Source organism: Cucumis melo, chromosome 1 (assembly GCF_025177605.1).
Source record: "Cucumis melo cultivar AY chromosome 1, USDA_Cmelo_AY_1.0, whole genome shotgun sequence".
In the NCBI taxonomy this organism is placed as follows: Eukaryota; Viridiplantae; Streptophyta; class Magnoliopsida; order Cucurbitales; family Cucurbitaceae; genus Cucumis; species Cucumis melo.
Window position 1 is genome coordinate 36,518,581 of NC_066857.1, and position 60,948 is coordinate 36,579,528.

At 33.4% G+C, this 60,948-nt stretch overlaps 7 protein-coding genes and 1 long non-coding RNA gene across 15 annotated transcripts; 4 read left to right on the forward strand and 4 right to left on the reverse strand.

The window, feature by feature from the left end:
• The first annotated feature begins 6,013 nt into the window (after positions 1-6,013).
• Positions 6,014-6,519, forward strand: LOC127151448 (uncharacterized). The gene is made up of 2 exons (XR_007824400.1): positions 6,014-6,213; positions 6,321-6,519. It is a non-coding gene; the product is annotated as an uncharacterized LOC127151448 (long non-coding RNA).
• A 13,444-nt stretch (positions 6,520-19,963) lies between these two features.
• LOC103500568 (probable sulfate transporter 3.4) lies at positions 19,964-24,306 on the forward strand. The gene is made up of 13 exons (XM_008463919.3): positions 19,964-20,429; positions 20,754-20,802; positions 20,896-21,103; positions 21,220-21,391; positions 21,723-21,788; positions 21,998-22,111; positions 22,227-22,343; positions 22,456-22,582; positions 22,672-22,958; positions 23,032-23,222; positions 23,335-23,420; positions 23,529-23,605; positions 23,700-24,306. The coding sequence occupies exons 1-13, from the start codon at positions 20,085-20,087 to the stop codon at positions 23,844-23,846; spliced, it is 1,986 nt and encodes a 661-aa protein (XP_008462141.1). The 5' UTR covers positions 19,964-20,084; the 3' UTR covers positions 23,847-24,306.
• An 881-nt stretch (positions 24,307-25,187) lies between these two features.
• Positions 25,188-28,025, reverse strand: LOC103500569 (uncharacterized). Its single transcript, XM_008463920.3, has 3 exons — positions 27,208-28,025; positions 25,884-26,110; positions 25,188-25,587 (listed from the first exon to the last, which is right to left on the reverse strand). The coding sequence occupies exons 1-3, from the start codon at positions 27,429-27,431 to the stop codon at positions 25,580-25,582; spliced, it is 459 nt and encodes a 152-aa protein (XP_008462142.2). The 5' UTR covers positions 27,432-28,025; the 3' UTR covers positions 25,188-25,579.
• A 1,186-nt stretch (positions 28,026-29,211) lies between these two features.
• Positions 29,212-33,358, reverse strand: LOC103500570 (MAR-binding filament-like protein 1-1). Of its 2 annotated transcripts, none has more exons than XM_051091147.1 (4): positions 32,870-33,358; positions 31,911-31,954; positions 31,657-31,797; positions 29,212-31,366 (listed from the first exon to the last, which is right to left on the reverse strand). In XM_051091147.1, the coding sequence occupies exons 1-4, from the start codon at positions 33,147-33,149 to the stop codon at positions 29,633-29,635; spliced, it is 2,199 nt and encodes a 732-aa protein (XP_050947104.1). In that variant the 5' UTR covers positions 33,150-33,358; the 3' UTR covers positions 29,212-29,632. The 2 variants fall into 2 exon arrangements, with proteins under 2 accessions (XP_050947104.1, XP_008462143.2); XM_008463921.3 differs by having other exon boundaries at positions 32,864-33,310.
• Positions 33,359-34,215: 857 nt separating this feature from the next.
• On the forward strand, positions 34,216-36,264 carry LOC103500571 (trihelix transcription factor ENAP1). 2 transcript variants are annotated; one of them, XM_051091152.1, is made up of 2 exons: positions 34,216-34,382; positions 34,680-36,264. In XM_051091152.1, exon 2 carries the CDS (start codon positions 34,923-34,925, stop codon positions 36,078-36,080), a length of 1,158 nt encoding a protein of 385 aa, XP_050947109.1. In that variant the 5' UTR covers positions 34,216-34,382; positions 34,680-34,922; the 3' UTR covers positions 36,081-36,264. The 2 variants fall into 2 exon arrangements, with proteins under 2 accessions (XP_050947109.1, XP_008462144.2); XM_008463922.3 differs by having other exon boundaries at positions 34,821-36,264.
• A 176-nt stretch (positions 36,265-36,440) lies between these two features.
• Positions 36,441-42,271, reverse strand: LOC103500572 (heat shock 70 kDa protein 15-like). 2 transcript variants are annotated; one of them, XM_008463924.3, is made up of 10 exons: positions 41,969-42,271; positions 40,078-41,305; positions 39,564-39,782; positions 39,379-39,474; positions 39,086-39,298; positions 37,896-38,090; positions 37,665-37,811; positions 37,389-37,538; positions 37,172-37,302; positions 36,441-37,030 (listed from the first exon to the last, which is right to left on the reverse strand). In XM_008463924.3, the coding sequence occupies exons 2-10, from the start codon at positions 41,245-41,247 to the stop codon at positions 36,817-36,819; spliced, it is 2,535 nt and encodes an 844-aa protein (XP_008462146.2). In that variant the 5' UTR covers positions 41,248-41,305; positions 41,969-42,271; the 3' UTR covers positions 36,441-36,816. The 2 variants fall into 2 exon arrangements, with proteins under 2 accessions (XP_008462146.2, XP_008462147.2); XM_008463925.3 differs by having other exon boundaries at positions 41,870-42,148.
• Positions 42,272-42,839: 568 nt separating this feature from the next.
• Positions 42,840-57,169, forward strand: LOC103500573 (regulator of telomere elongation helicase 1 homolog). 5 transcript variants are annotated; one of them, XR_540116.3, is made up of 25 exons: positions 42,850-43,226; positions 44,135-44,391; positions 44,930-45,078; positions 45,354-45,435; positions 45,560-45,707; positions 45,858-46,014; positions 46,295-46,578; positions 46,701-46,746; positions 47,757-47,898; positions 47,990-48,144; positions 48,914-49,005; positions 49,081-49,179; positions 49,255-49,323; positions 50,356-50,442; positions 51,278-51,337; positions 51,450-51,565; positions 52,481-52,538; positions 52,607-52,691; positions 53,074-53,160; positions 53,480-53,547; positions 53,635-54,243; positions 54,985-55,130; positions 55,774-55,847; positions 56,489-56,830; positions 57,060-57,169. XR_540116.3 is itself a non-coding variant. In XM_008463926.3 (24 exons), exons 1-23 carry the CDS (start codon positions 43,125-43,127, stop codon positions 55,838-55,840), a joined length of 3,165 nt encoding a protein of 1,054 aa, XP_008462148.2. In that variant the 5' UTR covers positions 42,850-43,124; the 3' UTR covers positions 55,841-55,847; positions 56,489-57,169. The 5 variants fall into 5 exon arrangements, 3 of the variants coding, with proteins under 3 accessions (XP_008462150.2, XP_016902866.2, XP_008462148.2); XR_540117.3 differs by having other exon boundaries at positions 57,082-57,169; XM_008463926.3 differs by having other exon boundaries at positions 56,489-57,169.
• A 1,630-nt stretch (positions 57,170-58,799) lies between these two features.
• Positions 58,800-60,042, reverse strand: LOC103500574 (transcription repressor OFP14). The gene has a single exon (XM_008463929.3). The coding sequence runs from the start codon at positions 60,023-60,025 to the stop codon at positions 59,129-59,131; it is 897 nt and encodes a 298-aa protein (XP_008462151.1). The 5' UTR covers positions 60,026-60,042; the 3' UTR covers positions 58,800-59,128.
• Between the last annotated feature and the right edge of the window lie 906 nt (positions 60,043-60,948).

Genomic DNA, 60,948 nt, shown 5'->3' on the forward strand with positions numbered 1-60,948 from the left:
GAATGGATTAGAATAGTACCCAAACAACTAACATGAAGAAGAAAAAAAAGGAAACATTGTCCAACTCATGTGCATGAACCTTAGCCCCAATAATGAAGAAAGAGATTTCATTAAGATCGGAAGAGATTATGTGTAGCAGATTAACAACCTCCAAATAATTTGACTCTATAACGACTAGTTGAACATTCAGAAAGAGACATACTAAGAAAACCTTCCTAAATAGGCATTGCTTCAAAAACTTTAACTGCATTGCATTTTAGATAAACTTGAGACCAACAAGGCAAACACAATCTAGATGGTCTCAAAGCACCTAATCTAAACAGCAAATTCGTGCATTTTTTATCGTAGATCTTGCAAAAATATATAACATTTCTTTGTGTTGTCGTTTCTAACAAATTTTGTTATTGTTATTATTCTTTTTATAACATGTACAGTAAGAATCAAACTTTCGAAACTTAATATTTTATGTCAATTGAATTGTACTCACATTTCTGACATGTTTCTTCCAAAAAAAATAAATAATTTTGATAAAAATATCTTATAAATTTATAATTAGGAAAAAGAATCATATATGAGAATATTGTTGGGGGCTCCATTTTTGTGGTAAGTACAAGAAAAGGAATCTCTTCATTTAGCATACATCCTAACTCCCAAGGTCAAAATGGAATTGTATTCTTCTCTTTGAAGGGTTTAATGGCCTTATCTTGGCTAGTTCTCACCCACAAGGTGCCCCATCAACACATGCAACTCAATAGGGCCATTGGTTAATTCCTTGTGTAATATAGTTATCTAACTAAATCATTATTCGATTGAGAAATTCACTTAATCTCTGCTAGTGGTATCAAAACAAAGATAGATATGTGTCAACTTATGTATAACTCAAATACTATCAAAAGTTATTGGCGTATTGTTTAGCTCGACGAAGTTGTCATATTCTTCTAAACAGTATTTTCATGGTCGAGGATGTAAGAATTTACCTCCCTTTTCCTAGGTTGAAACATAATACTTTATGTGTGTGTGTGTGTATATATATATATATATATTACTTTTACTTGAAGATTGAGACTGTTTTAGCAACAAAGTGTATGTTTTCGTTGATAACATTTGAACTTTCCAACGACGTTGGTCTTTATTTCTAAACTTCTCTTTGTGTGTATAAAACGCTCACAACCTAGCTTGCTATACTTCTCAAAGAACCAACTTCTGTAGTGTTTGATTAGAAGATCATCTTCTATGAATTGATGTTGCGACTTTGATTATCGATACTTTAGTGCTCTAACTTGGATCTTATATTACTCAAGAAAAAAAAATTAATTCATTCAAGTTTATATTGCAACTATATATTTTTTTTCTTTAGAAAAAATTCATTGAAGTTTAAAAATTTTAAACTCTTTTAATAGAATAGAAAATAGGCAAATTATTCTCTTTATCTAATATGTTGATGGTTATACTTATAATATAGAATTTTTTTTAGTATAATGTTTGCAAGTTGCCTTATTTGTCGCACAATACAAGAAAACTATATCAAATTAAAATAAATTCTCAAAGTTAGACAAAAGTGAACGACTAGAATCGTACTAAAAACTTGTTATTTTTTAGAAAAAAGAATAAAGTTTAAAATAAAAACTTGTATAATTTATATGTATAAGCTAAAAAAACAATATCATCAAAATCAATAATTCTACCTACATTTGATATTCAGATAACGACTTATTAAAAAAACATACAAAATTAATGAAAAATGTCTACGTCTTCTTTTCCTCCTTTCCTATATAGAATCAACAAAAAAAACAAAAATTAAATTGAGACCACATGACTTCGAATTTATCAAAACCAACAGTATAAATTGAAAGGAAAAGAAATGAATGAAACACACATTGAATTTTCTATCGACATCAAATCCTACCCCAACCAAACCATATATGAGCTCAAATTAGGGGATATAGATCAAGAAAATGACATTGTTTTTGATAAGCACTAGAAATATTAATTTAGAACACATCACTTTTCCATTCTTTGAACTTTGAGTTATGATGTAGCATTCTAATAAGACCCATTACTAACCCAATAACCAAATTAAAAGGGGGATTCTCTAATTATCCTTTTATTATTTATAACTTAGTGGGCAGAAACAAAAAATAGATATTGGTGGGCATCATGATAATGTTCTTGGACTAATGATAATAATATTCAATATCATGAATCCATGTCTTTTAATTTTATTTTTCTTCCATATGTCAATACAGGTGGATTTTAATCAGTGGGAGAATTTGTATTTTTTTTATCATGCCTTATTTGATTAACCAATCTTTATTTGCATATATATCTTCTCAATTTTCATTTCCTAATTTTTTTTTTAACAAATATATAATTTTATATGGTTGTAATTAAAGAAAAAAAAAGAATGAATCTTATTTTCAGATTCCAAATTATAAAATATCTTATCAATTAAATAAACAGTAGACCCCAAGAATTTGAGCTAATAAATTAAGGTATATACAGTGCATACTACGTGTGTTAGCTATATCCAGAAATTAGAAAAATAAAATAGAGGAAAAACGAAAAGTTATTACACACTATATTGATTAGTTTATGAAAATTTAATGACAATTTCAGCGTGTATAGAAGTGCAGTGTAAATTATTGTATGTTCGATTTGTTTTAACCCATAAATAAAGAGTTAAAAGAAGAAGGTACATCTTTAACGTCTTGTAGTTGAGGAATTTGTTTAGAAATAGACAACTTAACTTTCATAATACGTATATTACTATATACCAATCGGTTCTCAATAATAACATACTGCATTTGCTAACTATTTGGTTGTTTAATTAATCTTTGGTTTCTTAAAACTTTATCTGTTTTTTTTTTTACAATTTCTTTAATTTATCGTAATTTTCATTTTTTTTCCTAGTGAATCACATCAATCTTTTAACCAAATTCTAAACATGAAACGGAAATTAAAATTTTAAAAACCATAGTTTTTAAGTTTTTAAAAAAATAATTTTTTTTTCAAAACATTTCTAAAATCTAGAGAGAAAAAACCAAAAGATGAAAGTTGTGTTTATAAAATAAATTGAATCTAAGATGACCGCTTATTTAAAAATTAATTTTTTACGAGTTTTCTTAACAATTAAATGTTATAGGGTTAAACTTGTCTGGTGGAATTAGTTAAATTGTGTGTGAATTAATTCACACGTTCACAAATATTAAAAAAAATAATTATAATTATAAATACATATATTAAAAAAATGAATGAACAAAATCAGGTTGGGCGGCTAAGGTTGACTTGAAGGTTATTGATTTTTGACTAAATGTAGTCAACAGTGTTGGCTCTCTGTCTTCAAAACATCGACACACTCACAAAGTTTCCATTTCCGACTAAAGGAAAAACCCACAATAAATCTTAATTATGTATCTCATTCATCGTACGGACAATATTACATATATATATATATAAGTATACAGTCCAAACTTAATGTGGTTTGTGACATAATATATATAATTAATCAACTTTACAACCACTAATCTCAGGTTTAAATTTTTAATACTGCAAAAAAAGTTAAAAATAATCCAATCCAAAGGCTTACATAATGCCAACTTTGGTGGACAAAATAGAGGACTGTTATAATGATTTTTGATGACCAAAGATCACAATAACGAAAAGGGAAGGAAACATAACAAGAAGAGCTCAAAAAAGTTGCTTCATTTTTCCAACTATATGTAGTCAACGAACCACACCCCACATCTTGACCTAAAATCAATTAAAAAGAAAAAATAAAGTTTATATTAATTTTAAATTATTATTCTCAGCTGATTTTCAATGCATATATTACTTTTCTTAAGGTCGAAGGTTCGTAAAGAGAGTATATAACAACATGAAGTAATAACCCTCACTTTTGGACTCGAAATATGAAAAATAACTAAACAAATGAAAGTCGATTAACAATTGAAGAGTTTAGGTTAGCAAATGAAGATAAATTTAATACTCTCTCTCACTTGTAGGTTAGAAACATTAAGACACCACAAATGAAAATCAATTTTTAATTGAGGAGAAAATAACGATACAGGAGCAATACAAAATCTTCTTGGACCATTTGCTTTGATATCAACGATCGACCCAAAATATAAATTTAATTATATACCATCTAACATGTTAAAAATTTTATTGTTTTTTCTTTTTTTCCGAGATGGAAAGTTTAACTCTTGCTTCAAGTTTTTTTCTAAAAGATAGTGCACACGTGTCAAAAAGTAAAATGTTACATAAAGTATATTAAGTGAAAAACATAGAAATACTATTAATTGATTTAAAAACTTATATTAATAAGTAAAAATAAATTTAATATTATATTATCTAATAAACCAACGATACTTTGATTGTCTTATTTAAATTCTAAATATTCTAATTTAACAACCCTTGAACTACATATTACGGATTCACGTGGAAAATTGTTTTCAAAAGCTTAAATCTGGACATGCAATACTGATAACTATTAAAATAATTATATGATTAATTCAATTTTTTTAAGTAAAATGAAAAAGATTTAAATTATATCATTTTGATGCGAAATTTAATTTATTTACGATATACAATTAATATTTTGTGGTCGGTTTAAGATACAAAAGTGAAAATGATATTTAATTTAAATATTATCAAGTGATGCTTTTTTTTTTATTATTTTTTAAATTTTTTGCCTAGAAAACACACTTTAGCCACAGCCTACCATTCTAGAATTTAACTTTTCAGCTCTCCTTCCTTTATTAGGGAAAAAAATAAAAGTTTATTTTCCCTTTACAACCTTTCTTTCCTTACTTTTCTACTCCCACTTTCTTGTTAGGACTAAAACAAATAAGAAGCAAATAAATAAATAGAATAAGAATTGTAAAAAAAAAAATTTCTCTTTTTCCTTTTTTGAATTTCTAACTCTTTTTGTAAATTGCTTCAAATACTTAACAAAACAACTTTACCAAAATAATTTCTTTACCTCTTTTAGTTCAAACCATATCAAGGGGTGTGATAGTGAAATATAAATTTCTAACATTTTATTCGAAATAGTAATGTATAATCAAATGAACCATAGCTTATAGATAAAAATAAATATTAAATTTATTATTAAATTGAGTTTTAGAAAAACTTCAAAAATTAATGAAATGATATTAGGCAGATCTTGCATTTATTGAATTTAAACTAAATGTAAATTCAAAAGGTCAAAAATAAGATGGATGACGAGGTATTTAAAAAATAAATAAAATATTAAAACTATTTACAAAATATAATAAAATTCATCAAACTCTATTTTGTTCATTTAAATTTTTTTGTTATATTTTGTAAAAAGTTTCAAATTCTTTTGCTATATATGACAATTATCTACTAGAGTGAGCATAACAAATCGAAAAATCGAGTCGATTGATCAAACCGAAGTCAGTCGGTGGAAAAAAGAGAGGGGTTGGTCGAAATCAGTTTTTGAAAGTTTCGAATCGATAATTTTCAAAAAGAAATTAATTGTTAAACTGATCTGACCGACCGACTGATCAGCCCTTACTCATCGATGTTGAGATCGGTTTGACACTTTACCAAATCGACTATGGTTGGTTTGGGTTGATTTTTTCAAAAAATCAACACTGACCAATGATCACTCGTGTTCCCGTTTGAGGAGGACGAGATGATAATAGGAAAACAAAATAATATTATGAGCTTTCAAAACAAAAAATAAAGAAGAATTTATAAATAAAAATTGACAAAATAGTTACACTTCATGAAACAAAATCAGTAAAAATAAAATAAAATCCATCACAGTTGATTTTTCTACCGAGTGTAAATATTTCGTCAAATATTTTATTTTAATAAAAATGTTTATTTTAGTCAACATTATAGGTAAGTGTTGTAATGAAATAATTCAAAATTTTAACACATTAATGAAACATAAGGTGTTGCGAAGAGGATTCGGTAAAACTATATGTATTAATTATCGTTGACCGCACCGCATCTAAGACTCTAAAAACAAACATTAAGGGTGCGTTTGGGGGAAGGGTTGATTTAGGGAAGGGTTAGTGTTAAGATAAAACTAGTGTTAAGTTAAACCTAGTTTTATCATAACCCTTGTTTGGGGGAAGGGTTTAAAAAGGTAGTTTTATGATAATATGTGTTTGGGGGAAGGGTTAGGTGGGAAGAGTTAATGGGGATTTTATGATAAAATGTGTTTGGGGGAAGGGTTAGGTGGGGAGGATTAATGGGGATTTTATGATAAGATGTGTTTGGGGGAAGGGTTAGGTGGGTAGTTTAATGGGGATTTTATGATAAAATGTGTTTGGGGTAAGGGTTAGGTGGGTAGTTTTATGGGAATTTTATGATAAAATGTGTTTGGGGGAAGGGTTAAGTGGGTAGGTTTATGTGGATTTTGTGATAAATTTTATTTGGGAAAATTGTTAAATGGGGTGGGTTAATTAATTTTTTATGTTGTATAATATTTTTAAATTCAATTGTAAATATCATAAAAAAATTATTGCATATTTTTTTACGAAATCCTCGAATCCGTATTATTCTCCTATTTTATTTGTTGTATGTGTAATGTTATTAAATTAATATATACAGTTGGCCAAATTAAAATTAATTTCTGAACATATTGTGATAAATTTATTACAATTAATTTCTTATAAAGATAAAAAAATTATTCAATATTTCGAATGGCCGATAGCGAAGTCATCCAATTTTAAACCTATATAAATAGCCGTTATAACGCTTTTCGAAAATTCTGACTAGTTTCTTTCATTTAAAATAAACATTAGGAATGAACAAAAGAAGTTCTTGACAATACAAAATGCATAAACCATCGAATACATGATACAGAAAAATACGTAACGAAATAATAAGCAACACAGGTCACTACAAACAGAAACTATCTCTCTATGTCTCGTAGGAGGACTCTACAGAAGCCCTCCCTTTCATCCTCAGGCATGAGTACGAAACCCCGGAGGTCGTCCATACGAGACAAAAGATGCCTTTGCAATAACGCCCTATCCAAACTCGTAAGTTCTGGCATCTCACGCAATATGCGGAAAAATTCCGTGCGCACGTGGTTGTCATTTGCAAGGTTGCGTGCTGGCCACTGCGCAATCTCCCTGAGTTGCTCGTTTGTTTGCTCGAGCGCCACATGTATCGCTTCAAGCTCGAAGTCTCGCTGACTTCCCCTCTTCCTCTTCGATCCACTTGATCCGGTCCTACCATCTGAAGCGCGAGAAGGTCGGGATGCACGTACATCGTCCTGCGAGATGTCAACTCCCTGGCTGTACACGGGCGGGAAGTCCTCGTTTCCATCCCCCATATCAAATCTGTCATATCCGCCACCTGGCTCGTTAGACCCCACGTCCGCAAATGTCTCAGCGAACCGACCGGTCGCCCTATCCCGACCAAATACATATGTAAGCTCGTCGTAATACGGGAATGGTTTGTTCAGGAGTCCTTTCGCTGCAGGATGCGACTGCGGGCAGAAAAAAAATATGACGTATGAGTACTAATTTAAAAATTGTTTACTAAATGTAAATTGTTAACGTTGTGTGACGTTTAAATTATATTCCATACCCTAACCCAATTATCGAATAATTCCTTCTCCGCAACAATGCATTTCTCTTCATCGTTCCACCCAAAGCCACTGCACGCTGGGCCCCGCATTTCGGCAATGGCCTGGAACGTTCGCTTAAGTGTCTTGATCCTACAATCAATTACAGTTGTTGCTCGTACCTGACATCCAGGTAGTTTCTCTACCATCATGCGTACCAACTGCGCAAGGTATCCTGGGCGAAATGTACCATTATCTGATTTCCAGCCCCCCATTGACACTAGCTCCATTAAACATTCGACAAGAGTCCCCTCCTCCTCCCTCGTCCAAACATGTCTCGGTGCACGATTTGAGGTTGACATACTGAGAATCAGAAATTAGAAAAAATACATGCAGTACATAAGTAATTTCACCATTAAACTCCAAAGTAAAATAGGCATGATACAAATTATGGCACGCGTACAATACATATGCAACAGCCCATATTAGTTTTTACAGTACATGTTAGAGACGATAGAATTGCGACGAAGTCATAAAAAACTTGTTATCTAAATATGTCTTAGCTAAGCGTTACGGAACTGCCAATCGGTGAACATCGATGCGGCTAGGTTGTCGCGCCACTGAGACCACTCGTTTGTTGTCTCAATGTACTGAATGTCTTCTGAAGCGGTGGTCGTTGCGTACGTGGAGTCCCCCTCGTCCTCGTCCTCAACGTCGTCGCAATATGTCATTTCCCTGTTGATCAAATTGTGAAGCAACGCACATGCTAGAATGGTGCGACACTGGACTTGCAGGGGATAATACGACTTTCCACGAAGAATGGCCCAACGACCCTTTAGAACACCGAACGCGCGCTCAATAACATTCCTTGCGGAGGAGTGCTTCATGTTAAAGTACTCCTTTGCATTTGTTGGCGCATTTGCAGCACCACGCCACTCTTGCAAATGGTACCGCTGGCCTCTGTACGGGTCGAGAAACCCCTCCGCGTTTGGATATCCAGCATCGCACAGATAATAATATCCTGTTATTAAATGGTTTGTTAATGAACTTTAGATAGGTAAGTAAGAAGCGACGGTGTTTTATTATAAACATGATATACCCTTTGGCACTTGTAGTCCATTTTCTCGTGAAATCGCATCACGTAGGATCCGCGAGTCTGCTGCAGATCCTTCCCAACCGCCGAGGACATAAACGAAATCCCCTTTCGTGTCACAGACCCCAAGAACGTTTGTGGCAATTTCCCCCTTACGCGTTCTGAAAGTAGGCCGATCTCCTGCGGGGATGTTCACCTTTATGTACGTCCCGTCTAACGCGCCAAGGCAGTTCTGCAGGTTCAAAGGAACACAATGAATTAACTGCGATGTACCTAAAGGTCAATTATAGTGAACTTGTAGGATGCCCACCTCGAAACACTTCCAACGTTGATCATTGCAGTTACTTGTTACCGGAACAGGTCTTTTTATCAACTCCTCGTACAGTCGAAGAACAGCCAACAATACGATGTTGAAATGTCGCGATACTGTCTCACCGGAGCGTACAAATTCTCGTTGTATGACGCGGTTCTTCACGTCATGAGCGAGGACGTGCAAGAACATTGCTACCATTTCCTCAACATCGACAATTTCAGTTGAAGAAAGACCAGCGACATTTCTAAGTAAATGGCATAGAATTGCGAATGTTCGCCTATCCATCCGCGTGCTTTGCCGACACACAAGATCTGACTCGTGTATCATGCGAAAGTAAGCAAGCTCCCTAATTCTATGGCGTGTATCGGGCGGTGTATGTGGGAGACGCTTATTGTTGTTCATTAATAGCTCCAACGTTAGTAAAATCTGACGTTGGGCCAACGTGAATGCAGTTAGAACTCCAATAAGTGTTTGTTCATCCATTACAATGTATGTACAGTTCCCTAAAAAGATGTACTATTTAAAATTAGTACAATATCGATATATTGTAAAAAAATATGTAGACTTAGTAATATCCCTATTTAGTAAAACTATAAACATAGAACAAAAAAATTAGATTATTTGAACAATTGAAATCCAAACAATAAAGAAGGTTATTTCAACCATTTTTACAATCTATTTTAGTTGTAAAATAAGTATTTTAAAAATACAAATGAAATTTTGCACTACACAATTTACATCAAAGTCAATACTAACTTTAATATATATATATGAATCTGTAATTACTACCCCTATTCATTATCATGGGAGTCTCCATTTTTCAAACTTAGAGCATTAAATATCTCCAAATGCACCTATTCTTTTTCCATTTCTCCTATTTTTCCACATCTGACTAAATCCACCTATACAACAAACCATCCTAATCATAATTAACTTTTAACTTAAATACCATTTGAATACTTCCAATTTGATCTTAAGTACTATCAAGAATAACCATTTTTTTTCTAGTTTTTTATTCTATGAGATTAGATTTCAAGGCTTCTATATTTTTAAGTATGAATTTCCATTAAATTCTCACTTTCCATCTCTATAATATTATTGTCCATCAAAATAACTATTTCATTGTAACTAATTTAAATTAATTAATAAATATCATTTTTAGTAAAAAAAAAAAAACGAATAGAATGAATCCAAAATTTAAAAATCAAACTAGAACAAAATTCGAATTTGAAAAGTACAATTTGAAATAAATTTAAGACAAACTATAAATATAATAATGTTTCAAGTAAATTCATGCTTCTTTTTTTTTTTTTTTAAATTTTATAGGAATTATCCAAATTAATTTTGCATAAAACATAATTTTATACAATAGTTTTTATTACACTTTGTAATTATTTGTTGGTAGAAAAATAAAAGTTATAATTTATGTTTAAAACGGTTTGGAATAAATTACGAAAAAAAAATGTGATTCAACGTTGGAACGTGTGTACTAAATTTAGAAAGCGTCAAACACATTTGTACAAACTTTATTACTATATAGAAAAAAAAATTGTTAAAAAACAGAAAATTAAAAGGATACATTATGTAACAAATGAACCGAATGTTCTATATACAAAATGTTTATTATAAAATTATACAAAACCGGAAATAAACGAAAAAAAAAAATACATTATCAAAGCCTACAAACGGCTATTACAAGAGTACCTCTTCAAATAATTTCGAACTCCTTCGTCGCAACGTCCTACATAAGAAAAGAATATGATTATTATTTCTAATTAAAACACAATAGAAAACGTATGAAAAAAAAATTAAATATACATACCTTTTTAGGACGATAAATTTAACTCGGAATGAAGATTGAATCGGGAAACCGTAAAAACAAGATTCATTTTAATTTAGTAGCCTCAGAGTTTTGATTCCATTCCAAAAAAATGAATGGAATTCCATCATAGTTATAGGAAAATAAATAAAGGACAGAAATGTATAGAAAACATATAGCAAAAAGCACAGAGATGTGATAAGTTACAAGCACATAGAGGGTACAAAAGACACATGGTAACAGTAAAGAAGAAGAGAACTTACAGAATGTAACTTAAAAGCACAGAGATGATACAAAGAGGAAGAAGAATGCAGTGAATGAAAAGAGGAAAGGTGCCAATATATAGGGGAAATATGGGGCAAGTTGATAGGACTTAGAGGGAGGTCAACAAAAATATAAAGACCAACTGACATAAAGCATAGCATAGTCAAAGCCTATATACTAAAACCTATAACAGAAGCATACCCTACAAAAACATGGAAGAGACAACACTGGACAGAAAGGAAGAAGAGACAACACTGGACAGAAAGGAAGAAGAGACAACACTGGGCAGAAAGAATACAGAGAAGATTAAAATATATTTTGTAACAGAACAATTAAATAGAATAGAAGAGTGAAATTAATTTAGTAAGGAAATGTGAAGTCAAATCCATAGACTAAAAATACATGGAAGAGACAACAGAGAGCATATACAGAACAATAGATAGAAAGAATCCATATACTAAACATCCATATACAGAACAATAGAGAGCATAAAAATCCATAGACTAAAAATCCATAGAAAGAATACATATACAGAGAGCTAATACTAAAACAATTGTAAACAAAAAACAACAATTGTACAGAAATTTCAACTCATCATGAACTCAACAATTGTAAGAGTATTACAACAATAGAGGTAAACAATACAGAACAACAGAGAACAATTGTAAGAGTATTACAACAATAGAGGTAAACAATACAGAACAACAGAGAACAATTGTAAGAGTATTACAACAATAGAGGTAAACAATACAGAACAACAGAGAACAATTGTAAGAGTATTACAACAATAGAGGTAAACAATACAGAACAACAGAGAACAATTGTAAGAGTATTACAACAATAGAGGTAAACAATACAGAACAACAGAGAACAATTGTAAGAGTATTACATAAGACATAGGTAACAATACAGAACACATAAGAAATTGGTAAACAATAGAGAACAATTCAGCAAAAAATATTACTCATCATCGGCTTTAAAAAAAAGTGGATTGAGAACTCCAAACCTCCCTACCAAGCTCCAATGGGTACGTGAAGAATCTGTCCTATTGCCAATCGAAGGACCCGAGAGCATACAGAACACCACGGCGGCAAGAAGGTTTCAAGGAGCCAAAAGCCACGATTCCAAAAAGGAAATCGTGTTCGGAGCCAACGAATTCGTCGGCTTCAACGAACACAGAAGCCCTTTCGGAGTGAGAGAGACGGATGAGAGAGATTTAGAGAGAGATTCGGCGTCACGAAATCCGGTTTCATCGCGAAAACGCAAGGGCATAATGGTTTAATCGAGGGAGAAGACGAAACCATCGAATGGATTAAAGGATTTCCACGGAAAAAACCCTAATGGACCGGACAAAATATTACGAACAGAAACCATACAAAAATTGAGGGAGAAACCCTTTCGGAACGAGTGTATTAGAGGATGAAAGGAAGAAAACAAAAATCGACCGGACATTAGTAAAATGTACAGAAACCCTAGAAGACATGAGGTAGAAGACGAAACGGTTCGTGGTTTCCATGCGGGAAATTACAGAAACAAAGAAAAAGGAAAAATATGGAGGACTTTGATGTTGAGAAGAAGATGAAATCGATTTCAACGAAAAATCGAAAACGGATTGCGCTGAAGGACGAAATGAAATCGGTTTGAGGATGAATTTTTTCGAGGAATTTGATGTTGAGAAGAAGATGAAATCGATTTCAACGAAAAATCGAAGACGGATTGCGCTGAAGGACGAAATGAAATCGGTTTGAGAATGAATCGAAGACGGATTGCGCTGAAGGAGGAAACCGGATTCACGAAAACGCGTTATCGGCGTTCGAAGGAAAATGAAATCGTGTTAAGGAAACCCTAACACTAGGGTTTCCTTAACTTTGGGCCCAAACGGGGGTTAGGGTTGGGCTAACCCAACCCCACAGCCCAAACCCTAACCCCAAACAGCCCCTAAGTATATAGGAGAATAGTGATTAATTCCTTGTTTGTTATATAATAAATAAGAGAAATGTATAAATATAGCAACCAACATTTGAGGACACCATTTAGGGCCTCGAAAATTGTTTTTTCCTTTTCCTTTTTCTGTTAAAAATTAGAAGAAACAAAAAAGAGAGAAAAAACAAAATTCAAACTTTAATAAATTTGAAATTAAATAGAAGCATATTTTGATTTAAATGAAAGAATAAATTATAATGGGATTGCCCAAATTACGAAGACAAGAAAACGGGCACATGTGCCCTACATGCCCGACCCTGCCCAACAAATTCACTTGCCACGTATACATCCTTTTTTTTTTTTCCAATTTCCAACCTATAAAAAATATATATAACTTTACATAAATTTGATGTTTTTATTTGCAATTTTTAGTATTACTAACATAGTTAAAAATTGATTGTTATTATCTTACTTAACTAAGAATATTGTTTTTATTTATTTCACAAAAACATGATTTGAAATTGAGAAATGAAACAATCTTCAATATTCTATTTATTGAATTTGATATTATTTTTATATTAATGATTTGACTAATTATTAGTGGTAGTAATGTGGAGCATTTCACTCCAAAATATATAAAATAATTAAAAAAAAATATGGAGCATTGGATAGATAGTGTTGGATTTTTTTTTTCCCTTTTCTTGATTTGCTGTGTTGTCAAATTAATCTATTTATTAAATTTTACTTTTCCATATTTAAAATTGAGAAATCTAATTTACTATTAAAATCCTAATTGATGTGATCAAACCTTCATATTAGTGTCTAATTTTATCTACTTATATTTAGTTACCCTACACACTAATTTATTCCTTTAATTAAATTAAATAAAATATTATTTTAAATTATAATTATAATTGAGAAATTAAAAAATTATTAAACCTAACGAATCCCACTGACTCGAAGGACTCAAATCTTTTGACAAGACTACAACTTTGTATTTTGAATATACTTAGCCTTTTTCTTTTTTTTTTTTTTCTTCTTTTTTTCTGTCTTTAAATTTTATTTCTTGGGTGTTTGAGTTTACACTTGCATAGCTATTTTCCACAAAATTTATTCAAAGGGGAAGAAAAATGTGATGTAGCTTTATTTATTAAAAGAATTAATTAACAAAAGTTCTTACCATAATTCAAAATTTCCAAATTGTTTAATGATGGAATGCATACTTTTATGACAAGATTTGAGAAACGCATGCCAAATGCATACGACTAGTCTACCGAAGAAAGATAAGAAGATAGAGATGAATAATTGTTATCGTTTCGAGGAAAGTTTGAAAGAGCTTTTGTATAATATGAACAAAAGTTCTTACCATAATTCACAATTTATCGAGAGACAATATGATTTTTTGTTATATATATAAATATTTTTAAAAGTTTTATGGTTTAAAATAATTTCTAACCAGATTAGGCATACTGGTTGGAAAGAAAGTCGAGTGAACGATTAATTAAGGCATACTGTGCTGCTTCCTTAAAAAATGCATATCTTAGGGTGAAAAGCTCCAAACTTACAAAAAAAAAAAAAAAAAAAACTTCATTCACACTTTTTTTCACTTCCAAATTAGAGTATACAAAAAGAAATTTAACCAGATTTGTACACCTCTAATCAGATGGGACAATCACTTTTCTAATATTTTTATCAACTTCAACGTGCGCTCAAAAGCGGTAATATGTTTGTTTTAGACTTTTAGTTAAATTTGAAAATTGTAAAAAAAATCAAGATAATTTATAAATGATCGACTTTCATTAGACCGTGAATTCTTCCAAAATCCAATATAGAAATCTAGGTCGGAGATCAAATCACTTATCTCAAGGGATGGAGGAACAAGTTAACTCAATCTTTCATGCAATATTTTCAAATCAAGCTTTTTTGACCGTTGATCTCATAAATATCGTCAAAACTATATTAATATTACTACTATTTTGTCATGTTGTTTATAATAATAAGTATTATACAAAGGTATACTTTTATTACTTAGGTCAACTATTTCGTCATTTTGTCAATAATAAAGTATACACAAATTAGTTTATATATATATATATAAAAAAAATCACGTGGTTGTTCAATTTTAAATAATAAATAAAAATCATTATTCACACCAAATAAATTATAAAATGTAAAATCATCTATTTATCACGTAATGCCACTAATAATTCAAATTTTTTAGAATTTTTTTCTTTTTTTCTTTTTTAGGACATTATGATCATCTAATGATTTAATTTGTAATTCAAACTTAAAATTAACGAAATAAAATTATTTGACATCACATCAATTTTAGAAAATGGAAAAAGAAAATAGGAATGAAAAAGTATTTTTGCACCACAACCAAAAAAGAATAATAAAAAAGACAGCTTAATTACAACAAAATTTTTCACCGAATAAAATAAAGGGGTTGGGATCAAAAAGAACGAGCCAGGGAGAAGCAAGAATTTTCGAAGCTCTTTTTTTTTTTTTTTTTTTTTTTTTTTTTTTCCTTTTTCCTTTTTCTTTTTAAATAATAATAATAAAAACGAAGCTGGCGCATCACAATATGAAACCGACGGTCCAGATTTACTACGCTTTCAATTTCTTTGTTTTTTGGGTTAAAAGAAAGTAAAAATATTCCGTCTCAATTTTGCTTAATTAATCGCGTTTAAATGTTAATTAATAAATTACGTAGTTTATTTGGGTTTACTTTATATTAAGATATATGGAATCTCTGTTCTAAAAGAAAATGTGGAATCTCTTAGCACAAAGCCAACGTCAACCCCAACTCAAACATATTTTAAATATTAAATTCATGAGTTATTTTAGCATAGAAAAACCATCTGAAATAGAATATTTTGTAAAATATTTACGTTTGATATAAAAATCAAGTGTGATAAATTGTCTTTTAATGGTTTTATTTGGTAGAATGTGAATGGTTTGCCAATTTTTCCTATTTTTAGAAAATCTCTTTATTTTTTCTATATACATATCATAGTTTGTCAAAAACCAAGTTTAGTTAAGTGATAACTATCTTCTTCAAAGTCTTTTTGTCGTGTTATAAGGACTTGTATTTTAGTCATTTAATTTTAATCTATACATTTTCGATATATCTTAAATTTAAATTATAGAATAATTGTTAGAAATAGAACATTTAACAAAATATCTACACTTAATTTTGTATTTAGTGTTTTTATTTCAAACTTTTCTATTTTAATTTTGAAAAAACCCCTTTAATATATATATATATATATATATAGAAAAGATGATATCTCACAAACATGTCGAGGTTGTGTTTTGTTCTTTTGCATGAAGAGTATTATTGTTATTGACCAAAAACTCCAATAAATTAAATTTTATTTACTAAATCTAGTTCAAATTACTTCCTAAGTGATATGTTTAATTTGTTAAGAATTACGTTGACCGGATCTCTTTTTATTTTTATTTCACTTTATATTAAAATATGAATATTTGAACTATATTAAAATCAATCGAAACTCTTTTTTAGTTCAACGATGACTGCAAATATTTACTTTTAAAATGATAACTGGCTAAAACATACTTTTGAGGACAAAAAAGAAAAAAAAAAGAGAGAAGTACTTTTTTTTTCTTTTACTATAGAAGCATTTAAAGTTTTAAAATCTTCTTTTTTCTGCTAACGTGATTAATTTTGATCCTTCTACTTTTTTAAAAGAACAATTTTAGAATCGTTCATTTTTTTTTTTAGTTTGAAAGCACATCAATCTAAATGAACTAAACTTAAAAGTACCAAGTTGCAGAGTTTTTAAGAAATCAAAGTGAAGTATTTTAATCTACAATTTAAGGAGTTGAAATTGGACGACTATCTATAGTAGATTTTAAAAGAAATTAGAAAAGAGAATCTTAACATCTCCATTTTAAGTCCTTACAACTTTTATAATTTATTTTTCATCCTTCATCGCAACTATTCGAGTTGAGTTGATTACTTGACTTAGTATTTAATTTAGATTCTTTTACGTAGAGGTGTAATATAGACAATAAATACAAAATATTACGGTTCAACAGTAGACGTGCTTGAACGAATAATCAGATTCTTTTTTCGTTACAACTAGCTTTATGTATAAGTGTGATGTAGATCATTAAATACAAAAAATCACTATCCAAAACCATGGATATATGCTTAACTAGACACATCTTTGTTGGATTACATCTTCAGAATGGAATGGTATCATGTTATATAGTGTGATTTAGCTATTAAATATGAAACGACAATATCTAATGATAGAGATATACGTGAACAAAAAGTCACTTATAATTTCGCCTTTAAAATAATTTTTATAAATTTATATTTTTTTCTTTTAAAGTACCCTATAAATAAAAAACGAATCAAAATATTTAAAAAATATCGTAAAGTTTCATATTCTATCAATAATACTACATGTCTCTGTTGTTAAAATCAATGTCTAACGGTTTTAATTTGTCGTTTTCAATAATTGATAGATACATTAACTATAATCTAATTTAAAACTAAAACAAACGTACATCTCAAGAGTTATGGACTAATTGCTTAAAAATGTGCATGCAAAGGGATGTTAGGGGGTGTGGCAAAGAGACGACATGTCACTGGGAGTTTGACAAAGAGATTGGGCAGGATGGGTTGCAAGTGTCGTTTTACACATAATGCTGTCGTCTCTTCCTCCTACTCTTCACAACTTCATTCAATCACTCCAATGCCTTTATTATGGACCTTTTTCCAATGCATACATTAATTCAAAGCCACACCCAACATATTTTCAAACCCTAAAGTTTCCAATTTTTAGGGTTTGTTATACTCTTCTGTTTTTCAAATTTAGACTATGATGTTTTTATGTGAAATGGACGGTAATTTATCTATTAAGTTTCAAAAACTAAATGTTATTTTATGATTACGTTTGGTTACTATTTTGGATTTTGTTCTAAAAGTTTGATAGTAAGTTTCGTTTTTAATCTTGTTTAATAATGTTACTTTTGAATTTTAAACTAAAATTCGAAAAGTGGGTTGAAATTTTAATAAATATTTATAAATTATGTGAGTCCTTGTTTAATAGTCATTTGATATTAAAAAATAAAATATATTTCTTCCTAATTATTTATAATGTTGATTATTATATTAATTTCTCTTTTAAGTAAAAGTGTCGAACTTAAAACATAAATATGTTTTTAGAAACAAACCCTTTTCATTTTTAAAATTAAATTTTGTTTCAAAACGTAAAACGAATAACTAAGGAAGAGATGAAGTGATGAAGTTAAAAGGTAAATAAAGTACCGTTTAAGATTAGTTGTTTTTTAGATAAACAAATGATTACCAAACTTGTTCTTAGTTTTCAAAAACTTGACTATTTTTCCTATAATAATCTTTCGACAAATACTTTCATCAAACAAAACACGATATTTTAAAAAATTACTTAAAATATCAATATGGATTTTAAAGACAAGTAAGTTGCAATAATTTTTTTTAAAAAAAGGAATTATAAGTACAAATGTTTTGATAAAATTAAAAAATAATGCACATTACTTTAATTTGATTATTACAATCATTTTTTCGAATCTCAACGTAACCCCATGGAAGTAAGTTTGGCCAATTAAACAACGTTCCATCAAATCCCAAAGGGTTCTTATTATAATTTCAAATCTTTAATTTATAACCACATTCCAATTTGCTTTCTAAACTTAATTAATATTAAAACTAAGCATCCAATTTTGTATAATTAAAATTCACTGAATCTTTCAAATGTGGCCTTAATGACCCACTCGAGTATTTTTACATACTTTAATATGTAATGGGATGTTGGAAAATTACTATTATTTATTCATGTATGAAAAAGTAATAATACAAAAATAAATATATAATATAATAATTTAAAATTTAAAAAAAAAAAAATGGAAAAAGGCAACTTCCAACCATTAGTGAAAAAAAAAAGTGGTGGAAATGAGCATATTGGTGGAAAAACAAAAATTTGATATTTTACTTATTAGCCCTCCATTTTTATATATATTTGGCATGTTTGTTCCAATATTAGCTTTAACGGTAAGTGAATTAATTTTTTTTCGTGTAATAATAAATTTGTTTCATTTCATATTAATTCTAACAAAAAAAAAAATCAATATTTGATTAACAATCAATTATTTAGATTAAATTTTAGAAATATCAAAAATTTTGTCCTCTTTTGAAATAAATATAAATTTTACAAACGTTTGAATGTCATTTTCTTTTTTTACTTCAAAGATAATTTTAAACGTCTTTAAAAAGTAAAATTACTACTCTTATGTAACGAACAAAATTCACAATTTTTTTTCTCCCTTCTCTTATTTTAGCCAATTACTTACAACTTTTTTTTTTATCAACTTGGTTTCCTAAAGTTTTAGATATTGAATTATCATCAAAATTAAAAAAAATATATAAAAAGGGTATTTTTTTAATATAGAAAATAAATTAAAATTCTTTATAAATAATTTGAGTTTTTTTAGTATATTTTGTAAATAGTTTTTAATTTTTTTAAATGACAATTTCTCTCTATAAAAAAAATAAAATACAAATAAATGTTTTGGAGTAGGAAACCAAAATAAACTAAAAAGAAAAGGGGACCAAACAAATTATCCATTACTATTAATTTAACAATCAAAGAAAAGATTTTGTAAATGTGAAAAATAAAAAATCAGAAGTGAAAAAAGGAAAAAAAAAAAAACTAGAATATTAGGAAATAATTTGCTGAAAATAAGTAGAAAAACAAAAAACGAAAGGAGGCAGATTCTTGATATTGTTTTGATTGAGTGATTAAAAATTAAGAATTACATAATATAAAAGAAAAGAAGTGAAAAAGACGAAAAAACCCTCAACATGCAAAGGAAGAAAGAGAGAGAGAGAGAGAGAGAGAGAGAGAAAAAGAAGAAAAGCGACCACCGAGTAACTACCATTTTGTGCTCACTGAATAACCACCCCTCCTTCTTCTCTATAAATTGCGATCGCTATGTTCTTTCTTTCTTCAAACCCTTCAAAAACCCCAAAATTAAAAAAAAAAAAAAAAAAAAATCCATTTCTAACTAAAATCTCTCTCTATCGCTCAAATTTTTGCTAATCCCTTCCATGGGAATCAATTCCAATCGAGTTGAAAATTTGGAATGTCGTGAAACGGTGTTGACGATGCCGGCTGAGACAATGCCGGCGCCGTCTCGACCGGAGGTTGAGATTCATAAAGTTTGTTTACCTCCCAAGCAAACTACGTTTCAGAAACTTAAGCATAAGCTATCGGAGGTGTTCTTCCCTGATGACCCGCTTCATAGATTCAAGAACCAAACGCGGCTTAGGAAATTGCTTTTAGGCCTTCAATTTCTCTTCCCTGTTTTTCAGTGGGGCCCTGATTATACCCTCGCTCTTTTCAAGTCTGATGTCGTTTCTGGTCTTACAATTGCTAGCCTTGCTATTCCTCAGGTATGATGATGAGTAAGATTGTTTCATGCAAATTGAAATCTGAAGATTAGGATCGTTTTTGTTTTTGTTTTTTGTTTTTTGTTTTTTTTTTGTCTTAATTTTTATTATTTTCTTATTTATGGAAATGTGGGTTTTGTTTCATTCGTTTGGTTTGTTTTTTTCTTTTCGAACTTTGTCAAATTTGACTATCCTTCATTTTGGCTTTATTTTATTGTGTTTGTTTGTTTGTTTTAGCCGTTAGATAAAGTGTTCTATGATTCTATCTATCCAATTTTTTTTTTCATTTCTTTTTTTGTTACTTAATTTTGTTTTGATTTTCTGTAGGGAATAAGCTATGCGAAACTAGCAAATTTGCCTCCAATCATCGGATTATGTGAGTATATCTTTTTCAATCTGAACTATACTGAATGAAATTGAACCAGAAGTTAAATTTGGTTTGCTAACTCTTTCTGGGGTTCTATTGCAGATTCAAGTTTTGTGCCTCCACTCATATATTCTATCCTTGGGAGCTCTAGACATCTTGCTGTTGGGCCAGTATCAATTGCCTCTTTGGTCATGGGATCGATGATTACTGAGGCCGTCTCTTATAATGAACACCCAGCTCTGTATCTTAAGTTGGCTTTTACTGCTACCTTCTTTGCTGGTGTATTCCAAGCATCTTTAGGCTTATTAAGGTATAAAATTAAGCATAAGCATAACCAATAGAGAAGGAATGAATTCCCATGAATTTTCTCTCTGTTTATGAGTTTGTCCTTCGCCTAATGGTTCTTTGACTTTCAATTTGTTACAGGTTAGGCTTTGTAATTGATTTTCTGTCAAAGGCTACTTTAGTTGGCTTTATGGCTGGTGCAGCAGTTATTGTGTCATTGCAACAACTCAAAGGGTTGCTTGGAATTGCCCATTTCACCACCAAAATGCAATTTATTCCTGTCATGTCTTCTGTTTTTCATCGCAAAGATGAGGTAAGTTCTTGCTTGCAGCATTAAGGGTGGTGGGAAAAAGAGAGGAAAGGGACTAGCAAACAGATGAATAGTTCATAAAGTCGGTTGATTTTTTCAAATATTCTATATTTCTTTATTAAAGATGCCTTTTATAAAAACTAAAGCCGGTTCATTTATCTAAATTTGCTATTAATTTCGTAAGAATCTTGATTTGTATTCAATAGTTGAAGATATCTTTCAAGGGCTCATTTTTTATATTCTAGATGGTCTGAGGTGTTATATCTGACGGGGCCTTTTTATCTGTCTTTTTTTATTCATTCACTGTTCTAACTCGGTGCATATAAATGTGCAGTGGTCCTGGCAAACTATTGTTTTAGGCTTCATTTTCCTACTGTTTCTTCTGGGAACAAGGCATATAGTAAGTGGATTCAACAAATTATATTTATTGCTGTGCTTTATGTTTGCATAATGGCTCTGTTTTAGCTATAAGGTAGGATTAGTGGGGTGGGCCATGAGATGAACCAAGAAGTGGGGTCTCGAAAATTCCTTTTTTAAAAAAATTAAAAATACATTATAATAATAATAGCTCTGCTTCTAATGTGTTCTATCGTACATGAATTGACACAGAGCATCAAGAAACCAAAGCTTTTCTGGGTTTCAGCAGCAGCCCCACTTACATCAGTTATTTTGTCCACAATTTTGGTCTTCTTGCTCAAAGCAAAATTTCCTGGAATCTCAGTGGTACGAATTGACACTCTTAAACTTTAAATATGTACCCTTAAACTAATACCATTTTCTCTAGAATACTTTATTTAGAACCACATCTTGATTTTCTCTTTTGGTGTTAACTTGATAGATTGGTCATTTGCCAAAGGGTGTCAATCCTCCATCTCTCAACATGCTGTACTTTACTGGTCCTCAGTTGGCACTTGCCATTAAAACTGGCATTATAACTGGAATTCTCTCACTCACCGTAAGTCCCTGTTTAAGAAAGATATTGATTACAGATTTTAGGTTCTGGCTTTGGTTACTTCTTAATTATCATGGCTTAACAATTCCTTTCATTTTGATTTTATAACATCTAGGAAGGAATTGCCGTAGGAAGGACGTTTGCTGGTTTGAAAAACTATCAAGTGGATGGGAATAAGGAAATGATGGCTATTGGTTTTATGAACATGGCTGGATCTTGTTCTTCATGCTATGTCACTACAGGTGTTTTTTACTTTCCTATCAAACCTTCTTTATGACGTTGTTTGTTTGTTACAGTTTTTTGACTTTTTGGATTGGGATTGATGTTACAGGATCATTTTCTCGGTCTGCTGTGAACTACAATGCCGGGGCACAAACAGCAGTTTCAAACGTTGTGATGTCTGCAGCTGTGCTCATAACATTGTTGTTTCTGATGCCATTGTTCCATTATACTCCGAATTTCATCCTAGCAGCCATCATTATAACAGCAGTAATTGGTTTAATTGATTACCAAGCAGCCTGTAAGTTGTGGAAAGTTGACAAGCTCGATTTTTTGGCTTGTGTTTGTTCTTTCTTTGGCGTTCTTTTCATCTCCGTTCCATTGGGCCTTGCCATCGCAGTAAGTTTCTTCATTGCTATGCGATAGTTTATTAAACTGTAAGGTAATATCATTAACACATTGGAATTTTCAGGTTGGAGTTTCTGTCTTCAAGATTCTTCTGCATGTCACCAGGCCAAACACCATGGTTTTGGGGAATATTTCTGGGACTCATATATTCCAAAACCTTGACCGATACCGGGATGCATCAAGGGTGCCTTCATTTCTCATTCTTGCCATTGATTCTCCAATCTACTTCGCAAATTCAACATACCTACAAGAAAGGTGAGCTCGATATAATAAAAATCTTGTTTATGTCTAGTGGATGGGTCTCCTGAAGCAATCATATTCACGAAAGAGAGATCATTTAACCTATAACACTTTATGTCCTGTGCAGAATTCTTAGGTGGGTTAGGGAAGAAGAAGAGCGGATAAAATCGACTGAAGACAGCCCACTGAAATGTGTAATCCTAGACATGACAGGTATGCTAAGTAAACAATTTTACACCTAAGCCAGTATAAAAGAAGCCTTTTTTTCTTGAGATTATCTGCCAAATGGTTTTGCTCACGCTTGTCATATGCTTTTCTCAGCTGTAACATCCATAGATACAAGTGGTATAGAAACAGTGTGCGAGCTTAGAAAGACATTGATACAAAAATCATTGCAGGTATTTTCCATGTGGCTTAAACTCTCCCTGTATAATCAAAATGTTTTCCAAGAAACTTTTAACTGATCGACATTTCTGTATTTGTTTTGGTTAGTTTGTACTAGCAAATCCTGGTGGAAACGTGATGGAAAAACTGTATAAATCAAAGGCGTTGGAGCAGTTCGAATTCAACGGTCTCTACCTTTCAGTTGGAGAAGCTATAAAGGACATTTCTTCTTTATGGAAGAGGGTGCTGCCATAACTTGTATCTTTTTGAAGCTTATATCATAGAAGAGAGAGTTTGAAAGAAACGGATAACCGGTCGATAAAGGAGAGTTTTTCCTTTTCCACTCGGGGTTATGAAAACATATTCCACCCTTTTAGCTAGCAATCAGAAGAGGCGATGAAATGTTTTCGATCTCTGTTTCGTTCTTGCTCTTTTCTTGACAATGAAGCTAACAACAACCCACCAATTTCTTCACTTTGCATTGTATAATACATACAAGCAATCCTAGTTTTTAGTTTAGTTTCTATTAGATTTGGGGCAAAAGCCTTGAGTAACTTTTACACTTTCATTATTACACCATTTACAAGTTTTTTTACTTTCAAGAAAGCAATGAAGAACAGCACTTTACTGCTTGTTCAAGACCATATATACTAAATGAATAATCCCCTAATCCCCACAAAAATCAAAGTTAATGTGATTTGGACTTTATTTACAACTCCAGCTTTTGTTAAAAAGAATCCTTTTCTTTTCTTTCATTTTTTTTTTTCTTATAGACACTGTTGAAGATATTTAGTTCAATTTGGCATCTTATACCAAACTTGAAACGTTTGCCTTGTTGAATGAACAAACTTATATAGTTATGCTTATTCCAAAACTACATTTTATGTATTCAAAAGTTAGACCAGCAAAAGGCATCCTAAAAGATTAAAATATTTTTTTGAAAAGGAAGATTAAAATAATTAACGATCAAATAAGGTCAGGATGAATAACCAATCAGGACTTAATCGAATTTTTGACTATTTGCCAGCTTTTTTGTTCTAACGGACAATTTTTTAAGATTGTGATTCAAAAGCTGTAGATATTATGATTTGTATAGCTATTTATACACAACAATTGCTCTTAAAAGCAAATAAAATGAAAAATATGTCATCTGTCAGAACATATTTTATTTTAAAAAAAATCGAATAATTTTTATAAATAACTTCAAATTCGTTTGAAATTGAAACAATTTATTAAGAAAAATCAGCTTATTGAAGATTGTACCGTTCTTTTCGGCTTTTCGTGCAAATGTAATTGGAAGATTTGGATACTTTTAATTATTTGCATCAAAGCTTTAGAATATGCTTTGAAGCGTGAGAAAAACGCTTACTCTAGCACAAAAAAGGAAAACATATAATGGCGACAATGAAGGCCTTTTATCAAGAGAATCCAAGCAATAAAAACTGATAGTAAAGCAATTCAAGTCCATGATGACAAGATAAACTAACAGAATTCTCCTTTTAGTTATGCTAAATTTTCATTATATTCATGGCTATTCACTATCATTGAAACTTCACATTGCAAAATGAGGAGAGTAAAAGAAGTCTCATTCCAAACTAAGCTGTAAACTCATCTGTATGAAGGAATTAAATGAATAAAAGCAACTAACAATATATATCCTTTAACCATTAAAACAAGAAAAGGAACAAACAAAGCCTTATAGCCATCAGTCATCGCCTGTTTTCACCATTGGAAGTGACCCATTCCCCAAAAAGTTACAAAAACTTCCTGTACTTGTGTAAAGCTTCGAAACACTAGATCATAATCCAGCGCACTGATCTAGGTTATTTTCGATATTTACGGTCAATCATCATAACTAGTTCCGCTTCCTTGATTCTCATTTGATCTGGCTTTTCATCAGCTTTATCCACTAGCTAAACAAATTTAATAAGATAGGCCACCAAAAAATCATGCATGAAGAGGTGGTTCTTGCAATTTGAATTTTGAGCTCAGACATCTGCACCAAAATATGTTTTCATTATGGTTCAACTACAGCTACTTCTGAGTGATCTTAAACATGAGAACAAATTTTTTCTCAAAAATAAACAACTTGGGACATGTCAACTCAACTGCAAAGTCGAGCATGGAATGGAGTAAAATAATAGGCTAACACGAATTAAAATTTTTGTACTAGCATGTTTTGTTTTCCAGTCAACCATGTTAGTTAGCAGTAGTATTGTGAATAGTGAATTTTAAACAATTTGAATGTCAAAGAAGGTTAATTATTGATTTCCTTGAGGAAAGAAGCCTTACTTGAACGCAATCGTGTTATAGGAATTTCTCGAAGCTCCCGCTTGATGCACAGGTATTCACCCAGTAAAGACATGACTACAAGCCCAGTTCCGTTCACAACCCACCACGTCATTGAGGAAGGCCACCCTCCATAAACGATACAAATGAAAAGGTGGAATATATAGAGTGTGGCTGCAAAATCTAAGCACTTCTTTGCTCTTTCAATCAAATAAACCAGATAACCTGCTCTGTATGACAAGAAAGACGTAATGGTAAGAGAAGCTGACACTAGTTTTATATAAAACATACTAAACAATATGAGAAAAAAAATTAATTCAGAATTGATTACTTTGCAACTAGTTACCAGCAAGTGTATTAAACATAAGAAAAGAGGGTACAATGCTAGAAAGTAACTTTCAGGATAACATTTAACAGAAACAATATCTACTGTCCCTATTACTCCAAAACTATGTTGCCATCCTTCAACCACCCCAGCCCCCAATCCATCGCCCACATATTCCAAACAAAATATTCAAGGGAGGAAAACTGCCAGTATCAGCCCAAAAATTGAAATAAAAAGCATGACAACAAACCAATAACGGCATATTCTAAATGACTTGCTTTCTCATTCCGTAGAGTTTCAACATTTATGTTTATATTGGCAATTTGGAATGTAGTTTTATGATAAGTAGACCTAACAAACCCAAACACCAAACTATTAAACATGTGAATTTCTGTGATAGTGATAGACAACATCTAAAAAGGCAAAAACAATATATTTCTTCAAAGTCAAAACAGACTAAAAGGGATTCAGAAGATAGGAAGTCAAGGGAAAAAAAAGGTTCTAACAAAAGTAGCTAACCAGCTAGTACATGAACATGGAGCTTAATTGAAATTCACATCACTTCCTGAAGGAACAACATACAGGATACTATGAACCATTAAGAAATAAGCTTCAAACACCAAAGAGATGGGTGCAATTGTAGTTTACAAAAAAATGGCCTCATTACATAATACAGAGATAAAAACACAAACATTAATATGACATTCAAAGCAAACCATTATCATGGTTAACAATCAAAAAAATATTATCGAGGGTGTTTAATCTAAATCATTCCAAATAATGTAACAAAGGCTGCATCAAATACAACTTGTCTAAACCAAGTATCGTGTATTAACATGCGGCTAAAGTAGTTCTAACTTTCTAACTTTTAATATATAAAAACAGGGCAGACAAACATGGTTGAGATTATTCCTAACCATGCATTGCAAATATTATCCCAAATACGGGGGGGGGGGGGGGGGGGGGGGGGGGGAGAGATAAAACCTAAAACAAAATTCTTACCCAGCAATTGCACTTAACAGGAACGAAGCAATCACACACCAACCAGTGGCAGTAGAAACAGTTATTGTAGCATAATCAAAGAAGTAAACAAGGCTGATCCGAGAAACGCGAGTGCCGACTAAAGTTGCAAGGAATATACCAAGAGTGAGGTAATAGAAACATTGAAGGCAAACAATTTGGGCAACAATGAGCCAAGGGTCCCATACCACTGCACCATAGAACATGACTCCAGTAGTCAGTCGGTTCTAGCTTCTCAATTACTATACTCAAACCTAAACTCAACAGAACCCAACTTCTTCCAGAATAATTGAAATACGAATTACAACCCCTCAAATTGACAATGAAATTCAAGAGATGCCCATTTCTCTTGAAAAATCCTCTCGCTGGCTCTGGCACAAGAATTTACCAATCTTGTTTCATTGGATCTGAATCAAGCGAATCCATATCCACCCATACTAAAATCAGAACAATATATAACTAACTAAAGAAACATTCAAATCAAAGAGAAGAAAAAAAAATCCCAATTGAAGAATCCAACCCTAGAAATCGATTAAATCCCAATTCGCTAATACAACGAACGTATCCCAATGGCGTCTAACCAGAAAATAAGAATTAGATCAAGACTGAAACATATAAAAGCGTGAATCTTGAGATCGAGAAGAGAGAAATAGAAGCAGCCGGCGGCAAAATTCAGGTTTCCGGGAAGAATTCCTTCCCCTTTTTCTTCAGATTTTGTAGGTCGTGTCCGGGCCGGTGCCTCCCGTGAGGAAATTTTCTTTGGTAGAGATGCACTACAGTTGTAATGTAAAATCGAAGCTTTTTCATTACTTTCATAATTAAATGGTATTATATAATTAATTAATTAATTAATTAATCGGTTATTCATTTAAATTAAAAATTATTAGAATTACTTCCCTTATCCCCACGTTTTTTCAAAAATAATTTGTTATATATATATATATATATATATATATATATATATTGCATTTTATATTTAATAATAAATCAACTTTTCTTTCTTTCTTTCTTTCTTTCTTTAAGAATATCCAAACCTATATTTGCGAGGCTGACAGACAAAATAGTACTTTATTTTAGGGAAATTTATCCTTTTAGGAGAATTTTATTTTTTGAATTTTATTTTCTAGTCCCCAAATTTTAATTTTTAAAATGTAAATTTTTGTCTAAGAATATATCTAGAATATCTTTTTATTATTTATTTTAGATGCTGGTATGATATTTCAAACTAGAAAATAATGATAGAAGAAGATGAGGGAAGTTTTACTAGTAGGGTGGAAGCGGGGGAGAGGAATAAAATAATATTTTTATTGTTATTTCGTGTATATAAGCTTTTTACTATTAACAATGATTTAAAAGCGCTTTTACAAAAGTAGCAAAAAGAAAATTATTATATCATCACATTCCCTAAATTGCAAAAGTAGTAAATTTAAAAGCATATAATCCTCTCGTAGTCATCATATTTGCAATATTCGCGATGTTCTAAATTTTATTGTCATCTTATGCAATTTCTTTAATTTAAAATGTCATGTTATCCTTAAAATATTTATAAAATGTAGAAAAATAACCTAATATTGTGATATTTTGTTATTTTCAAAAGTTTTGTTATTTGAAATAACTATTTGAGACAAAAAAAAATTAAATTTAAATTTTGCTACATGCATTTTTTCTTAAAGTTCAAAATGTTTTTGCTTTATTATTATTATTATTATTATATAACAAAAACGGTTGCATGAAATATATTGCATCTAACCATTAATAGATCAAATATTAAGGTATACCTCCAAACTTTTGTAGTAAGGTTAGTTTATTTTTAATGTTCGGACCTAAATTTGTATGGCTATCAAATGGAAGTTCTAATTAGAAAAAGACTGAGAAGCACTTCTGTCTGGAAGAAATGAAGAAACTGAAGAAATGGACAAACAAAAACTTACTGGAGCTGCTGATAAAGAAATGTTTAATTGATGAAATTAGTCATAAGTCCAGTAATTGAGGATGAAAAATTGCAATTTTCTTTTTCCAATATTCACTGCTGAGCAATACAAAGTACAAAATGGATCCAAAACAATTTTAGATTCAGCCTTGTCTAATTATACATGGCAAGCTTGATACAATCATACATTCTCTGCTTTTTTCAGCAACTTACGTGGAAAAGGTGGAGTATGTTCAGTAGGTTTCTTGATCACTTGAATACACTGCTTGTGAAACTATCGTGACGTTTGGCATCGACGATATGGATCCTCGCAGCAAGGACAATAGACAACATCTTGTTACTTGCTGTTTTATTAGTAGAATACAAAGGGCTATGGCAAGAAAAAAACCAATAGCACCTAGCTGGACAAGAGCGTAACAGGATAAACAGATGTTGGAGCGATGGATAAGGGCAGAGGAGGGTTAAGGTAAACGACACTCAGGACAGCTCTTTATCCAACTGAGTACTTGGCTTTCTCCTCCTGGCAGTTTTCTTGGCGACGGTAACTTTGACTTTGCCTTCAGCTTCAGCATTTGCCTGTTGCTGATTGTTGTTCACTATGGCTTTTGATGACTGCATTTCACTCCTGAGCCTCAATATTTCACCCTTTGCAGATGCCAAGTCTGCTTCCAGTTTCTTTGCCTTCTTCTCAAAACTGTCTCTTTCTTTTCCAAGTTTCATGACAAGGTTATGTGCATCTTCCAAATTTTCTTGTGCTTCTATGGTGGCATTCTTTTGATCAGTGATACTTTGGCGAAGCACTTCTTTTTCGTCTTCAAGATTGGCCACGTGGGAATTTGACTTCTCCAATTCTTTAGAAAGTAACAATGCATTGCGGTTCATCTCATCGAGTGACTTGATCGCTTCGTCCAAATCCGTTTCAAGAGACTTTCGTGCTTCCTTATCCTTCAGATTTTGCTTCTCCAACGTTTGAATTTCTTTGTTGAGAGAAGAAACTACTTTCCTCTCTTCTTCTAAATCGTTACTTATTGTTTCTGCCCTTTGATAGACATCCTCCAATTCCTTCTGTAAACCATTGCGACTTTCAATGACAATAGCCAGCTCATGAGATACTTTTTGCAACTCTTCATTTGTTTTCTTGAGCTGTTCCTTGGTTTCTGAAAGCTCACTGGCCAATATTTCACCATTCTGTTTTGCCTCTTCAAACTTTCTTTGTAATGAATTTCTAACTTCATCATATTCAGCCTGCAGTCTAGAAACCTCAGACTGAAGTTCTGTGCACTTGCTTTTCGATTCCTCTAACTGATTTGTAAGGTCAGAAGCCTGGTTTCTTGATTTGCTAAGATTTTCTTGAGTAACTTCCAATTCATCTTTCAGTGTTTGTGCATTACTTGATTCTAATTCCAACTTCTTTTTCAAAACATCTCTTTCTTGTGTCAGATCATTAATTCTTGTTTGGTTTCCATTTACTTCTTGGATAGCAATCCTAAGATTTTCTTGCAGTTCCTGAATTTCCTGATCTCTTTCTCCTAAAAGTTTAGCATCTAATGACGCCTTCTTTTCTGAAGATAATTTAAGACGATCGTACTCATCCTCTGCATCATCCAATTTTCTCTTATAATCGTCTCTTGTAAGGACCAAAGAAGCTACATTGGCATTTAATTCATCCACCATAGAAATCCTCATCTCAAGTTCTTCCTTATTGCTCTGAAGCTCGTCCTTCAAACTTTGAATCTCTGAACGGGCAGCAACCAATTCATCCTTTGCTTGATTGTAGGAAGACAACAGGTTCTTCAATTCTACCTCCTTTTCTGCAAGGGAAGAATTGGTCTTTTGAATATCATCCTCCTTATCCTTGAGCTCCAAACCAAGCAAGTTAACCCTTTCTTGTAAAAGCTCAATAGATACGAGACTTTCTTGCAGCTTCGCCTCGAGTATATGCTTGTCTTCCTCAGCCTTTGAGAGGTCTTTTTGAAGGTTACTAATGCAAACATTGAGCTCTTCTATTTTCCCTTTCTCATTTCTTATCTCCTGCCCCAAGCGTCCAATAGTGACATTGGCTGTATTTAGTTGGTTCACCAAAGAAGTCTGTTCTTCCTTTGCCTTACTTAATTGCTTCGTATGTTCTTCCTGTTCACTCTGTAACTTTGAATCATAGCTTCTCCTCATTGAAATAATGGAAGATTCCTTCTCCTTTAGTTTAGTACTTATCTGTGAATTCAAATTTGATACCATTGTCATTCAGAGTGAAGAACAAAAAATCTCAAAAAAAGAGCCTCAGATATTCATCAGCTATTCAAAATTTTCTTACGTACAGCAAATAAAAAAGGGATGCGAGAAGACAGGATTATTGGTTAAAATCATAGCTCGAAATGTATTTGAGAACAGACAGGAAAAGCTTGATTATTCCATCAGGCAAAGAATAATACAAATGCAAAGTGAACTTTGAACCATTTGAAGGTGGGTGTTCAAAATATTTGCCTTGTCAAGAATGAGCTTACAGATTCTATCGTCAATTCGGCAGCCATTTTCTCTTTTTGAGCTACTGCATAGAGTGATCCAAGCACCCCCGAACCAAAAACTCCAATTACATTGAGAATAGATGCAAAAGGATTTGGTGGTTTCTCTATCTGGGCCGCTTGCTGTCCCAAAGTAAACAGCATAATTAGGGAAATTTCAGGAATGATCGAAACCATAACATAGTAAAAATAAATCAAAATAATCATATTTTTGTAAATTAAGCAGAGATTCAGACCTCAACAATTTGATTCCCTTCTTGAGCCTTCACATCAGTTTTCTCTGAACAAATCAAATAGATGTGTGAAGATTACACAATTAAAGATTAAAACATCAATTGGCACCTATGTTTTAAAGACAATGGATGTGGAACAAAATATCACGACAAACCTCATCCAAGCTATAAGATATATTCACACGACTTTTAAACAATATCCAAGTAATTAACAACTGACATCAAATTCACAAAAATGCATTAAATTGACTTGACTAAATGATCAACCACAAAATGTGGAAATTCTGGTTGTCTACAACTTTGCATCAGGAGTTGCTATATGAGGCCCAATTGAGCAATAAAAAAACAAGAAGCTACCATTGCAAATAAACTATCAACCTTCTTCCAGAAAAAGATCATAGTCTATAAATTATAATTGTCCGCCGTTTGGTATATATGAACTCATGAAGTCAACAGGAAAATGTTTACTGAGTTTGAAAAGAATACAAACTTTTCATCTAAGAACTAAAGGAAGAATTACTTACTCACGAATTTTCAGAAGGAAGAATTAATTACAAGAAACCACACTCCAAACTCCAAAGAAAGCAAGTAACGTAACAATAAGAAAAACAACTATATTCATACGGCTACCTAGTTGAGTCAATGCTCTAAAACTTCATACATAAGGAAAATTACAAGTAGCACTATAAAAATCTGTCATATATAGAAGAAAGACTCCAGCTATTTCCCATATACAACAGAATCTCCATTGACAGAACTGTCTATCAAAAATTTCTTTGTTTGATATGCAAACTGTCACCGTAATCATAACATTGTTAACTAACTAAACGCACTTCAATTCATTGGACTATTATGTACACTAATTATTGAAAACTAACCCAACCAAACCGCAACCCATCTCTTTAAATTCCGAAACAACCACATTGCAATAAGAAAAAGCAAAAGGACCAATTAACCTGTACCCGAACCGTCAAGAGCTTGAGCCTTGAATTGCAGAATCGGAAATACAGAAATACCCAGAAATAAAATCGCCCTCCTCTTGCATAATCCATCGTCGTTCGAGTAATCTTTGCTCCTCAGAGCCGCCGGCACTCCACTTCTCTGTTTCGCCTCAACGTTTCTTAAGGGTAGTGAATTTGATTGTGAAGAACAAGAACAAGAAGGAACTGAAGAAAATGAAAAGCGAGAAACATAAAGCGGAGACTGAGAAAAGCAAGTGCTTCCCATTGCAAAACCCATCATCGATTTCACAGTTCAACCTTCCAGTTTGTTTCTCTTGCAAGATGATTGAAGATGAACCAAAAATGTTCTTTTTCCCTATTTTTTTCTATCCGTCTCGTCCCATCTTCCGGCTCCGGCTATGGCTTCCCGTGGTTGAAGCCGATACGAAATTGACTTCTATACCCTCTTTGGATTCTATAATTTACATGGATCCATAGTTCGCGGTCGTTAGAGTTCAGTGTTGTTTTTCGTAATATTGAACTGATTTGTGGTTCATTCCGTAAGCAGATCCCACGTGGATAGTACGGACTTGAACATTTGGCATTGTTCTCTAACCACTAAAAACATGCCACGTAAGAAAATAGTTCAGCTTATCCACAACTTGCTTCTGTTATGTTGCCATGTCATACTGTTTTTGGTCTCCTTGGAAGGAAAAGCAAATTCAGAATACAAAATGCCAAAATTTAATCAATGATTTGAAATTAGCTTCGATGTAATTTTAGTGGTTTCAAACGTTTCATCCAATATTTTTATAAGTTTATATTGTTTTGTCAAATTTTATAGACCAACCATTTTAATTTCATTGTTCGTAACAAAGTTTTTTTTTTTCAATATTTCTACATCTTATTTAATAGTTTCAAACTATAAATACGGGAATGTTAACTCTTTAAAATTATAGAAAATACGAACATAATTAACTTCAAACCTTATTATACAACTTTTTAGCTCAAAACATGACTTTGAATTAAGCATATATTAGCATAAAACTTGAGTTTTATGTTTGCAACTATGAATTTTAGAGATTCATAGTATTCTCTTTAGATATATAGTTCTATAAACAATTAGTAATTCGACCCAAAATATTAATATATATAATAGTAAAAACAAATTTACAAATATATTAAAATTTAAATGAAAGAACTTTGAGAATCTATCATTCACAATGAATAATAATGCAAGCAACCAAGGCCCACGAGATTCAAAACCCTGTTTCGGTCCAAAATTAATCAAAATTTCGGCCCAATAAAATGGCCCAAATGGAAGCAATAAATAGATCTGCGTACGTTAGCAGCAACGTTAAGATATACCCGTGTCTTGCTCCCTCGTCTGTCCTCTTGTTTGTTCCAAAAGCTTTATTCCTTTCATCTCTCTTCGAACCCTTCCGAGCTCTTCTTCAGACACAACAACAAGCTTTAGCTGAATCGTGCAGCTGCAGCTGCATAGTTCTTTGATTTTTCCTCCTTTTTGCTCCAGGTAAGAGCTCGTGGACTCTGATATTCTCGAAATTTCGGTTCTTCTCTGAAATTAGGGCTTTTGGAGAGTCACAAATTTCCCTCTTCTATGCTTTTTGGATCTTCCATTCCAATTGGTGTCACGGAACTGTGTTCGCACGATATTTTTATGGAATCGAGAAGATAGGGGTTAATTATTGCTTTTTTTTGGCACCTCTTTTCGTCGATGAATTGGAGTTTGTAGCATATTGAATTATTTCTGGATCTCGAACGAGACATAGGGGATCTGATTAATAGTTATTTCCTATCGTTTCGGCAGAAGTTCGAGATTCTTGCTGGAGATTATTTATCCAATATGGGTTTTTGAAGAGTTAGGGAGTAAAGTTATTTCTGAGGTCGATTTGTAGAAAGATATGTTGTTTGAGAACGGATGTAGTGATTTTTTTGTCCTTAATTGCAGTTCGGTTGTCAAGGAAATGTGGATTATGGTATAATTTGACAAACGGTTGGGTTTTTGAGGGACTAGCTCTGAGATTTTGTTTCTGCTGTTATTTGATCTCAAATGGATAACGGAGAAGAAAGATATCCTATATCCAAACGTTACAGTGTGAACCATCGGGAAAATTTTGGTTCTCTACCGCGTCAAAAGATTCCTTTCCAGGATCCTTCTTATTCAAGGCCAGTCAGTAATCAGTATGTGGATGAGGATGTTGAGGATGACGAAGAAGAGGATGGATTGGGGGAGGAAGAAGATGAAAATTATCAGAACAATGGTTTTGCTCACACGAGTGAAGAAGTAGACGATGGCGATGACGAAGATGATTTTGATATGGATGAAGATATCAAGCAGAACAATACTGTGAAATTGGATGATGCTGATTTGGAAAGGCACCCCAAGAAGCGACGGTTAAAGAATTTGATATCCAATTATGAACTTGCTCCTCGTATGCCACCACCATCCTCAACCCCAGCACAAAAATCATTTGTTGGGGGTAGGAATTCATTGACAGATTGGAACGAACATGAAACAGTTGTACTTCTAGATGCCTGGGGTGAACGGTTTCTTCAACATGGAAGGAAAAGTCTTCGATCTGAGGAATGGCAAGAGGTTGCTGAGAAGGTATCGGAGGTCTCTAAGATTGACAGGACTGACACACAGTGTCGTAACCGCCTCGATACCTTGAAGAAGAAGTATAAAAAGGAAAAATCAAAATCAACAGAAATGGGTGGACCTACAAGCAAGTGGGTTTACTTTAAGAAGATGGACATGTTAATGTCTTCACCTCCAAACCAAGGTGGCTTATCATGTGGGTTAGATTCGGGGGAGTATGTGTTCATGAACCCTAGAGCTTATCTGAATCGTGCAAATGGGCTGGATGAGATGAGGGATAGCCCCGATAACTCAGAATCTGATGATTGCGAGGACGACGAACTTGATGGACTTCCACCAAAGAAAAGAATATACGGGAGGAACAACGAGGATAGCTCTTCCTTCAGGATGCTAGCCGATTCCATTCACAAGTTCAGTGAGATTTACGAGAAGATCGAGAGCAGCAAAAGACATCAAATGATGGAGTTAGAGAAGATGAGGATGGATTTCTTAAGAGATTTGGAGTTACAGAAAAGGCAGATAATGGAGAGAGCTCAAGCAGAGATCGCCAAACTTAGGCAGGGGGACGATGAGGAATACGGTGCCTCCGCAAAGAGTGCCAGTGGATAATGTAATCTTAATACACAATCTTGGATGTTTACTACTATATTTCCTTAGTATGTTATTGATCACTCTCTGTTTGTATAATATATGGGAGGGCCCGCCCCCCCAATTGATTTCTAATTAGTGCGATATTAGATGGAACCGTTCTTACTTCTTGACGACAATAATAGAATTACAGAATTATATTTCACTTCATCTTTTCCTATCTTTAACCATATATTTTGTCTTAAAATCCAAAACAACATCGTCATGGCTAAATTTCTAACCTTAAAGGGTTGTCTTTGAGAAGACGATATGGCCATTTTGTCATCGTAACCTGAAATTGATGACCCAAACTATAATGTGAAGCAGTAACAAGATGGTAAATTTAGATGAACAAAAATTATCCATTTAATAATATTTCGAGTTCAAAATGGTATAGAGAAAGTAGGGCAGAAAATAGGAGTATGAGCCTCGAAAACGGGAGGCAATTAATAGCACAAACATTTCTCTGAAAATTTTCCTTTAGAAAGAGAAAAAAGAAAAAAAGAAAGAAACGGATTGGTGAAGACTAGCTCCAGCAACGAAAGAAACACCTAGGGAAAACAACCGAATGCAAAATGCTTCACAAGTGATTTCACAAGTCAATACAAGGCCAGCCCTTTTCCATAGTTTGTTCATCAGCTCATCAAGATTTCATTTCGTTTTTTTTGGCTCGACAACAGTTCTCCATAAATAATAAAGCAAGGCATCTAAGCAGAGATCAAGCACCACTAGTATGTTCGGGTTTCTCCGTCTCCATTGGCTCTGTAGAGGCTGAGGATACCTCGGTTTCATCACCTGCTTTCCTGTTTGGGCTCGCACTAGCATTAGAAGCAGCACTGGCATCTCCCTGTTGCTGCTCACTGCCCTGAGGAGCCGGGGGAGGTGTCTCGGGAGCAGCTGGCTTCGGTTTCGTCATTATTGGTCTACAAAACCTGCAGAGGATTCAAGACGTGAGGAAAAAAAACCAACGAGCAGCTATACAAGCAATGCTTGCTGTGGATTAGCATGCCAACAAGACGACGGAATAGATTCAATGCTCAATTTAGATGGAAAAAAGTAAAGGAATCCCGAACCTGTCGAGTGCTTCAGCTTTCTTTCTCACATCAGCAGAATAGAGGGCTGGTGTAGCATGTTTGGGTAGTGAGTCTTGGTGCTGCTTTTTCTCTCTTAACCAGGCCTCAGCTTCCACACACTCGTTCAAGACCTGCAGAATATTTTGATAGAGGGCAATGAATTAGAATCACCTAAACGCATAATTGCCAAGAAGAGAGACTTGAAACAATGGAGTACCTTCTGTTTCTCCGAGATGTCGATGTGGTCAAATTTAGCATCAGCTGACATTGCTGCTTCCCTGTAACTGTTGATGCAGTAAACAAGTTGATCGATCACACTTCCTCTCTCCATATGCTCTTTGTAACGCTCCTCTATCGGGTCACCTTGCTGCAATTATGTTCAACATTAGAATGTACAAAGATCACGTACAGAAAAGGGAGAGTATATCTTGTAATCAATATCAGTATTTTCTTCCTTAGGGTGGATGAAAGCATGAAACATATCATCACTTACTTTCTTCAATTCCTCGAGTTTTGCAATGTACACTCCTTTTGTTTCATCCTCCCCATCCTCATACAACCAATCTTCAACCTCCTGAAGTTTGCCAGAAAGCTCTTCTCTCTGTGATTCAGTGACAAAATCCTGGTATTTATCGTGCAACTGGAAAAAAAGAAAAATCATCAGTTCAGTCAAAATTCAACATTGAGAGAAGCTCATCATAAAAAAGGGGTAGCCGTAGCTAACCTTGTTTCTCATTTCATACACATATGCCTCAACAGCATTTTTCTTCTCTTTGGTCTCCTCCATCACCCGATCCTGTAAAGCCATTTCAAACTCCTTTTCCACCGCTTTTTGGACATCAGCAGCTGCCAATCCACCATAAATCAATTCCACTACCGGTATGTTGGTTTTCTTTACCTTTTTCTTCGGTGCTTCAACCTGAATGCCAAGATATCAGCTATGTACAATACGAAACTACCTACCCACAGAAAACTACTGTGTACTGAAAACAACACACCATGAACTTAAATTGCTACCGAAACAATAAGCTAAGTTACTCCAACTAAAGTTGGGACTTGACCCTTTTAGTGACTCCCAAAGAAACTGTTAGGCCACCTACTACAATATAGTAGGAAGGGTGATAAGGGAAAAGCACGTGTTTGTGGGAGTGTGGCTGCTGAGGGAACATAGGGGGACCACAGTTTGTTAAGCTTGAGGGGGGGGGGGGGGGGAGCGGTTGAGAGGTTGGTTGTTGAGGGCATGTTCATTGGGTGAGAGTTAGGGATTTCTCTTGAGAGTGAGGGAACACTGGAAAGTCGGAAGTTTTTCTTTACTGTAATCTTGTTCTTGTTAATGCTCTGTCTCGTGTCTTGTTCTTTACTGAATTGAATTGTCATTTCTATACCAGCCTTTGGCTATATTACTATCGAATAAATTTCTGTTAGAACAAGCAATTTTCAACCTGGGACGGATCAAGAGAACAGCTCAAAAAAGAATTGAGGAGAAATTGGAGGTGTTTGAACAGAAGGTTTCAGAATTTATGTTTTGCTTATAACGTGTAAAAAGGATGAAGTACAATTTCAATCTTTCAATTAAGTATTCAACACACTGAAATCTATATGTTAAAAGAAAGTGGGGAAAAAATCAGAACCATGATGAAGTAGAATGAAAAGAGAAGGAAAAGGAAACCAGGATAAAAAGAAAAGCCAATTAGAAAGTGTGACTTAGGGAAATCAAACTGAGAAAAGAGGGCAGAATTCAATATATCATAGACCTCCAACTTGTTACCATACAGACTACATATACACATATAGCTTATTAATTCCTAGATTTCATTATCCGTATTGATAGTTTCTCAAGAATAAAAATTATCCATATCGATAGAGACCACACAAGATAGTTGGAGGATTGGGAATGGAAGTCCCCGTACTCACCTTGGAATCTGTCTCCATTTGTACGGACTGTTCTCCTGACTCTGCACTGCCATTTTCAGCTCCAGCATCTGTGGTTCCTTTGGCATCTTGCATGTTGACATCGTTCTCGTTAGAACTGGGAGGGGCAGCAGCATCAGCGGGAGCTTCATCAGTCTCCATTTTAGCTGGCTGTTCCTTGGTGACTGGAATATCCACGTCCTCCTCCTCTAACAGCTAAACCCACAGAAATTCCGCCATCAGAGAAGATTAAAGACACACACAAAATAAGGAGGAAAGATCAATAGATGACTTACTGTTGCTGATTCAACAGAGACAATTCCATGCAAATTAAGTCGAACCTTCACTTTCACCTTTGATCTTCCACCTTTAGAAGATTGAAAAGGACCGATCTGGATATGCACATCACCAACAACTTAATTTCCATTACTACATAACAGCAAATGCTCAAGCTAATCAAATATTAATGGTTAACCCTTACCGTATATGTACTGATCTTTCCTTGCTGATCAGAATCAGTATAGTGTACATCAACACTAAATGTGCCAGACCTATAAAACGTGAGAGCCTTAACACTAGGTATTGGATTCCCCTTGGGAAAAACAACAGTGCTCTGCTGATTGTCCAGTGCACCATTTTGAGAATCTGAAGCAGCACCTTTCCACGAGAGAGCTATGGAAAATGGGAAGTGCTCGTTTACCTTCAAAAGGGAAAACCGATGAATCAGGGAGGAAATGCAAAAAAGCACATACTCAGCAAAATAGTTTCACCCTTCTTAAATGATCAACTTCAAAACTACCGCTACCAATCAGGTATGTTGAATTATGACTTACATGTTCCATCAAAAGTTAATGAAAAGAAAAACGTTCTTATATGTGTATGAATAATGCACAAGTGAACGCAAAAACAATAAATCTTGATTTGACAAGAGAATATTAGTCAGAGGGCAGTCTAAAGGAAAAGATCAATTGTAGTGATTCAATCGGTGCTCTTACCTGAAATTCTCGCACTTTGAATGTGGGACTGAGGATTGCACACTGAAGGGCACTACCTCTTGCAACACACTCGCTTGCATTCATAGTACGCCTAGGCTCCTTTTTGAAGAAGTCTGTCAATATTTTGATTATAGCAGGGACACGAGAACCTGAACCAACGACTTCAACTACGTGGATATTCTCAACAGTAAGACCAGCTTCTGCAAGAGCCTGCTCCAGAGGTCCTTTAACACGTTCTAAAATAGGAATGCTTATTTGTTCAAATTCCTCACGCTTAATGATTCCCTTCACATCCTTCTCATCCATCAAACATTCTATGTTCAAAGGTGCCACAGGGTTTGCACTAAGGACTTTCTTAAGCTTCTCGCATGCAGTTCGGAGCCTAAGACAGGCCCTTGCATTCTGGTAAACATCTATTTTGTATTCGTCCTTGAATTTTGCTGCAAAGTGATGAAATAGTACCTCATCAAAATCTCTGCCACCAAGAGACTGATCGGATGAATGGGCCAATACTTTCAACTGCCCCTTCTTAAAGCCTGCTATGCACACTTGCATGCTTGCATGTCCAATATCAACAAATGCCACATTCAACTGGTCATTTTCAGGCAAATCGGTTTTATAAATACCATAAGCCAAGGCTGTCGCAGTAGTTTCATGTATCAAGCGAAGGGGATGCAATCCAGCAATTGTGGCTGCATCCAATACAGCCCTTCTCTGAAGATCAGTGAAGTAGACTGGGATTCCAATGCAGCAATCAACCACTGCTGCGTTGAGATTAGTCTCGGCGATGCCTTTCAGATTCGAAAATAGCATCCCCAACAACTGAGTAGGTGTAAATGTTTTTAACTCACCAAGGTAACGCACATGAACTAAAGGAAAGCCATCAGGCCCCTCAGTTACAGAAAATGGCAACGACTGGAGATCCTTCTGCAATCCAGGATCAGAGAATTTCCGCCCAATCAATCTCTTAACCTGAGAGACTGAATTCTTGATGTTCATCATGATTGACGCCGCGCCAGCTGTCCCAATGAACCGCTGCTTGTCACCAAAGCTGACAATAGCTGGAGTTTCTCGCTTGGATTCATCATTGAGAACAACATCGATACCTCGCTGCCTAGCAACAGCTACAATGCAGCTCTCGTTACCAAAATCAAAACCAACAACGCTCATCTTGCAAGAGATTCAACCGATGTGTCAAAAACAATCGGTCTCAGAAAAGTAGTAGAACCTGAAAATATTAATGATGTTGTTATTATCAACAAGAAAAAGATTTGCAATTGTTCATCCTTAAGAAGAACCGTTCCAGTAATTATTATAAAAAGTATCAATATCGTTATATTCTTGAACTTATTAGCGGTAACTACAGTAATGTCAAATCAATACGCCATCTTGCGCATTTGATTGGAAGATTTAAATAAGATACAAGAAACATGAAACGCCACAGCCACGATCCAACTAGAGCAATCCGTTTGTTTCCTCTTGCAGCCAAATTAGAAATACACTTCATTAAATACTTATTATCATATCAGTACATCTCGACATTTCAAGAGACAGATCAAACAAGGAAACTACACATCACATTAAATAAACGAAATAATCAACAAAAAGTAAGATATCAAACTAGGTCGAGATGCTTCAATCTGCAAAAAAAAAAGAAAAATGTAATAACGCAAACAAAAAAGTGAAGCAACAGATTCATTTCCACAAAAGAGTAACAAGAGTAGAATTCATTTGAATGTAAAAGAAAAACACACCGAATCTGAAGAGGAAAGCAAATAAAACAGAAACTAACTTCAAAATGGCTGAATCGACGAAGCGAAAGTCTCAGATCTACAACTGAATAAAACAAGCAAATCTGAATCAGATATGATATCAGCGTAGAGAAACAAACCTTCAGAGCGATCCGAAGAGCAGGAGCGAAAGAAGAGAAGAGATATTGAAATTCTTGGGTTTCTGGAAGTCTCCACAAGACCGGCCTTTGTACACGAACACGAGTCGCGAAGTGCTCTAGGGGAAAGCTTATAAAAGAAAGGGCTACGTACTACTCTGTAGGGCTTTCTATGGAATTTTGACGTTTATTTTTCTAATTTTTTCGTATTTTTTATTATTTTTATGAGTCTACTTTTTTATTTATATTTTTTTTGATTCGAGGGGCAGCCTTTAGAATTGGAGCGGTCGTGGTCCTAGAGTCATCTAGAGAGATACTGAAGTTCTAGAAAGATCTATACGCACTGTGCTTTCCAAATCCCTCGTTTCTCGTTTTCTGGGCTGGGCCTTTACTGCCTTCCATGGGCTCCGTTGTTTGACATTCTTCGGCCCACGAGACTGCAAATGGCCCAATATTATTTTATTAAGTTTTATTTATATGATCTATTTATCCAAGGATGATCATCTACTTGCTTGGAATCGGCTTTTTTTCTCGATAAAACTGCTACCGATCATAGTTGATTTAGTAAATTTTCAAACTAAGGGTTGGCCGGTTAGGTTTTTTTGATCAGATTGAAAACTTATAGATACTTTTAAAAAAAATTCTGAAATCAATCTATTTTTTTTTATCAACTGACATCGATTTAGTTGACTCAATTTTTCGATCTATCACATCCCATTGAAATTTTAATTTTTACTATAGATATCATTGATAAAAATTCTATAAAAATTTAAACCATTATGAGATTTGATTAAATTATAAAAGATGGAATGTGATAACAACTTAATTCTAAATTGTTTTTCTTCCTTTTACAAATTTCATAGAACCAAGGTGTGATTAAATTAATTATTATCCGAAAGAAGAAAACGAAAAAGAACGATAAAAATCCGTTCCCGCTCACTAGTACGGCTGCACACGGCGGCTCAACAAAACTACGTCGTTTCGTGCTGTCCCTTCACACAGCCCAATTTGGCGGGAAAGATTGATAGAGAAGGAGTCGACGAACAAACTTTTCTAGGTTAGCACATTCACGACTGGAGTAAAGAAGAAGATCAACGTCAAAATTTATTGGCAAATTCCACCGATATTTCTCTGTAAAGAGGAAGAACAAAGGAAAGGAATGCCTAGATACACAATCAGAGGCATCGGTGTCGACTTTCCGTATAATGCATACGATTGCCAGCTCGTTTACATGGAAAAAGTCATTCAGTCTCTTCAGGAAGTAAGATTTCCTACGGTGTCTTTACAGTTTGATTGATGTTCCTCTGTGAAATGCACATTGAGTGTTTCTTGATCACTTCTTTGCTCCTGTTACAGTGAACTTATAAGCCATACTGGAGTAATTTATTGCTATTGGTGTTTAGAATTTGGTGTTGTCATTGTTCTTTCCCATGCATTCATCATGGATGGTATTTAGTACATGAGAATATTGTAGCATTTGATAATTTTCAACGGTGTACTGCATGGATTTTCTTTGATCAATTCAGCCTGCTCGAGGTTTTTTTCCACAAGAAACAAATGATCTGTATTTGATAGTACTGAGTTCCATCTTAAATCTAAATCTAATTGACAATGAGAGGAGTAGCTCATCTATTTTAAAAGGGGTGCGAATCCTCTGGTTTTTTCAGCATTCCCAACTTCTCAACAACTTTTAATGATATATAGAAAAGTTATCTAAGTGGTCCTGTAAGATCATTGTATGAAATGGGTAGGAAATAAGCTTAATTTTCAAAATCCAACAGCAAAAAAACGAAATGGTTACCAAGTGGGGCTTAGTTATCTATCCTCCACCCCTTCTTTGGCTTATGCATTTTGGATCAGGTAGCTTTTCACTGCTGCCTCCTTGAAGTCCTCTCTGGACTGCTTTGATTGTTGTGGAAAACAGCAAACTCATTTCATAGCTAGCAAGTAGTGCAGCCTGGCATATTTCACAAGGCTGATCACTATGTAAAGCTGGCAGGGTAGAAATTTTTTTAAAGATTTTCCTTTCCCTTGCCTTCATGATGGCTGTAACATGTACCTGGAAGTCAGTGAACCTGTACCGTACTATCTATTTTTTCAAATTACTATTATTGTTATACCAAGTTAACTACGTATGTTCTGATATTCATTTGATCTATTATGTGACAGAAATGTAATGCACTTTTAGAGAGTCCAACTGGAACTGGGAAAACGCTTTGCCTACTTTGTGCTACATTGGCCTGGAGGAAGAGTTTGGGTGATTTTTCTTCTGGTCAGAGTGTATCAAACAGCCAAAATATCGAGGGTGATCTGAATGTCTCATCATCACAGTCTACTTCACCAAAACATCCTACCATTGTGTACACAACCCGTACTCACAGCCAACTCCGGCAAGTTATTCAAGAGTTGAAGAAAACCTCTTACAGGTTAATTTTTTGGTGACATTTTGTTTTGTTTGCAATCACTTTCAAGCATAGCGCACATGTTTGACTTAGGGCAATTTTTATATGACGTTGACTACGAGCTGCTCTTAATTACTTGCCAAGGGATGTATTTAGTGATTGACTTCTTGCATAGCCTACTGGTAAGCGTTTATACTTATGGAGCAAGGAATGTACTTCTAGCATATCCTACTGGTCAGTGTTTATACTTATGGAGCAAGGAATGCATGTTGGAGGGTTTGACATGTTTGTTATGGATTTACATTTTGCCAAAACGAGTATAGCTCAGTTGACACATACTTCTTTCTTTGAGGTTGGAGGATCAAATATCCATGCCCCCACCTATACTAAAAAAAGTTATGAGTCAGCATTTGGGTCATGGAAGTTTGTGGATTTAGTGAAATTTACATGTTCTTCTATTCATATTAGTTTTCTTAAGATGATAGTTAAGTATATTGGTGAAAAATTGCTACTTTGTCTTTTGTATTATTTTCTAAAATGCGTAAGATTTGAATACCTGCAGGCCCAAAATGGTGGTTTTAGGATCTCGAGAGCAATTATGCATTCATGAAGAAGTGAGTTTACTCCGTGGGAAAACACAGAACAATGCTTGTCGATCACTCTGCCGAAAAAGTGGAAAACGTCATTGCAAGCATTATAATCGTGTTTCTGGTTATTCTCTCTCGACCTATTGCATCTGCATTGCCTGCTTTGTACTTGAAAATATCCCTTTTCTAATCCAAAAGATAAAGTGAGAAAGGGCTTGCAGGCACTTTGAGAATCTAGCTTTTTATTTATTTCTTAATAGTGTTGACACCAAGAATATCTGAAATATTACATTCCAAGCTTCTTCAACGTTTTCTACAATCATTCAGTATTTGGTATCCATAACAATTTTAACAATTGAAAGAAACTTATTATCCGCATATTTTAACTCTCTGTTGTAGGCTATGTGAAGGAAAATCGACATCTTGGAGATGAACCTATCGACATTGAAGATCTGGTCAAAATAGGAAAGAGTTTTGGGCCGTAGGTTCTTTCTCATCTATTATGTTTTTGTTTTCGTGCTCGTCTGTTAACATATACCAAAGTAGGTTGGGTGAAATTGCTAATGTGGTTTGCTTGATGCTGTATGGTTGCATTTTTCTTTCAGATGTCCTTATTATCTATCACGGGAACTTCACAAAGCTGTTGATATAATGTTTGCTCCATATAACTATCTGATTGATCGTGGATATAGAAAATCTCTTGTGCTTGAGTGGAAAAACAGCGTGCTCATATTTGATGAAGCTCACAACTTAGTAAGCAGCTTTTAACTTCAGAACAACAATATAATATTCTTATATATATATTATGCCCAAGCCTTTTCGAGATTACACATCACGTGTTTGTTCAACGTAGGACTGAGGAATATATCAGTAGCCACTTACATAATATGAATTGTTTTGCAGGAAAGCATATGCGCAGATGCAGCATCTTTTGATTTAACTTCTTGGCTTCTGACAGCTTGTATTTCTGAAGCCAAAAACTGTATTGATCTTTCTATAAAGAGAAGAGATGAATCAAATGACAAGTCAGGGAATCCAGATAATTTTGCTATACTTCGAGGTAACTTTCATTAGTAAGTGACAGTGATTTGTATTATTGAAGTGTTATTTTTTTTTTTTATTTACGTGTCTTGGGATTTTTTAAAGCTATCTATTTCAATTGTAGAATAATTTTCACGTTAACAATTGTTGTGACATCAATTCACAGTTGTTTAATATGGCAAAATCATGCTTTCGAACTTCACTTTTCATACGATATACTTGTTGATGAGAGACTCTTATATTGAACTTAGTGGCTTTTCCATTGAATGCCTAAAACCGGCTAATTTTGAAATCTGCAGCACTTCTCCTGAAGCTTGAGAAGGGAATATCCGATATCCCTATTCATTCCAAGGAATTAGGATTTACTAAGCCTGGACCTTACATCTACGAACTACTGGCAGAACTCAATATCACACATGAATCTGCTTCTAAGCTTAAAGACATAATCGAGGAAGCAGCTATACTTCTTGAAGAAGACAAGCAGCAGAAGATCCAGAACACAGGCTGTCGGCTGGAAAACATTACAGATATCCTTGATATCGTTTTTAGAGAGAAGGACAATGCACATGCTAAATTTTATCAAGTAAGATAGAATTTGCCGATATAGTTTATGATGGCCACGACTATCCAATTGAGCTCCTCCTAGTTAGCTCTTATTTTTACCTCACTATTTTGGCAGCATCTTAGTTTGAACATTTCATTTAGGTTCACGTGCAGGAGAATGAAGCAAGTGCTGTGGATGGCCTAAAAGGTGCATCTACTCTACATTTCTGATGTTTGGAGTGAAATTCATCTTATATTTATTTTTCTTTTCAGAAACTTGCTATGCTCACACATCTCTTTTTTTTTTCTTTTTCTTTTTCATTAATTAACTTAGCTGTAGTTCTCAGCAGTAGTGTTAAGATATAAATTGGACATTGTCTTTCGCCATGATAGTTATAATCACCATGATTAGAAAAGAAAATGAAAACCAGAGAGTGATGACTTCCAATCATTTGTTATTTGCTGATTTGGCAGTCCATTTTGTAAATGCTTGGCACATGACCTGTCTGAGTAGTAACTCTGTAGGGCAGGCACAAACTGGTGTTTCTGAGGCCATAGGTGGATTACATTCTTTCTCAATTTCTTTAGAAGATTGCTGAAAATTTGATGCTGATGTTTACTCAAAAGTATAGATCAGGTGAAGTGAATTAATGAACTAATGTATGTTAAGGTGCGGTACGGCCCTGTAATTTGGCAAGATAAAATCATCTTGGATCTCATGGAACCAATTTAAAGAAGAGATAAACAATGGAGTATTCTTGGACACTCCACACTCATACCTTTTGATATGCAGCAAACAACCTAACCTTTTTTCCTCTCTATCCCTTATTCTCCAGTGTGATAAAAAAATGAAAAATCCATCTTATTTTCTCAATTTTAATGGCTTAAATAAAAACTAACCCTTTTACTCCTTGATTCAACCATTCTCTTAGCTCAGTTCCTCGAGCATGTAAATAGCTATCTGGTTCTTGAGAAAGAGAACCTAATCTCAATTCTTATAGTAGAGAATCAATTGGTCAGTTTCTTTCAACATTCTGACGCATGTATGCCCTCATCAGTGAAATATTCTAGATTATTTCATTTACATGTTTCAGTTCTAGCTTATAATATTGCTTGATATCATAAGCAATTGCTACAACCAAAATGATTTCTTCATTCATTGGAATTTTGATTGAAGACATTTGTGTCATTTTTACATGTTTTTGTTTTATTTTTCAGGCAAGGCATCCAGGACACTTAGCTGGTGGTGTTTTAACCCTGGCATTGCCTTGGAAGCATTTCCCAAAAAGGAAGTCGGCTCTATTATATTGACATCAGGCACTTTATCTCCCTTTGATTCATTTGCACAGGAATTGAAACTGTTAGTCTCTTTGGTTTAAGTCTTTCTTGCACCGTCAATCATCTAGTACTATTATAAATGTTAATTTAGGGTGTTTTGATGGTGAACCCAGAGATTTTCCTATCCGGTTGGAAAACCCTCATGTCATATCCTCAAATCAGATATGGGCTGGAGTTGTATCCGTTGGTCCATCAGGTTGTTCTTTCAACTCCTCTTACTGGAATCGTGAGTCTGAAGCATATAAGCTAGACCTTGGAAATGCTATTGGTATGTATAAGTTTTCTGCTTTTAGAGTTGATGTGAAACATAATACTCCCCCACCTCACCCCCACTCATAGCGAAGGTATTCTTAAGAGGTTAAGAAAGTTCAAACCAAACAAGGTTATAAAATAGCTCGGTAAAATCAGAGATAGAAGGCCTTTGAGATAAGACTCCCTATAGAGAGCATAAAAAACTATGGTATACTAGCTCCCAGTGTTTCTAGTATACTAGCTTCCGGTGTTTCCTCCAGACCACTTCAACAATTGCATAGATAATACTAATCCGCATGATTGTAGCCCTTGTTTCAAAGGATGACCCAAAAAATGGGCCTGTAGGATAATTTGCTCCTAAAAAATATGGGCCTCTAGCAAGAAGTTACTCCATTTTGCAAAGTCAGATTCAATAAAAAGTTGTTCCTCATACACCGTTCTCTAAAATGGCAAAGAGTAAGTTGTTCCACATACACCATTCTCTAAAATAGCAAAGAGTAAGTTGTTCCTCATACACCGTTCTCTAAAATGGCAAAGAGTCCTTTGACATTACCGCATAAGGATCTAGGGACTTGTTAAATTTTATAATCACCATTTAAATGGCAAGATTTCTTTCTCTATACTACCATGTATGCTTGTGAGAGTGTAGAGACAGGTGGGAGTTTCACTTAACAATATGATCGTTAATCAGTTGTATTTTTAACTGCAAATGCTAAAATCCATCCTGAAGCCAATTTTAGTCAATTGGTACCATGCTGATGTAATTCTTGGGTTCTTGGTCACAGTCAACTTCGCACGTATTGTTCCTGATGGTTTGCTTGTCTTCTTTCCATCATATTATTTTCTAGACCAGTGCATTAGCTGCTGGAAGAACCAGGTATCACTTACAGAATAAACTATATACTATTCTATTTGTTTTCTTTTGTTGAAATTTTATGTCCATAATCTGCAGAGCCTTTCAAGCTCCATGACAATTTGGGAAAGAATTTGCAAGCATAAGAAGCCAGTTATAGAACCTAGGCAGTCTTCATTGTTTCCTTCATCAATTGAGGTACATAGCTTATTGGAATTGTTAACGTGTGGTGTTTTGTATCTGTACCATGCTGTGATTCTTGGAATTGCGCAGGACTATATGTTCAAGCTGGAAGATACATCATCCTCTGGTGCAGTATTTTTTGCTGTTTGTCGTGGTAAGGTATGTCTTACTAAAAGTAAAGTGCCTTGGGATGCCTCAGTACACTATTTATTTCTTAGGTGACAATGGGTAAAATCTTTCTCATTCTTCCGGAGGTTAGAAACGGGCAGCATTAGGAGCAACAACAGTATCTTGCGGCTTGCCTAAAAGGTGGATAAATTCGTAAGAATTTTAGAAAAATAATTTAAAAAAATCCATGGGCCCCACGCTCTGAAAATAGTCAAAATTGGGGATAAAATTAAAAACTTGATTGGGATTTACATTCCTTGCCCCAACCTGACTTCCCCATGAACTTGAAATTCTTTATAAATTTATTTGGTTAGAAAGAAATAGTCAGATTTGGTAGAATACTGAGAGGCCTTTTAAATGGTTCGCAATGCACTTGAATTCTTTTCCAGATGCATGTGACTATAGCTGCTTGTGATTTTTCTTAGTTTATGATTATTATTTATTAGAAATTGGAACCTCCTTTTGAAGTTTTTCAGGCTAATAATTATCTAGATTTGACCACTCTTTCGTTATACTTTCATTCTTTATAATAGAAGAAGTTTTCTTATTTGAAAAAAAGATCAACTATTAAGTGTTAAGCAATCCCGTGCAGATAGTTCTCAAGTTATATGGTTTTGAGAATTCAGATGTGTTGGAATTTGGACCAACTGAGATTTACATTTTAAACGTTCTAGAAGATTTTTCAAAGAGCCGGAGAACAAGCGATTGAATAGTCATGTGCACTGTTACAAGTATAAAATATGTGATATGGTTCTCTTGGTTTCCATAAATTGATAGATGGATATTGGTTAAATTACAATTTTAGTTATGATGATTGAATATAATCTATAATAAGTCACTAATCTATAATAGGTCCTATTGTTCATTGCTTTTACATTATTCACACTGGGCTAAGATCTGTAGCTTACTTCGTGATAATTAATGCACCTAGCTAGTTTAAGATGATTTGTGTAAAATAATAATGCTGCAAAAGTTTATTAATTATCCCATCTTTGTAGTTCATCAATCATCATGTCTCTACAGGTGAGTGAAGGACTAGATTTTGCTGATCATGCTGGAAGAGCTGTCATCATTACTGGTATGCCTTTTGCTTCAAGGAATGATCCAAAGGTTTGTTTACCTACTTCCTACCTCATAATCAATGAAATATGTATTAGGTACTTAAGCACCTTGGAGAACCACACCTCAAAAGCCAGCTGTTGTGGTGGGAGAGCCAAGCACTTAATTACCACATTGGTCATTTCATTCTAACTAATGAGGAACAAAGGCATCCCATACTACCTAGGTTCCTAATTCCTAACAATATGCTATTCTACTATAGAATTGGAACTCTAGTTCTGGCTGAACTATTAATAGAGTATAGACCAACGATGGTGATTGTCTAATATAATTCATCATCTTAGGTTTGTCATTGTTTTGTCTGTGAGGTCTCTGTTAACTTCATGTTAGTATCAAATTGCCTCATACTCTGGAACCACACATAAATACACGTACAAGCTTTCATACCCTAAAATACATGCGCATGAGCTTTGAGTTTCATTTGTTGTTATTGAAGAATATGTACTTTATGCTATTTGGTTGAAGTTTTCTTTCTTTAGATTTAACATAGCAAGATTAGTGTTCACCTATTCTGTCACTAGTTATGTCAGCGTAGAAGGTAGTTGGCACTCTTCAGACAGCTCTAGATCAACTTGACTGTGGCGTCCAACTGATATATAAAACTACTTCATGAAATGGATCTCGTCAGACCGACTTCTCTCTAATTAGTCCCTTCTGCATAGGAAGAAACTTCCTTTCACCATGTAGTTTTCCCAACTTCCAAGTAAAAGTACTTCCGACTGATAAATAAGTTGGAAATTGCATAAACCTTAGATGCAGGTTGACCTTGCTTTCCCTTGTCTTTGTTCTTGAGTATAACTTTCAGATTTGATGTTCTGTGTGATAGGTTCGCTTGAAGCGTGATTATTTAGATCATCAGTCACAATCACAAAGAGGAAATTGCCAAGTAAAGTATTTTAATGCAACTACCGCTGTTGTTGTTTTGTTGTTTTTATTATTTTCATTTTCTTTCTTTCTTTTGGTGGTGATCCTAAATTTATGGGTTATTGATGCGGTAGATTATGACGGGAGAGGACTGGTACACCCAACAAGCAATGAGAGCTGTCAATCAGGCAGTTGGACGTGTGATTCGCCATCGCCATGACTATGGAGCCATAATCTTTTGCGATGAGAGGTATTTTTCTTCTAATTTTTATCCCAAATCAACGAGATTAGTGATACTCTTTTTCTGCATGTCTTTCAATGGTTGAAATTGTTGGCAATTTGCTTGATTAAATTATTTATTTATTTACTTCATTTTCTGCAAAAGAAAAAATTTCATATTTCATATGGGAGACCCCAACTGAGGAGTTACAGAAAACCTTTCCAACTGGGAAAGAGCATTGTAAAGCTATAATGGTGAAATATGGTGGAACATTTACACTGCAACCGTATTAACTATAGCATCAAAAAACCAATAGGGGGGGATTTCCTCATCAAAAGACCAATTGGCAGTTTCTTATCATCAGGAATCATAAAAATACGTGAATGTCAATACCTATGACTTATGAACTTGAGATTTTATTTTCTCACTAGATATTTCTTGAACTGGAAGTATACGATTCAATTTACTGTTTGGAATACTAAAGGTCAGCAGCTAGATGCTTGACATTATCATCACTTTTTTTATTTGCCGTCTCAATGATTTTTTGACATCACTTCAAATCATTTGTTAGGTACTAGGATAGTTGTTAGTTAAGGGGTATAAGGGTAATTAGATAGATAGGTAATTGCTTAATAAAGGTAGTTATCGTAGAAGGGTAATTTCTACATGCTATAAATAAAGGGAGCGTAAGAGAGTGAGGAGGAGGTTATTCTGTGAAGTTATCTAGGGCTTGAGTAAGTACACTCAAGCAGGGAGGTTCCGCGTACCTTATGCTTGGGTACTTGGGTTTACTTGTATTTTGATCTTTATATCTCTATATATATATATTTCAAATCTTGTTCTTATTAGGAAGTATCCTAACATCATTTATTGTCATTTTACCTTTTATTCTTTGGTATACTCCAACGAGTTATTGATTTTAGAATTAAACTTTATTGTTGATAGATTTGCCCATTCCAGTCGTCAATCTCAAATATCAGCTTGGATACAACCTCATGTTAAGGTAGAATTTCTTTTAAGTATTATATTTATTCATGAAACTTCCTTTATAACTTGTTTGTTCTAATGCAGTGTTACTCTAAATTTGGCGACGTTGTTTACACATTGACCCGGTTCTTTCGAAATGACGTAAATCGAATATGTCCGAAACCTGAAGGCAAGTGTGCTAGAGTAATTAACCATTAGTTCCAGTTCAACCTTAAGAGGTGGATTTTATCAATTCCTGAAACAATACGGTCTTGATCAAATTAAACTTCTTTTATGTGAAATTATGATTAACGTCAATATGGCACCTCATTTTCTCTACATTTGATTTGTTTGACTTGTGAGGTAATCGGTTTTATTGATGACTTCTGCAACATTTTTATCAGCCATAAATTTTGAGTATATGCAAGTTTACCATTGTCAAAATGGCTGATTTTGTAATTTAGAATTTCGATGAACTTTTAGTTGGGGTAAACATTGTTGGCTTCCCTTTATATATAATTTCCTTTTTTAATATTATGCCTCCCTCGTGCGCTTTTTCCATTGTATTTCAGATCCTAGTGCAAAGTTCAAACACGAAGGAGTTGATACTACCAGGTTGAATGATGTCTCTTCTGCAGGATCTTCCACTTCGGTATCTGGTAATTTTTTAATTTTCATTTTTGTAAATCTGAATAATCACTTGCATTACATGTGCTCACATGCAAACTTAGAAAGGTAATTCAAGATTCTCTTTTTGGATAAAAAAACATATGATCATTTTTCTTGTGGTCTCATGTTTAATATCTAAAATAAAATTTTCAATCTTCTTTTAAACTCAACCTTTGTGGTTGAAGGCAAATTTAATCGTATATCACTATTACTAACTTTTAGTAAAACTCAGAATTGCCATCCTACATCACGCAGATGACTTTGGTTTCTATTTTTCATTTAACTGCAAACGAAAATGTCTGTTTACAGGAGATACCGGAGAAAAAAGAACTATGAAATCTTTTGGTGACGTTCATCTGGAAAAACTTATCTGTAAGGCAAGTCCCCCTCTCCCCCGTGTTAATGCTATTTTTGGGATTCGTGAGCCTAATTTTATGGCTGTTTTCTTGTGATTTTCACTGCAGAAGCCAGAGGGACGTGATTGTTCAGGGAAGTCTGTGTCTTCCCTGTTTAGCATTAAAGAAGCTAGTCATTCCAAATCCTGGAAAGATGTTCTTCCTGCCAATAGCCCATCTGTTACCTCCTTTAACTCTCTATCTTCCACAATAAAGAGTTCAAATAATCTATCACATCGAGAAAAAAAAGTAATATTGTCAGATAAGAAATCTTCTCAGTATCAGAGTCATGAAGTTATTGATTTAACTGACTTTTCTGTAATGGATGAACAACCAAACAAAGGATTGTTGGTAGGCTGTGCTGCAGAGAAGCGCAAGTTATCCAGCACTGAGCATGCTTCTGCAAAATTTATGAGGAATTCTTTTGGGTCTTCTAGTGCTAGTCCATCCGAATCAAATGACCTTTCCTTCAAAATTTGTCCAGTGAAGTCTGAAGCTTCACCATCTGATATCAGAGTCGTGCAAAAGGATATTGTTCCTTCATCATCGCGGCCCAATAATAGTCACACAACGCAGAAGATGGGTTCCGAGTCTGTCAAACAGAATGAGAAGATTATCAAATGTGTTCCTGTTCATCCTGGGGACGAAGAAGCTAAAGGATCTGATTTTCTGAGTCAGGTAACTTGTAACAAGAGAACTCTCTCTCTCTCTCACCCTTTTATTTATTTATTCTCTTCTTCTTCTTCTTCTTCTCCTTTGGACAGTATCAGGATTCCTCCCTTAGAGCCAAACTCATTTTCAACTCTTCACTGTTTTTTTGTTCTTCTTCCGTCTATTTATAATATTCAAAACCTTAACTTACAAGCTTACTCCAAGGGAACTATCTGACAAACTAACTAACCTATATTGCCAAAAGTTTCTGCTGCCAAGAAATACCTTGTTTTTTAACCGTTGTGTCAATGCTACAACTTTTCTTGTTCTTCTTGTCGTTTTGGTATTTGCCATTGGGTTAACTCATATCCACAGTTTTAGAACCAGCCCACATCAAGGCTCGTTTCTTCTTTATCAGCTTTTTGTTTATCAATGTCATGCATCGTCAACTCCGGAACCCACGACCACTGTTTAATGCGATCTTTTCTTTTCAATATGCTAACTATTTAGGTTAGAGCATTTTCCTGTGTCTTATTTATTTATTTAAGTTTTCTTGTGCATTTCTCCAAATCCTTTTCCACTTTGTAGACGCCACCATCCTAGAACAGTATTTCTTCTTAGAAAACTGTTTCTGGGATAGGCTTGGCCTATTAAATAACGACTTTCCCTTTGGATTTATTCTTTTATCCATCCATAATTATGTCTAGTCCTGTTAAAGTTATTATTTTTCATGATATGATAACCTGTATTTTCCAAGATGTCTTGCAGGTCAGAGAGAAACTCAGTGCCAGAGAATACAAGGAATTTGTTGGGTTTATGAAAGCACTTAAAACGAAAGCAATGGGTATAACCCACGTTTTGCAGTCCATCGTGAGAATATTTTCAGGACCTGATAGGCTACGTCTTCGTACGGGGTATATTTCTCTATCATCTAGAGCAGTATCTCTTCTGGCCAGAAGGCTGATTTATTTGATTGTCATATTTTTCTTACTATAGGCTACTACTTCAGAGGCTAGTCGTAGTTATAGTCAAAGTCAGTATTATATTTTCTTCATGTCATTGTCACTTATATGGTCTAAGAGTGATTTTGTTTTATTCTAGATTTTATATGCAGATAAGTTGGCATGACATCACATGTTGCGTCAAGCAGAACATTTCACTGACGCCGACAATAAATTTTCCTTTATCTTTAATATTATGCGATTTAGCTAGGAACACAAAAGTAATTGTGGAAATGCTATATATCATGAGAAATTAACTAAAAATCATATTCTGCAGATCTTGGATCCTCTAGCTGAGTTGGAAACTCTTTAAAATTAGATACAGTTTTACAGGCATTTTAAAATCACTTTTTCTTTTTCTGATACCTCGTGGAGTTTGTCTGACGTTATATTAAAAAAATCTCCGACTCTCTAACTTGGTTATAATTTGATTAGAATTATCTTCAAGGTCTCTTAATATCACTGAAATATCTCATATTCCATGAACCTGACATTGCATTTGTTCATCCCTTTTTTTCTTTTTTAATTTTTCTTTATTTGTTGCAAATATCAACAGCTTCAAGGATTATATCCCTGCAAAATACCATTTCTTGTACGAACAGCTTCTTGGGACCAGCTCGTGACATTAGCGTAAGTATCTTTTTCCCGTGTGCCGTTGATCTCTCTCTACTGGGATTTGAATTATTATACAATATTAATTTATATCATACTAATTAGCGGGAATTAGTCCCCAGGAGCATTGTGAAGATAGATGCCTTCGGCATATAGGCGATGTCGATGTAAATATAATAAATCGCTTTAATTATTGCTAATTTTATAATTCAAAAAAGATTATTGGAAGTAAGGTTATTGAAGAGTAAGAAAAGTTAGAAATCCCAAGGACTCGTGTGATAGTTTTTGTGACTTTGCTACCGTACGTAGTTCGCGACATCTTGTTGGAGTATCTTACACAAGGATCTCTTTTATCCGCAATTACAGCGTTTTTTTTAATTAACCTCAACCAAAGGTTTTTTTGTCATTTTTTTAAATTAAATGCTAGTTTGAGAAAGAGATTAGTAGTCTTGTGGTTTGATGTCCTGAAGATCGTGTTCAAATTCCATTATTTCATTTGTTTGTTCTATATGATCATAAATAATAATTGGACTCGCTGTTCAAGAGAATGTATCACCATTACTACATTGCATTATGCTTCCATTTTTTACTATCTTCTCTTCAGATTTGGGATTCATAGATTACAAAGAATCAAGTTAAATAGCTTCTTTATCTTGTAGGTAATGCTCACCCATTGCACCAATTTGATATCAATCGGAACAAATGCAATTCAAATGTCAGCTCAGTTCAGTCCTTGTATAGAAAGAGTTTGTAATCTTTATGTTGCAATAAAATCCTGGCTGTTGAATTGCTGAAGCCCACAACGTCAGAGGTTCGATGCTTGAAGAACATGCAACTAAGCACAGAGCTCGTGGAATCGTCTGTCTCAATATAGCATAGGGTAGTTGAAACTGAATGGCTTGCCAAAAATGCCCACCATTGATGGCTTTGAAGCAAAATTAACGATAAAGATGGATAGGAATATGAAGGAAGTCTCAAGTAGTGACCACTACAAATTGCCGGTATGTTCATCATCAAACTAATGTGAGAAATGGAACAATTAGATAACCTCGTCGTAATATATAGTTTCATCTTTTTTTCTTTTTTCTTCTTTTATTGTTATTATTTTCCTTTTTTAGTACTTAAAAACTAAGAAGAATTAAGATATAGCTCTAGCTCCATCTAGTGATTAAGATAAATTCCATCTTGTAACCATGTCGTAATATTACTATTTATTTGTATCTCATCTAGATGATCGTCACGTCGTTCACAGGATGATCATATCTACACCGGGACATCGACAAAAAAGATGAACAGTTTTCAACCAACAATAATAATATTTCTTTAGATGAATTCATAAATTTGGTTCCTAGCTTATTTTAGTATGCTGTTGATAAATTTCTTAACTCTTGAAATTGTATTATATCTCAGAATAATTGTCATTATTATGCTTATTTTCTTTTAATAATTTCTCTCTTAGATATGGTTGCAACTGCTAAGATTAGATCGTAAAAGAGCCAAGTTCTTAGAGTTAATTAGTTGTTTCATGGAACTTTTTTTTAGTAGGAATTAGATTAATAATCAAAAGTTCAACCATCATAAATTGATCTATGGGTAAAAAAGAAGACGCGGTCTCAATAACTAAAAGATCATGAGTTCAATTTATGGTGTTACTTCTCTAAAAATTAATTTCTTACGAGTTTGCTCGACATCTACTCTAATTATATATATTTTACATTTTCATTATATTGCAATATTTTTTTCCTCTTTTAAACAATACATTGAGGCACGGTCTAGTTGATCCATTGTTTAAGATGTTTTGTTGCATGTCCACTCTTTCTTTTTTTCACTAATGACTTGAAGGACTACTAAAAACCTTTTTTTTTTCTTTTTTTTTTCGTCATTGATTGACATGTAAAAATCGATTTTATGAATGGGTAAATTTTTACATACTACTTTAAGCTTTTTTTTTTTTTTAATCTTAATAATGACATGTTTAAAGTTTATGAACATATTTGAATGTTGATAGTTAAAGAATATGCAAGAAGACAGTTTCAATACATTTAGGCATTTAATGAATTAAAAGCGTGGAAGTTTATCAAACATTTAAAAAAAAAGTTCATAAACTAAATCATCGTAACATAAAAATCATTTTAGTTAATAACAATACCAAATTTATAATTAAAGTCACAAATTATATTTAGTTAAAATATTATTTTAGTTTCTATGCTAAATATTATTTTGTTTTCATCTCTTTATTTAAGTGTTTAAACGTACATATTCAAATGAGTTATTTTGTTTTAATCTCTATGCTCATGTTTAGATTTATCTATTCAAATGTACACGTCCGATAGATCTTAAAATTGTTTCTTAATGATAAATTTATAATCAAATTTTTTATTAAAATGGGTCTTTATGAGATACACTAACATTTTTTTTCAAATGAAAGTTATTTGTTATTATTTAAATAAATTTTATATGAAAAATAACAAAATTGACAAAATATTTACTTTTCATAAAAAAAAATCAAATGCACCGAGTTTTTATCTTTTTAGTAATTTTTTATATGAAGCGTAAATAATTTGTTGTTGTATTATTATTTTTCAAATCCCTCTAAATTATATAACATCTACCGTCATAAATCATTATTTCATCCAAAAGTTTAACATATAAATAAAAGTAAATTTAATTATATAATATTGTCAACAATGAAAATTAATAATCGATGGAGAGAAACAATGAAACAATGCAAGGGTTCGAATCGATCGTACTTCGATACCATTCTAAATTACTAATTCATCCAAAAGCTCGGATTTACTAAAAATTAGAAGCCAAACACCAATTTTAAGATTTATAATAAATAAATTGAATTTCTAACATAAAAAACAAAAATTTTGGTATTCTAATTTGAAGTTTTATTATTATTATTATTATATTGAAGTTTGGTAGATAGTTTGAGAGAGAGAGAGTTTTAGAGGGAGAAAAAGGAGGGAAAGCTCAAAACTGCGACAGTTAGAGAGAGTCTACGTCTCCGTTTTATTATACATTTTGGTTTTTGGGGAATGATAATTCTTAGTTTGTTTCATATGTTCATTCATTCAACACTACCAAAACCCAAAAAGCAAAGGCCGCTTGTGATTCAGAGTTTGAATTTACTTTAGAAAATGTAGAAATTAGCATTACTATCTCCTCCTTCCTTTTCAATCACAGATTTGTTCTTCTAAATCCTTCGAGGTCTGTGTACTCAAATTCAAATTTCATTTTTATTCTTTTTTTTTTTCATGAAATCTTTGATTTGATTTGATTTCACTGTCCGAATTTCATATCATTCTCCTCACCATTCTCACGCTTCTCACCGTCCGTGGCTTCGCCGGCTCCTCCTCTGCCTTCTGTCGCAAAATCACTATCAAATCAACGAAAGCATTCAGTATATATTTGTACGATTTTTTATCGTTCAGATTTAGGTAACAGAACAGAAGCTCTTCCATAAACTCCCAATCCACTTTCTCATGGTGTTTCAAATGACCATCCATCATCTCTTGCATCGATCGACGAAATTCCTCTGACGGATTCGGCGACTTCCTCAATATCGCGATGCAATCGCTCGGAAGCTTCAGATCCTTACCCCGATCTTCACCGATCAAAGATGAAGAACTCGATCCTGCATTTTCTGACGATTCTGTGTGAGAATCGTCCGGAAGATCAGATCCAGATAAGTCAGGGGAGAAGAAGAATCGGTGAGATCCGCCGTATGAATCAACCGGAGATTCAGGTGAAACTACTCCTCTATGATTCTTGCAATCTCGACCTCCTCCTCCTCCTCCTACTACTTTTCTGTCGCCGCAATCTCCATCCTCTTTCAGGTACAACGACCGGAAATTCTCAAAGAGAAATCGGTCGATATCGGCGAGCGTAGCGGCGGCGTCTTCTTTGTTACCGACGGCGTCGACTTGCTTCCGATCGATGGCGAAGGATAGGGTCTTTGGATGCTTACAACCAGCGAGAATCCAACTTTTTGATGAGGAAAAAGTTTGGGGATTAGGAAACTGAAGCTGAGGCGTTGGCTTTTTGATCTTCGAGAGGTAATCTTGAAGCGATTTTTGCAATTTTTTGGGCATTTTGTTTAGTTTCCTTTGGTTTTGGGTTGAAAGAGTAATGTGATAATACTGATTCTTATAAAGAAATAACAAAGGAATGCAAAAGAAAGAAAGTAACATAAAAATATTAATGGCCTAAAAAATACGTTTTAAAAAAATATATATATATCAAAAAACAAAGAAGAAAACTTACATTAAAATGAATATTGAATTAAAGGGGATGGAACTCAACGTTGGTGCCTTTCTTGGAGTTGGTTGACTTTGATTTCCAATACTTAACCTTTTTTATTATTTTCTTTTTTTCCTTCTAAAAGAAAATTTTCAAAAAACCATTCATTACAAATAGTACCCTTAAACTTTTTCGACTCCTAAACTTTTAATTGTATTAAAATTAGACTATTGAACTTACAATAATAGTAAAAAAAATGGACCTATAAATAATAGAAAAATAATTCTCATATTTATATAATCAAAGGGTCTAATTTTTAAAAGAAAAATTGTCAAAATTAGAACATTCGATAAAATATTTACCGTTCATATAAAAATCAAGTTTAATAAATTTTTTCATATAATTAATTTGTCAATATTTCTATTAAAAAAAACGCTTTTTAAAATTGGATAAGTTTGAGGGATCAATTTTTATTTTAAAAGCTTTGGAGTACGAGAGAGTTTTTCAAGAATAAAAATATATAGATTATTTATATCACTAAAGTATCACCGAAGAACAAAAGTTTATTATATTTGATTTTATCTTAAAGCGTAAATAGTTTGTCAATTTTATCATTTTTAATGATTTCTTTCTTTGAATTTTAAGTGTCAACATCAGTTTATTGTTGATTATTTTTCTTCAAAAAAGGAAAAGCTTTTTATTGTTCATCGCAATTTTATTAAATATTTTGAAAGCATATTCACATGCAATTATTATTATTATTATTATTATTATTATTATTATTATTATTATTATTATTATTATTATTATTATTATTATTATTATTATTATTATTATTCAATTAATTTCAAAAAAAATTAAAGGTTTATATAGA

What these genes read in the sequence shown, in the direction of transcription:
- LOC103500573 (XM_008463926.3), top strand. Translation starts at nt 43,125, where the DNA reads ATGCCTAGATACACAATCAGAGGCATCGGTGTCGACTTTCCGTATAAT. An exon ending in ATAGGAAAGAGTTTTGGGCC is followed by an intron (nt 45,436 to 45,559) that starts GTAGGTTCTTTC and finishes TTTTTCTTTCAG; the next exon opens with ATGTCCTTATTATCTATCAC. An exon ending in TTAGCTGCTGGAAGAACCAG is followed by an intron (nt 49,006 to 49,080) that starts GTATCACTTACA and finishes CATAATCTGCAG; the next exon opens with AGCCTTTCAAGCTCCATGAC.
- LOC103500574 (XM_008463929.3), bottom strand. Translation starts at nt 60,025, where the DNA reads ATGTTACTTTCTTTCTTTTGCATTCCTTTGTTATTTCTTTATAAGAAT.
- LOC103500569 (XM_008463920.3), bottom strand. Translation starts at nt 27,431, where the DNA reads ATGTTCTATGGTGCAGTGGTATGGGACCCTTGGCTCATTGTTGCCCAA. An exon ending in CTGTTAAGTGCAATTGCTGG is followed by an intron (nt 26,111 to 27,207) that starts GTAAGAATTTTG and finishes CTTGTCATACAG; the next exon opens with AGCAGGTTATCTGGTTTATT.
- LOC103500572 (XM_008463924.3), bottom strand. Translation starts at nt 41,247, where the DNA reads ATGAGCGTTGTTGGTTTTGATTTTGGTAACGAGAGCTGCATTGTAGCT. An exon ending in TCAAAGTGCGAGAATTTCAG is followed by an intron (nt 39,783 to 40,077) that starts GTAAGAGCACCG and finishes TCCCTTTTGAAG; the next exon opens with GTAAACGAGCACTTCCCATT. An exon ending in TGTATGAAATGAGAAACAAG is followed by an intron (nt 37,812 to 37,895) that starts GTTAGCTACGGC and finishes CTTTTTTTCCAG; the next exon opens with TTGCACGATAAATACCAGGA.
- LOC103500568 (XM_008463919.3), top strand. Translation starts at nt 20,085, where the DNA reads ATGGGAATCAATTCCAATCGAGTTGAAAATTTGGAATGTCGTGAAACG. An exon ending in TTCATGCTATGTCACTACAG is followed by an intron (nt 22,583 to 22,671) that starts GTGTTTTTTACT and finishes TTGATGTTACAG; the next exon opens with GATCATTTTCTCGGTCTGCT. An exon ending in CATTGGGCCTTGCCATCGCA is followed by an intron (nt 22,959 to 23,031) that starts GTAAGTTTCTTC and finishes TGGAATTTTCAG; the next exon opens with GTTGGAGTTTCTGTCTTCAA.
- LOC103500570 (XM_008463921.3), bottom strand. Translation starts at nt 33,149, where the DNA reads ATGATGGGTTTTGCAATGGGAAGCACTTGCTTTTCTCAGTCTCCGCTT. An exon ending in TCTTGACGGTTCGGGTACAG is followed by an intron (nt 31,955 to 32,863) that starts GTTAATTGGTCC and finishes TGATTTGTTCAG; the next exon opens with AGAAAACTGATGTGAAGGCT. An exon ending in CCGAATTGACGATAGAATCT is followed by an intron (nt 31,367 to 31,656) that starts GTAAGCTCATTC and finishes TTGAATTCACAG; the next exon opens with ATAAGTACTAAACTAAAGGA.
- LOC103500571 (XM_051091152.1), top strand. Translation starts at nt 34,923, where the DNA reads ATGGATAACGGAGAAGAAAGATATCCTATATCCAAACGTTACAGTGTG.